This window comes from Thalassophryne amazonica, chromosome 6 (genome assembly GCF_902500255.1).
Source record: "Thalassophryne amazonica chromosome 6, fThaAma1.1, whole genome shotgun sequence".
NCBI lineage: Eukaryota > Metazoa > Chordata > Actinopteri > Batrachoidiformes > Batrachoididae > Thalassophryne > Thalassophryne amazonica.
Window position 1 is genome coordinate 110,805,778 of NC_047108.1, and position 72,089 is coordinate 110,877,866.

General features: G+C 42.3%; 1 protein-coding gene across 1 annotated transcript; it reads right to left on the bottom strand.

The window, feature by feature from the left end:
- Positions 1-15,899: 15,899 nt before the first annotated feature.
- igf3 (insulin-like growth factor 3) lies at positions 15,900-54,978 on the bottom strand. The gene is made up of 3 exons (XM_034171532.1): positions 54,805-54,978; positions 33,617-33,789; positions 15,900-16,118 (listed from the first exon to the last, which is right to left on the bottom strand). Exons 1-3 carry the CDS (start codon positions 54,836-54,838, stop codon positions 15,900-15,902), a joined length of 426 nt encoding a protein of 141 aa, XP_034027423.1. The 5' UTR covers positions 54,839-54,978.
- Positions 54,979-72,089: the final 17,111 nt, after the last annotated feature.

Below are 72,089 nucleotides of genomic sequence, written 5' to 3' on the forward strand. Positions count from 1 at the left end.
TTTACGTGCCTTAACTTAAGCACTCCTTCTGCTGAATCACCTCTAAATTATTCACTTTGCGTGTTTTTAGGAATCCGCTAGGTTAGCGTAGCTACTAGCTCTTAGCCGATTTAGCATGGCGGCTTCTCCTGTCTCTCCCACACTTTTCTGCTCTGGGTGTGAAATGTTTAGTTATTCCTCAGCCTCCTTTAGCAGTAATGGTACTTGTAATAAGTGTAGCTTATTCGTAGCTTTGGAGGCCAGGCTGGGCGAATTGGAGACTCGGCTCCGCACCGTGGAAAATTCTACAGCTAGCCAGGCCCCTGTAGTCGGTGCGGACCAAGGTAGCTTAGCCGCCGTTAGTTCCCCCCTGGCAGATCCCAAGCAGGCTGACTGGGTGACTGTGAGGAGGAAGCGTAGTTCTAAACAGAAGCCCCGTGTACACCGCCAACCCGTTCACATTTCTAACCGTTTTTCCCCACTCGACGACACACCCGCCGAGGATCAAACTCTGGTTATTGGCGACTCTGTTTTGAGAAATGTGAAGTTAGCGACACCAGCAACCATAGTCAATTGTCTTCCGGGGGCCAGAGCAGGCGACATTGAAGGAAATTTGAAACTGCTGGCTAAGGCTAAGCGTAAATTTGGTAAGATTGTAATTCACGTCGGCAGTAATGACACCCGGTTACGCCAATTGGAGGTCACTAAAATTAACATTAAATCGGTGTGTAACTTTGCAAAAACAATGTCGGACTCTGTAGTTTTCTCTGGGCCCCTCCCCAATCGGACCGGGAGTGACATGTTTAGCCGCCTGTTCTCCTTGAATTGCTGGCTGTCTGAGTGGTGTCCAAAAAATGAGGTGGGCTTCATAGATAATTGGCAAAGCTTCTGGGGAAAACCTGGTCTTGTTAGGAGAGACGGCATCCATCCCACTTTGGATGGAGCAGCTCTCATTTCTAGAAATCTGGCCAATTTTCTTAAATCCTCCAAACCGTGACTATCCAGGGTTGGGACCAGGAAGCAGAGTTGTAGTCTTACACACCTCTCTGCAGCTTCTCTCCCCCTGCCATCCCCTCATTACCCCATCCCCGTAGAGACGGTGCCTGCTCCCAGACCACCAACAACCAGCAAAAATCTATTTAAGCATAAAAATTCAAAAAGAAAAAATAATCTAGCACCTTCAACTGCACCACAGACTAAAACAGTTAAATGTGGTCTATTAAACATTAGGTCTCTCTCTTCTAAGTCCCTGTTGGTAAATGATATAATAATTGATCAACATATTGATTTATTCTGCCTAACAGAAACCTGGTTACAGCAGGATGAATATGTTAGTTTAAATGAGTCAACACCCCCGGGTCACACTGTCAGAATGCTCGTAGCACGGGCCGAGGAGGAGGACTAGCAGCAATCTTCCATTCCAGCTTATTAATTAATCAAAAACCCAGACAGAGCTTTAATTCATTTGAAAGCTTGTCTCTTAGTCTTGTCCATCCAAATTGGAAGTCCCAAAAACCAGTTTTATTTGTTATTATCTATCGTCCACCTGGTCGTTACTGTGAGTTTCTCTGTGAATTTTCAGACCTTTTGTCTGACTTAGTGCTTAGCTCAGATAAGATAATTATAGTGGGCGATTTTAACATCCACACAGATGCTGAGAATGACAGCCTCAACACTGCATTTAATCTATTATTAGACTCTATTGGCTTTGCTCAAAAAGTAAATGAGTCCACCTACCACTTTAATCATATCTTAGATCTTGTTCTGACTTATGGTATGGAAATAGAAGACTTAACAGTATTCCCTGAAAACTCCCTTCTGTCTGATCATTTCTTAATAACATTTACATTTACTCTGATGGACTACCCAGCAGTGGGGAATAAGTTTCATTACACTAGAAGTCTTTCAGAAAGCGCTGTAACTAGGTTTAAGGATATGATTCCTTCTTTATGTTCTCTAATGCCATATACCAACACAGTGCAGAGTAGCTACCTAAACTCTGTAAGGGAGATAGAGTATCTCGTCAATAGTTTTACATCCTCATTGAAGACAACTTTGGATGCTGTAGCTCCTCTGAAAAAGAGAGCTTTAAATCAGAAGTGCCTGACTCCGTGGTATAACTCACAAACTCGCAGCTTAAAGCAGATAACCCGTAAGTTGGAGAGGAAATGGCATCTCACTAATTTAGAAGATCTTCACTTAGCCTGGAAAAAGAGTCTGTTGCTCTATAAAAAAGCCCTCCGTAAAGCTAGGACATCTTTCTACTCATCACTAATTGAAGAAAATAAGAACAACCCCAGGTTTCTTTTCAGCACTGTAGCCAGGCTGACAAAGAGTCAGAGCTCTATTGAGCTGAGTATTCCATTAACTTTAACTAGTAATGACTTCATGACTTTCTTTGCTAACAAAATTTTAACTATTAGAGAAAAAATTACTCATGACCATCCCAAAGATGTATCGTTATCTTTGGCTGCTTTCAGTGATGCCGGTATTTGGTTAGACTCTTTCTCTCCGATTGTTCTGTCTGAGTTATTTTCATTAGTTACTTCATCCAAACCATCAACATGTTTATTAGACCCCATTCCTACCAGGCTGCTCAAGGAAGCCCTACCATTATTTAATGCTTCGATCTTAAATATGATCAATCTATCTTTGTTAGTTGGCTATGTACCAGAGGCTTTTAAGGTGGCAGTAATTAAACCATTACTTAAAAAGCCATCACTTGACCCAGCTATCTTAGCTAATTATAGGCCAATCTCCAACCTTCCTTTTCTCTCAAAAATTCTTGAAAGGGTAGTTGTAAAACAGCTAACTGATCATCTGCAGAGGAATGGTCTATTTGAAGAGTTTCAGTCAGGTTTTAGAATTCATCATAGTACAGAAACAGCATTAGTGAAGGTTACAAATTATCTTCTTATGGCCTCGGACAGTGGACTCGTCTCTGTGCTTGTTCTGTTGGACCTCAGTGCTGCTTTTGATACTGTTGACCATAAAATTTTATTACAGAGATTAGAGCATGCCATAGGTATTAAAGGCACTGCGCTGCGGTGGTTTGAATCATATTTGTCTAATAGATTACAATTTGTTCATGTAAATGGGGAATCTTCTTCACAGACTAAAGTTAATTATGGAGTTCCACAAGGTTCTGTGCTAGGACCAATTTTATTCACTTTATACATGCTTCCCTTAGGCAGTATTATTAGACGGTATTGCTTAAATTTTCATTGTTACGCAGATGATACCCAGCTTTATCTATCCATGAAGCCAGAGGACACACACCAATTAGCTAAACTGCAGGATTGTCTTACAGACATAAAGACATGGATGACCTCTAATTTCCTGCTTTTAAACTCAGATAAAACTGAAGTTATTGTACTTGGCCCCACAAATCTTAGAAACATGGTGTCTAACCAGATCCTTACTCTGGATGGCATTACCCTGACCTCTAGTAATACTGTGAGAAATCTTGGAGTCATTTTTGATCAGGATATGTCATTCAAAGCGCATATTAAACAAATATGTAGGACTGCTTTTTTTGCATTTACGCAATATCTCTAAAATCAGAAAGGTCTTGTCTCAGAGTGATGCTGAAAAACTAATTCATGCATTTATTTCCTCTAGGCTGGACTATTGTAATTCATTATTATCAGGTTGTCCTAAAAGTTCCCTAAAAAGCCTTCAGTTAATTCAAAATGCTGCAGCTAGAGTACTGACGGGGACTAGAAGGAGAGAGCATATCTCACCCATATTGGCCTCTCTTCATTGGCTTTCTGTTAATTCTAGAATAGAATTTAAAATTCTTCTTCTTACTTATAAGGTTTTGAATAATCAGGTCCCATCTTATCTTAGGGACCTCGTAGTACCATATCACCCCAATAGAGCGCTTCGCTCTCAGACTGCAGGCTTACTTGTAGTTCCTAGGGTTTGTAAGAGTAGAATGGGAGGCAGAGCCTTCAGCTTTCAGGCTCCTCTCCTGTGGAACCAGCTCCCAATTCAGATCAGGGAGACAGACACCCTCTCTACTTTTAAGATTAGGCTTAAAACTTTCCTTTTTGCTAAAGCTTATAGTTAGGGCTGGATCAGGTGACCCTGAACCATCCCTTAGTTATGCTGCTATAGACGTAAACTGCTGGGGGGGTTCCCATGATGCACTGTTTCTTTCTCTTTTTGCTCTGTATGCACCACTCTGCATTTAATCATTAGTGATCGATCTCTGCTCCCCTCCACAGCATGTCTTTTTCCTGGTTCTCTCCCTCAGCCCCAACCAGTCCCAGCAGAAGACTGCCCCTCCCTGAGCCTGGTTCTGGTGGAGGTTTCTTCCTGTTAAAAGGGAGTTTTTCCTTCCCACTGTAGACAAGTGCTTGCTCACAGGGGGTCGTTTTGACCGTTGGGGTTTTACATAATTATTGTATGGCCTTGCCTTACAATATAAAGCGCCTTGGGGCAACTGTTTGTTGTGATTTGGCGCTATATAAAAAAAATTGATTGATTGATTGATTGAAGTGAATCAATGTAACATGTTGGTGTTTACAAATAAATGTGCTTTTGTAAAATATGTCATGTTTTTCATTTGTATAAAAAAGAGAAAGAAATTTTCAAGATCCCACTAGACAGCGCCTAAGCGCACGCGTGATGACATCACAACTCTATCCGGTTAGGGAGACAAGACAAGAACTGTCAAAAATCTTTCTCGTGTGTGGTTGGAACTGTGTGGAGATAGGAATCGCCTTTTGAATGGTTGAATAACCATGTCAGTCGCACAAAGAAATCAAATAATTGTGAAAACATGTTCGGTGCGGTGTCATAACGCATCAGTCAGTCGCTCCGTGAGGTGTCAAAACACTAAGCCTGGTTCACATGGCAAGATAATTAGGCCGATATCGGACCCGATCTTCCCCTTCCGACAATCTTAAGGACGCCCCAACAATCGTGATGACGCTAAATATAATCTTATCAGATATTCCTGCCATGTGTGGTGTGTGTTAATAGCGCTCTGATCTGCTCAGAAGGACGTGAGGAGCTAAATGTGACATACAGCCAATCAGAAAGCGAGGTGTCTGACCTGGGAATGTTCGTGTGTGAAATCTGTTCATGTGTGTTGTTTTTACCGTGTGGCTGACACCACACACTGTACAACTAAACCTGTCAGATCTATGATTTTTTTTTTTTTATCTCCACATGTGGGGTCTCTCAGATTTTGGAGACCTACAGATAATTTCAAAATCCTGCGGTCGACAACAATGTGATATAACGGGTCGCCACTCTGAATTTACTTTACTTAACTCTAGTTAACTAGAAAGTTCTAAAAGTTTCTTGAAATTTCTAGATAATTCTGGAAACTTCTAGAAAATTCTGGACAGGTCTAGCAGTTAAAAAATATTCTAGAAGACTACTCAGTAGTAGTTGAAGGCGAATTGAGAATATTCTTGAAAACAGACTAATTTCAAAATATCATTGTCCTGATCACAGAAGCAAAGTTTCTGTGGAATAACAGCTATTTTCTATTTATTTAAGGCATAACAGGTTAGGAAAACACACTGTGTACCCAGGAACAAAACAAAAATAAAAATTTGTTACATAGTGTTATCGGACCAAAACTTACCTGAGGAAAATTGGTCCAGTGATGGTTTTCAAAGTTATCTGAAAAGCTAATCCGATAATGAAAACATTATCTTCGATAATTAGGGGATTAGTGGAACTGTGCCCACTACTGCCCATTGGTCAGGAGGTTCTCCGATGGTTGACCTTGAGTGTCCATGAGAACTCTCATCATATCCAGGGCTCGATATAGCCATTTGCCCATTGGCCTGGCGCTGATTTGGCCCACTTTCGGGCCACTACAATTTATCAAATGATGGCCCGCTCTGGCCACTACAAAAATACACAAATTTCTATTTATTTTACCATATTTTGAGGCGGCAAAGTCAAATTTCTTCATATCTCCTTGTCATCAAACTTCACAGAGTCCGCCATGTTTGTTTTGGTCGTCTTCTTCTTTGTTTGTTTTGGTCTCGCACCATGAACCACATCTCGCATCTCGGGTTGGGTATCATTAAGAAATGATTCGATCCACCGATATCAATACTCTTTTTGTTTAACAATTCCCTTGTCGGTCCTTTAGAGCGGCCATTGTTTTTGAGGATCTTTGTCGGGAAATGATCATTTCTCTATGTTGATTGCAGAACCGGCAGCAGGTCTGTAATCAACCCCTTCTGCAGAGCGACTGCACTTTGAAGTGCGAACCAATGAAGCAATGGTTCGATCCGCTGGGTCAATGGACTTTATCTCAATTTTTCCCTGCTAAAACCCTAAAGAGCATATGCCTGTGAGTAATCTATACCTTTTTATGTTAAACCAAACTGTTATGGTCTTCTGAAACAGTTGATAAATGTATTTTATAACTTAAAAATGGGAGCGATGTTAACGTGTTAGCATGTCTATGATGTTTTCAATGTTAAAGTTAGCATTAGCTGTTCGCATCTCAGCATGTTTGTGTGGATTTTTCTGCATAATAATTAATGGCTCAGCGTTTGTTGTAAAAGAGTCAAATGTATTAAAATTTGTAATGTTTTTATTTATTTTTATTTATATATCAATAATAATAATAGTAACAACAGCAATAATAGTAACAATAACTCTTCAAAAGCGGCTCGTCCGCTTCTTAACTCCTGTCAAAGCCATTAAAATATGTCAATCGTGATTGTGAGTCACTTTTGTGAAGATTAAAGTCGCAAAGTGGGACTCTTGTCTTGTTGCAGTCAAGAAATGAGAATCGTCCTCCATTCCATTGGCACAGCTCCAAACACTGTGCAGCTCTCTGACAAGACTAGGGATGGGTATCGAGAACTGGTTCCTTTCGGGTATCGTTAAGAAATTATTTGATCCACCGACATCAATAAGCTTTTTGCTTAACAATTCTGTTACCGGTCCTTCAGAGTGGCCGTTATTTTGGGGGGTGTTTGTCAGAAAAATGATCATTTCTCTACATTGATTACAGACCCTGCAACGGTCGTAATCAACTTTTCTGCAGCGTGGCTTTGCTTTGAACCTTGAACCAATCGAAGCAGTGGTTTGCAGATTGAAACAGTGCTTCAATCTTTTGCTTCATTTATTCTTTCTTTCTTTCGCTTAATTTTCCCCCGCTAAAACCCTAAAGCGCATACGTCTGTGAGTATTATTTACCTTTTTTTATATTAAACCGACCTGTTATGGTCTTCTGAAACAGTTGATAGATGTATTTTATAAGTTAAAAACGGGAGCGATGCAAACACGTTAGCATGTCTATGGCATTTTCAATGTTAAAAGTTAGCATTAAGCAGTTGCAGCTGTCATCACGTTCGGGTGCATTTGTTTTCAAATTGTAATATTTTTTAAATTTATTTTTGTTTATATATTAATAATCTAATGATTATTATATACAATATATACTTATTATATACAATTTTAGAGAAAGAGACAAAAAGAACCTGAATAGAAACACAACAGAAAGTATAAAACCAACTAACAATGAACATACATAAATAAATAAATACATACAGAAATAAATGTTTCCTGTGAACACTAGTGACTCTTACACCTCCATTTCATCCCTGTCTTATTTAAGTTTAATGACAGTTTGTTTCGGTCAAACCATATTTTCAATGTGTTAATTTCTTCAGTGATTTCCTCCAGAACTATCTGCCAAACTGGAAAACTGCTGCATCCTAGTAAGAGCAGAATACTACTGGAATTAATTTGAATAAGGAAAGTTGTTTTTTTTTTTCTCACCTAAATGGATGCTGCACTCACTCCAGTTTATCATCTGGAATAGTCCCAGATTGCATTTCAGAGCTTCTAGAATTCAAACATTTTCGTGCAGGCGGTGTTGGGGGTAATTTTGGGTTTCAGCGGTTTTTGTTTTTCACCACTTTCATCCCTGAATATGTCAATCGTGAGTTACTTTTGTGCGGATTAAAGTTACTAACTGGGACTCCTGTCTTGTTGCAAGAAAGAACGAGAATTGTCCTCCGTTCTGTTCACACAGCTCCAAACGCTGTGCGGCTCTCTGCCGAGTCAAGATAGAACGATAGAATCCAGTCGGAATTAATAACTTCAAAGCGAAACACCATTTTGTTTATTTTTATTTATGTCCAGAGATCAAGGATACAGTGACCAATTTCATATTTATTTACTTTAAGAGTCAATGAAATACATAGAAAACCTGTAAAGCCAACTTTTAGTAGAAAATTCACAAGAGGTATCGATAAGGGACTCGATAAGGAATCGGATTGATAAGCAGAATCCATGGCATCGATATCAATAAAATCTTATCAATACCCATCCCTAGCCGAGACAGAGTCCAGTCGGAATTAATAACTTCAAAACAAACTGTCACTTTAAATAAATGACACCTGTTTCCAAACGCTGTAATACAGACAATAAACTACAATCGAGTAAAACATTTTTTTTTTCTTCCCAAGAGACATCCTGCATTCTTTATGAATTAAACTGATGCTGACGTGCAGCATAGCGAGTGGCAAGAGCTCAGCTCAGATGTATGGAAAGACATTCATGCCAGTAATGTCTGAAAGGAAATGCTTTTGACAAAAACTACAGATTTTGTTTAATTCTATTTATATTCAGAGATCAAGGAGCCACTATGTAGAGTTTATTTAGGTCCAGGAGTTTAAGGATCCAGTGACCAATTTCATATTTATTTACTTTAAGACTCAATAAAATGTTGTTGACATAGAAACCTTTAAAGCCTACTTTAAGGCCTACAGAAAATTCACAACCGGTATCAATAAGGGAATCGATAAGGACTCAGATCGATAAGCGGAATTGATAATGGTATCGATATCGATAAACTCTTATCAATACCCATCCCTAACCACATTCCATGCTCCCGCAGAATCTCATGCATATTGAAATGTATGTTGTCGATGCGTGGAGTGTGTGTTTGGCTGTTTCCGTCACTGGTCTTCTGCAATGTTTGTTAGCATCTTTAAATGCGCGGGAAGTTGCAGGAAACGAAGACGAACAAGACGCAAATCTACCAGAATGCTTTGAAATTCAAACTGAAATATGTTTAAACTACATCCACCCAAACCCGGACAACAACCAGGAAAGAGTTTTGTTGTAGGAATTGGACAGAAGAGGAAGCTTAGTGATGATGAGTTAAGGCAGCGAGACAGGCTATATGAAAGAAAGAAGAGGAAGAGAGGTTTTGTCCCGACCTGGCCAAAGACATGGCTGTGGCTTGGTCAGGACCAAGAGAAGAATGAGGTTTTCTGCCAAATCTGCAGGGTCTATCCGTCGTATGCTGACAAAAAGTAAAGTATATGCTTGGTCCTGGTAGACCCTGGCTGTTTTGAAGCTAGTTTAAAAGTGTTATCAGCTTGCCTTTGTGGAAACCCCACGGTGACAACATTAGCAAAGGAGCCAAGCATTTTTTTTTCCAATTTTTAGATCTATAACTCCAATCCAGACAAGGCATATGTTTTTAGTTTTGATATGGACCTACATCAGTATTTTACATTTCTGACTGTGAGTTCGCCGACTCTGAGGGTTGCTTAAAAATGCCGTCTAAATTTTATGGGAGTCACTTTATTTTTTTTACACTTGAGAATGCCCTCTGATAAATTCTATTTTTCATGGTCCATAGACAATTTTATGTTTTTTCTGGATGGGTTTATATTATAGAGATAGTTTTATTTGCAGGCTTTTTAGATGGAATATCATGAACTCTTGCACGCAAAACCATGGGCCAGTACTCCTACACTGTGGGCCACTAACTTCTAAATTCTCTTAGCCCTGTGTGCCAGTGGGGCAAATAGCTTTATGTCAAGCCCTGATATCATAGTCACATTGGACAGGGTACAGAATAAACCCCAAGAATAAGTCTGATGCCAGCAATCCTAAACACCACATATCAATGGCCGGTGTCAACGGTAGGCCAAGTATAACTTCTGGAGTCCTTCTGCCTTCAGGCTGACACATCATGCCAACTTATGCAAGTTATGTTGGAAAGGCATTGCCAAATTCTGTTAGCTTGACCCTGTATGGTTGCACTTGATGATTTACAATCCTCACATTGCTCATGTTTATGTTGGAGTGAATTATGCAAATGCTTTTGAGGGCCTGTAAGGCCACCAGCATTTGTTTCATGATTGGCCTGATTTCCTCCAGTCTAACACGTGATCCTCCAACCATGGCTTCCATGAGTGTCCTGTCCTTTAACTGGTGCAGTTGAAGGTGCTGTATTATTTTTTTCTTTTTGAATTTTTATGCTTAAATAGATTTTTACTGGTTATTGGTGGTCTGGGAGCAATTACAATTACAACAAAAGCCATGTCTAGGTACCTCACACAGAACAGTTCAACATAAAAAAATTAAAATAAATAAATAAAAAAAATTCAAAAACCTAATTAAAAACAGAAGTAAAATAATAAAACATAAAATAAAAAACTACTCATAAGAAAAAGAATAAAAATAGGTTTTAAGTCTTGACTTAAAAATGTCCAGACTCAGTAAAAAAAAGTAGAAAAGGGGGTGTTCACAATAATAGTAGCATCTGCTGTTGACGCTACGCTATGTTCAAACTGCTTTTTTTTTTTAGCAATCCTGTGAATCACTAAACTAGTATTTAGTTGTATAACCACAGTTTTTCATGATTTCTTTACATCTGCGAGGCATTCATTTTGTTGGTTTGGAACCAAGATTTTGCTCGTTTACTAGTGTGCTTGGGGTCATTGTCTTGTTGAAACACCCATTTCAAGGGCATGACCTCTTCAGCATAAGGCAACATGACCTGTTCAAGTATTTTGACATATCCAAACTGATCCATGATACCTGGTTTGCGATATATAGGCCCAACACCATAGTAGGAGAAACATGCCCATATCATGATGCTTGCACCACCATGCTTCACTGTGAACTATGGCTTGAATTCAGAGTTTGGGGGTTGTCTCACAAACTGTCTGTGGCCCTTGGACCCAAAAAGAACAGTTTTACTCTCATCAGTCCACAAAATATTCCTCCATTTCTCTTTAGGCCAGTTGATGTGTTCTTTGGCAAATTGTAACCTCTTCTGCACGTCTTTTATTTAACAGAGGGACTTTGCGGGGGATTCTTGCAAATAAATTAGCTTCACACAGGTGTCTTCTGTCACAGCGCTTACAGGTAACTCCAGACTGTCTTTGATCATCCTGGAGCTGATCAATGGGTGAGCCTTTGCCATTCTGGTTATTCTTCTATCCATTTTGATGGTTGTTTTCCGTTTTCTTCCACGTGTCTTGTTTTTTTTTTTTTTTCCATTTTAAAGCATTGGACATCATTGTAGATGAACAGCCTATACTTTTTTGCACCTGCGTATAAGTTTTCCCCTCTCCAATCAACTTTTTAATCAAACTACACTGTTCTTCTGAACAATGTCTTGAACGTCCCATTTTCCTCAGGCTTTCAAAGAGAAAAGCATGTTCAACAGGTGCTGGCTTCATCCTTAAATAGGGGACATCTGATTCACACCTGTTTGTTCCACAAAATTGACAAACTCACTGACTGAATGCCACACTATTGTGAACACCCCCTTTTCTACTTTTTTTTTTTTTTTACTAATAGCCCAATATCATAGCCTTAAGAGTGTGCATATCATGAATGCTTGGTCTTGTTGGATTTGTGAGAATCTACTGGTACCTTGTTTCCCATGTAACAATAAGAAATATACTCAAAACCTGGATTACTCTTTTTAGTCACACAGCACTACTATTATTCTGAACACTACTGTATATATATATATATATATATATATATATATATATATATATATATATATATATATATATATATATATATATATATATATATATATATATATATATATATATACAACCCCTGGCAAAAATTATGGAATCACTGGCCTCGGAGGATGTTCATTCAGTTGTTTAATTTTGTAGAAAAAAAGCAGATCACAGACATGACACAAAACTAAAGTCATTTCAAATGGCAACTTTCTGGCTTTAAGAAACACTATAAGAAATGAAGAAAAAAGATTGTGGCAGTCAGTAATGGTTACTTTTTTAGACCAAGCAGAGGAAAGAAATATGGAATCACTCAATTCTGAGGAAAAAATTATGGAATCACCCTGTAAATTTTCATCCCCAAAACTAACACCCGCATCATATCAGATCTGCTCGTTAGTCTGCATCTAAAAAGGAGTGAACACACCTTGGAGAGCTGTTGCACCAAGTGGACTGACATGAATCATGGCTCCAACACGAGATATGTCAATTGAAACAAAGGAGAGGATTATCAAACTCTTAAACGAGGGTAAATCATCACGCAATGCTGCAAAAGATGTTGGTTGTTCACAGTCAGCTGTGTCTAAACTCTGGACCAAATACAAACAACATGAGAAGGTTGTTAAAGGCAAACATACTGGTAGACCAAGGAAGACATCAAAGCGTCAAGACAGAAAACTTAAAGCAATATGTCTCAAAAATCAAAAAATGCACAACAAAACAAATGAGGAACGAATGGGAAGAAACTGGAGTCAACGTCTGTGACCGAACTGTAAGAAACCGCCTAATGGAAATGGGATTTACATACAGAAAAGCTAAACGAAAGCCATCATTAACACCTAAACAGAAAAAAAAACAAGGTTACAATGGGCTAAAGAAAAGCAATCGTGGACTGTGGATGACTGGATGAAAGTCATATTCAGTGATGAATCTCGAATCTGCATTGGGCAAGGTGATGATGCTGGAACTTTTGTTTGGTGCCGTTCCAATGAGATTTATAAAGATGACTGCCTGAAGAGAACATGTAAATTTCCACAGTCATTGATGATATGGGGCTGCATGTCAGGTAAAGGCACTGGGGAGATGGCTGTCATTACATCATCAATAAATGCACAAGTTTATGTTGATATTTTTGACAATTGAAAGGATGTTTGGGGATGATGAAATCATTTTACAAGATGATAATGCATCTTGCCATAGAGCAAAAACTGTGAAAACGTTCCTTGCAAGAAGACACGTAGGGTCAATGTCATGGCACAGGGTCAATGTCAACGAGCAGATCTGATTTGATGCAGGTGTTAGTTTTGAGGATGAAAATTTACAGGGTGATTCCATAATTTTTTCCTCAGAATTGAGTGATTCCATATTTTTTTCCTCTGCTTGGTCTAAAAAAGTAACCGTTACTGACTGCCATAATATTTTTTTCTTGATTTCTTATAGTGTTTCTTAAAGCCAGAAAGTTGCCATTTGAAATGACTTTAGTGTCATGTCTGTGATCTGCTTTTTTTCTACAAAATTAAACAACTGAATGAACATCCTCCGAGGCCGGTGATTCCATAATTTTTGCCAGGGGTTGTATATATATTTTTTTTTTTGAAAATGATCTAGAGGTGTATATAATAAAGCGGACACCTCATTCTGTATGCAGTACGGCACCGCGCGCAAAAGAGCACTTTTGCAGAAATAAACAGACGAACACAAAATTAAGTGATCACGGCTTTAAAAATGACTGTGTTTAAAGTCAGGGAAAAAATAAAACCAGAAAGCCACAGATGGATTTTAAGCCAGTGAGACGGAGCACAGAGGCGGCTGTGCAGGAATGGAACAGCGGCGCGCGCAAAAGAGCGATTTTGCAGAAATAAACAGACAAACACAAAGTTTATAGTCGGATTATGGTGTGTTTTTAACCCGCAGAAGAAATAAAGCCAGAGAGCTGCGGAGCGAGCGAGGAGCACAGAGGCGGCTCTCCAGGAACCCTTGGTTTGGTTCTAGCTGGTCTGGTCCAATACAGGTGGACAGCAGCCTGGTGCACAGCACACAACTGCGGGACTGTACTCAAGCGTCTATTTTTGGACTGCATTTAAAAAAATGTGATATCTTTAAATGCTGCTGAGAATCTGTGAACTGAAAACCCATATTTTAAAGGACCAGGTGTGGGAGTGCTGGAGATGTGAACCCATGTCTAAACGTGCGCCAACATGGCGTTATCATGGGGCTATCACAGCACTACGTGGCTTAGTGTGGCTGATGCGAGCCATTCGAGGCTCTAATGACAGGTCGTGGCTCACTAGAAGCTGCTACGTGGCACATGCGGGGTACAGAGAGGCACATAGAGGCACCTTCATAGCAGATATGTGATAGATGAAAATGTGGGTCTCTTTAAATAATCGCTGACACACCCATGCGTGGCTCATTATTCATGGCTTATTATTCAATGGGGCTGAGGCTTAAACAATTTATAAATACACCAAGACAGCAAATTAACATTTAAAAATTACATAATTAACAGGAAATAAAAGGTTTTAGTTCTTCTAAAAACTCTTGAGATCTAAGGTTCTAAAAACATTCTGGAGTCACACACCATTCCAACTCATTATAGAAACTTTGCATAATTTATTTATAAACACAGCCCGAACAGGCGTGTTGCCCGTTACACGCTAGTTTCTGAATTAAAGCTGATAGTTGACATAAGAACATCCTCTTTGTTTCACTTTGACTCCTCACAGAGATAAGACTACAAAAAGAACTAGAGGACCACGCTCGTAGAACGCAAACCTCCGCCAACACGAGTTTCCAATTCTACAAATTTTTACCTTGGAAAAATTTTCCAGGTCAAAGTCCTGTTGGAAGTGACTTTTCATAAACTAAATTAGATGTGATCAGATGTCAGGAGGATGTATTTCATTCCTGCACTTGAATCAAAGTTTTTTATGGTGTTGTCGGTGGGGGGGACAACTTTTTTGGTTTGAATTCTTTTTCAGATCATTTTCACAGAACACTGGTTTTCTCTGCTGTGCACAGTTTGTCGTTGCTCTTTTTCACTTGGTTTCCGACTGATAACTGGAAGACAAACAGGCATAAAACTGGAACCTCCATCCAATGTTGGTGGTGAAGGTAAATCCAGACCAGAAAAATGAGAGTGACTGAGGCACTTTTGATTGAGATATAATGTAAAATACACCTTAAATGGAGTTTTAAATGTTAAATGGCCACAAAATCCACAATCCAGATCAGATCCGGAGTTGATAAAGGACACCGTCCTACATAACACTCTTAAATATGAATTTTTGATTCAATGTTAAAGACAGGGATTTTACCCGACTTTGACCTTTCACCTTGAAAATTAAATTACTTCTTCTCAATCACAATATGAATCTCCTGTAAAAATCTCATAACAATATATAAAAAAAATTGTGGGTTCCAGGCTGTTCACAAACACACACACAAACAAACAAACGGGGGCGATATCATAACCTCCATCTAACTTCACTGGTGGAGGTTATGATGTCATTGTCCAAATACGTATGGACCAAACTGCATGTCAAACAAGGCAGAGGTCACCAAAATAAACACAGGCACGTAACCATGGACACCTTCAGATCCACAAAGACCAGGAAAATGTTCTTTGGAGCCCAGAGCACACTGCCACCGCAGATGATGTGACCAATGATGTCACTAATGACAACGTGTGCACAGCTCATGATGAAACCAGTGGTGCTTCAGTCAGTCAGGATGTGAGGACCAATCACATTTCAGCATTTATTTCAGCTGCTCCGTGTCACACTGTGTATAAATGAGTGCGCGTGCACGGACACGTCCAAAGACTTAAAGAGCCTAAAACCACCTGAGACGCTGAGGTCACGACCTCAGACCATGTGACGGCTCAAAATCAACAGACAAACAGCACATATGTCAGTGTGTGAACATGGCATGAAGTTCAGATAGCAGCAGGAAAAAACCTCAAAGCACAGAATCAGTGACATCACCACAAACACACATTGTCTGTCCAAAAGTGTCCCCGAGCCGCGGTGAGACGTCAGCTGAGGAACTCCAACATGGGTCTTAGGGGCCGTGAGTTGTGGCTCTGAGGTTTCTGCTTGTTATGAAGGTCACGAGTGAGGTTGCTCTCAGAGGAGAGCTGATTTAGGCTGCAGGAGGTGTGGCCACGGCGGGAGGTGTGGCCGCTGTGCCAGACGCGGTGTCAGGGCGCCGTGTGCTGGTCCTCCTGCACCCTGATGATGCTTTGCTGTTCCTGGGCAGAGAGGCGGGGCTCCAGCTCCGGTAAGCGTCCCTCTGAGGACTGTTTGGCGCTCCCAGCTGTTCCAGCAGTCTCCTCTGAAACACCGCTTTGAACTGCTCCACCTGCGAGACCAACAGAAGACAACACGTCAAACTACAAGCAGTTATTTCGACAAACAGGAATGAAGTTTGGATTCAATTTCAATTTTAAGTTCATTCAGTTTAAAAAAATGTAAAAAAAAAAAAAAATAATAAGTGAAGTGCACAACGACAAATCACAAAATATTGGAACAGAAAATACTAAAAAAAAAAAAAAAATTAATAATCATGGTTACAGCAAAACAAGCAGCTCATCCCACACTTCCCTTCCCTATCCTCGGCCAAGTCCTGTAGCTCTTCCCAGGGGATCCTGAGGCGTTCCCAGGCCAGCAGGGAACGCCCTCCAGTGTGTCCTGGACCTTCCCCAGGGTCTCCTCCTGTTTGGACATGCCTGGAGGACCTCGTTAGGGAGATGACCAGATCCTGGAACCACCTCAACTGGCTCTTTTTGATGCGATAAAGCAGCAAATCTACTCAAGAGTCCCTTCTGGATAGTTGAGCTTCACACCCTGTCCTGGAGTGTAAGACCAGATACCTGACAGAGAAATCTCATTTCTGCCACTTGTATGAGTGACTTTATTCTTTCAGTCAGTTTTCTATTATTCTTTCCTCTCTCATCTGTCCCAGAGGGGACTGAGGTAGGGCTGTCACGATTAGTCGACATTATCGATAATGTCGACAATGAAAATTTGTCGACACGTATTTTCATTGTCGACAAATCGCCCAATCATGTTTTACCATTCAAAAACTGTATAATTTTGGTCCGGCGACGTGTTTTGTGGAAGCGCTAACTGCAACGGGAACTTGGGGGGGGGGGGGGGGGGGCGGTGTTTCCTCAAGGGAGAAGCGGATACAGTAGCCAAGTGATTTATACTTCTGCCGTCACTACGCAAAGACTCTGCTACAACACACTCGGGTAAACAATAGTGGAGCAGCAACAGCAAGGAGCCGAAGCGGAGTTAACGGAGAAGTTTAGAGCAAGACCGAAGCAATCCAAAGCATGGGAACATTTCACAGAAAACAAAACCGCCAAGTCGCTTACTTGCAGACTGTGCAAAGTCGTGTTAGCATATCATGGCAGCACTACAGTCATGCACGAGCACCTGAAACGCAAAAAACATCCCGGGGCAGCCGAATCGACCCCAAACAACACAAGGTAATCTAGCATGTTTAGCTACCCAACAGTTATCGTGTATTGATATATGTATTATTCACGTTTTCTAATGCGTACAATTGCTTCGTTAGTGCTTTCAACATAGCGGTTATGTTACGATGTTTGATTAGCTAGCTAGCGGTCATAAAATTATTCCCTAATTTAATTAATACCAGTATATCACCAAATTTCTGCTATTCATAAATTGTACGTTTTGTTTTGTTTCTACAGCAAAAGTCAAAGACGTCTGGATGATTTTATGCTCAAGAAAGTACAATGCACTCCCCAAACGGCTGGAGTAATGACACAGAGCATCCTAAATATGTTCATCATGGGAATGAGGCCTGTATCAATGGTTGAAGAGAGAGGTTTTATTGACATGGTTCAAACACTAGCTCCAGGCTACCAATTGAGGTGAAACACAGTCTTAAATCCCAAACTAAAATAGCTCTTACAGCTGATGAGTGGACAAGTGTTGCAACTGAGGCCTATTTTGGAGTAAATTGTCATTTTATTTCTGAAGAGTGGGAACTTATAAGTTATTGTCTCACAACCAAGCCTCTAGCTGAGCACCACACTGGGCAAAATATTTCAACTTGGATTGAAGAGATTGTAGAAGACTTTGAAATTCCACCAGAGAAGATAATTGCAATTGTACAACCCCTGGCAAAAATTATGGAATCACCGGCCTCGGAGGATGTTCATTCAGTTGTTTAATTTTGTAGAAAAAAAGCAGATCACAGACATGACACAAAACTAAAGTCATTTCAAATGGCAACTTTCTGGCTTTAAGAAACACTAGAAGAAATCAGGAAAAAAAAACTGTGGCAGTCAGTAACGGTTACTTTTTTAGACCAAGCAGAGGGAAAAAAAAAAATATGGAATCACTCAATTCTGAGGAAAAAATTATGGAATCATGAAAAACAAAAGAACGCTCCAACACATCACTAGTATTTTGTTGCACCACCTCTGGCTTTTGTAACAGCTTGCAGTCTCTGAGGCATGGACTTAATGAGTGACAAACAGTACTCTTCATCAATCTGGCTCCAACTTTCTCTGATTGCTGTTGCCAGATCAGCTTTGCAGGTTGGAGCCTTGTCATGGACCATTTTCTTCAACTTCCACCAAAGATTTTCAATTGGATTAAGATCCGGACTATTTGCAGGCCATGACATGGACCCTATGTGTCTTTTTGCAAGGAATGTTTTCACAGTTTTTGCTCTATGGCAAGATGCATTATCATTTTGAAAAATGATTTCATCATCTCCAAACATCCTTTCAATTGATGGGATAAGAAAAGTGTCCAAAATATCAACGTAAACGTGCATTTATTGATGATGTAATGACAGCCATCTCCCCAGTGCCTTTACCTGACATGCAGCCCCATATCATCAATGACTGTGGAAATTTACATGTTCTCTTCAGGCAGTCATCTTTATAAATCTCATTGGAACGGCACCAAACAAAAGTTCCAGCATCATCACCTTGCCCAATGCAGATTCAAGATTCATCACTGAATATGACTTTCATCCAGTCATCCACAGTCCACGATTGCTTTTCCTTAGCCCATTGTAACCTTGTTTTTTTTTCCTGTTTAGGTGTTAATGATGGCTTTCGTTTAGCTTTTCTGTATGTAAATCCCATTTCCTTTAGGCGGTTTCTTACAGTTCGGTCACAGACGTTCACTCCAGTTTCCTCCCATTCGCTCCTCATTTGTTGTGCATTTTCAATTTTTGAGACATATTGCTTTAAGTTTTCTGTCTTGACGCTTTGATGTCTTCCTTGGTCTACCAGTATGTTTGCCTTTAACAACCCTCCCATGTTGTTTGTATTTGGTCCAGAGTTTAGACACAGCTGACTGTGAACAACCAATATCTTTTGCAACATTGCGTGATGTTTTACCCTTTTAAGAGTTTGATAATCCTCTCCTTTGTTTCAATTGACATCTCTCGTGTTGGAGCCATGATTCATGTCAGTCCACTTGGTGCAACAGCTCTCCAAGGTGTGATCACTCCTTTTTAGATGCAGACTAATGAGCAGATCTGATATGATGCAGGTGTTAGTTTTAGGGATGAAAATTTACAGGGTGATTCCATAATTTATTCCTCAGAATTGAGTGAGTCCATATTTTTTTCCCTCTGCTTGGTCTAAAAAAGTAACCGTTACTGACTGCCACAATTTTTTTTTTCCTGATTTCTTATAGTGTTTCTTAAAGCCAGAAAGTTGCCATTTGAAATGACTTTAGTTTTGTGTCATGTCTGTGATCTGCTTTTTTTCTACAAAATTAAACAACTGAATGAACATCCTCCGAGGCCGGTGATTCCATAATTTTTGCCAGGGGTTGTACATGACAATGCAGCTAACATTGTAATAGCAGCAAATATTTTGGAAGAGAAGTATGGGTGGGCGTCTGTTCACTGTGCGGGCCACACCTTGCAGTTGGTGGTTAATCACGCTCTCAAACAGCCTCAAATCAATAAAGCGTTGGGGGCAGCTAGAGCTTTGGTCGAACATTTCAAACGTAGTGAGCTTGCTTCAACAACCTTAAAAAACAAACAGAACCAAATGGGAACTGCAGAACACAAATTAGTGCAATACGTGTCCACCAGGTGGAATAGCACATATTACATGATATCACGTCTTCTTGAACAACAATGGCCCATCACAGCCACTTTGTCTGATACTTCCATCACCCAAAGAGCCAAACAAAGCTTAGACCTGAAGCCAGACCAATGGATCATGCTGCAGGACCTCAGTGAAGCCCTGCAGCCTTTTGAGTGTGCAACTGTGTTTTTAAGTGGAGAAAGTTATGTTACAGTCTCTGCCTTGCCTCCTTTAGTCAGAGGGCTTTAAAAATCCTCCCTGTCTGTCTTCGAGTCAATGCCTGTGCAAGCCTTCTAAACTGCTGCACAACAAGAAATTACAACTCGTTGGTACAAAAATGTCACAGTTGGAGAGGACACACTCAGCAAAGAAATGATAGCTGCAGCACGAGATCCACGGTTTCGAAAAATGAAGTTTCTCACACCTGAAGAAAAGTTCACAGTTCAGGCAAAAGTACAATCTCTGGCCCAAAACTGCAAGACTTACTGCGCTGCAAGACAGGTCCCAGACACAGAGACTGTGGTTGATAACTCGCCTCCAAAGGGACAATCTGCAGAGGCAGCACTGAATTCCCTGCTTGGCAACAGCGATTCATCTGACAGTGAGGGTGAAACTAACCAAGATGTCCACAATCAAGCTGTTACTAATGAGGTACGGTAAATAACATAAACCCAGTTTGATATAAACCTTTTTGTGTTGCACTTCTTACTATATTTTTCTTTTGTGTGTTTGCAGGTGCTGATGTACTTTGCTGAACCCCAGATATCAAGATCTTCAAATCCTCTTTCTTGGTGGAAGGCAAATCAGGGCAAATACCCCACTCTTGCATCCCTTGCAAAGTGTTTCCTCAGCATACCGGCTACCTCAACTCCCTCAGAGTGCTTGTTCTCAGCAGCAGGGAACATTGTATCAAAGAAAAGGGCTAGCCTCACCTCAGAGCATGTGAATATGCTCACTTTTTTTGCACCAAAACTTGAAGTTCGTATGCATAAACTGTTTTGGTTTAATTTGACTTAAGCAATGTTGCAGTTTACACTTTATAACCATTAGCAAATGTTAGCATTTAAAACAACTAGTTTGGGAGAGTTTTCAGTTGAGATTTTGTGTCCTCCTCATCGTACCTCCTGCTTTGTTCTTGTAAAGGAGTCAGTCATCACAAATGTAAAATAGAATATGCTGATTTAACATAACCAGTGGTGGAAGAAGTACTAATTTGTCTTAAGTAAAAGTACAGATAGATGACTAACACAATTCAGTAAAAGATCAAAATTCTACTTGAGTACAAGTACAGTGGTATACAAAGTACAAAGTAAATGTACTTCAGGAAGATATTTAGGACTGAATCATTTCTTAACCAGGACTAATCTAAGGATAAACCTGGTCTAAACCAGGCCTAAGTCAGGACTATGTCAGGTCTCAAAATAATTTTTCTTTTAATCTAGTTCAAAATTGTGGAGAAGAAAGATACAAGCATCAAAATGTAGTAAAGTAAAATATCCTTAAGTTGTTAAAAATGTCAATCAATCAATCAATTTTTTTATATAGCGCCAAATCACAACAAACAGTTGCCCCAAGGCGCTTTATATTGTAAGGCAAGGCCATACAATAATTATGTAAAACCCCAACGGTCAAAAACGACCCCCTGTGAGCAAGCACTTGGCTACAGTGGGAAGGAAAAACTCCCTTTTAACAGGAAGAAACCTCCAGCAGAACCAGGCTCAGGGAGGGGCAGTCTTCTGCTGGGACTGGTTGGGGCTGAGGGAGAGAACCAGGAAAAAGACATGCTGTGGAGGGGAGCAGAGATCGATCACTAATGATTAAATGCAGAGTGGTGCATACAGAGCAAAAAGAGAAAGAAACAGTGCATCATGGGAACCCCCCAGCAGTCTACGTCTATAGCAGCATAACTAAGGGATGGTTCAGGGTCACCTGATCCAGCCCTAACTATAAGCTTTAGCAAAAAGGAAAGTTTTAAGCCTAATCTTAAAAGTAGAGAGGGTGTCTGTCTCCCTGATCTGAATTGGGAGCTGGTTCCACAGGAGAGGAGCCTGAAAGCTGAAGGCTCTGCCTCCCATTCTACTCTTACAAACCCTAGGAACTACAAGTAAGCCTGCAGTCTGAGAGCGAAGCGCTCTATTGGGGTGATATGGTACTACGAGGTCCCTAAGATAAGATGGGACCTGATTATTCAAAACCTTATAAGTAAGAAGAATTTTAAATTCTATTCTAGAATTAACAGGAAGCCAATGAAGAGAGGCCAATATGGGTGAGATATGCTCTCTCCTTCTAGTCCCCGTCAGTACTCTAGCTGCAGCATTTTGAATTAACTGAAGGCTTTTTAGGGAACTTTTAGGACAACCTGATAATAATGAATTACAATAGTCCAGCCTAGAGGAAATAAATGCATGAATTAGTTTTTCAGCATCACTCTGAGACAAGACCTTTCTGATTTTAGAGATATTGTGTAAATGCAAAAAAGCAGTCCTACATATTTGTTTAATATGCGCTTTGAATGACATATCCTGATCAAAAATGACTCCCAAGATTTCTCACAGTATTACTAGAGGTCAGGGTAATGCCATCCAGAGTAAGGATCTGGTTAGACACCATGTTTCTAAGATTTGTGGGGCCAAGTACAATAACTTCAGTTTTATCTGAGTTTAAAAGCAGGAAATTAGAGGTCATCCATGTCTTTATGTCTGTAAGACAATCCTGCAGTTTAGCTAATTGGTGTGTGTCCTCTGGCTTCATGGATAGATAAAGCTGGGTATCATCTGCGTAACAATGAAAATTTAAGCAATACCGTCTAATAATACTGCCTAAGGGAAGCATGTATAAAGTGAATAAAATTGGTCCTAGCACAGAACCTTGTGGAACTCCATAATTAACCTTAGTCTGTGAAGAAGATTCCCCATTTACATGAACAAATTGTAATCTATTAGACAAATATGATTCAAACCACCGCAGCGCAGTGCCTTTAATACCTATGGCATGCTCTAATCTCTGTAATAAAATTTTATGGTCAACAGTATCAAAAGCAGCACTGAGGTCTAACAGAACAAGCACAGAGATGAGTCCACTGTCCGAGGCCATAAGAAGATCATTTGTAACCTTCACTAATGCTGTTTCTGTACTATGATGAATTCTAAAACCTGACTGAAACTCTTCAAATAGACCATTCCTCTGCAGATGATCAGTTAGCTGTTTAACAACTACCCTTTCAAGAACTTTTGAGAGAAAAGGAAGGTTGGAGATTGGCCTATAATTAGCTAAGATAGCTGGGTCAAGTGATGGCTTTTTAAGTAATGGTTTAATTACTGCCACCTTAAAACCCTGTGGTACATAGCCAACTAACAAAGATAGATTGATCATATTTAAGATCGAAGCATTAAATAATGGTAGGGCTTCCTTGAGCAGCCTGGTAGGAATGGGGTCTAATAAACATGTTGATGGTTTGGATGAAGTAACTAATGAAAATAACTCAGACAGAACAATCGGAGAGAAAGAGTCTAACCAAATACCGGCATCAGTGAAAGCAGCCAAAGATAACGATACGTCTTTGGGATGGTTATGAGTAATTTTTTCTCTAATAGTTAAAATTTTGTTAGCAAAGAAAGTCATGAAGTCATTACTAGTTAAAGTTAATGGAATACTCAGCTCAATAGAGTATGTGTACATTTAACTTTATTACTTTTTCCACCACTGACTAAATCCCAATGCAATATGTTGCCTAGTGTAAAGACCTCACAGCTCATTAATTTAGCAGGTATATATTTACTTTGAAGTAAGGACTTGCCACATTATGGCATTTTGCAGAGTTTTTGTTAAATAATGCAGCAAGTGAATAAGGGAGCTGCACTTGCACTGTTAAACTTGCACTTGTTAATATTTGTGTATAATAAAATGCACACTTTTAAGTTAAATGTGTTTTGTTTATCTGAATTTATCATAAGTATTTTGATTAAGGTCCATTAAGTGGACTTAAAAGGTCAATTGTAATGTGCACAGCAGCTTGATGCATTTTTAGCAAGAAAAGAAAATAATCATTTGATTAGTTGATTAATCGCCAACTAATCAACAATGAAAATAATTGTGACAGCCCTAGACTGAGGACCACGGCCTCAAACTTGGAGGTGCCGAGTCTCATCCCGTCCGCTTCACACTCAGACTCAAACCTGTTCAGTGCACATCAGCGGTCATCAGAGGTCACTGCCTGATAAAGACAACAGAACCAGATCATCCGTAAAAAGCAGAGATGTTTCTGTGTAGGCTCTCAGTTGTCCAGGTGGTTTCCATAGTAGAGAAGCTTGAATCTTCAGCCCGGGCAGAGTCCGACTCCACCAGGAACAGGTCTGATGTGACAGAGAACACAGCTCCTACGTTGGTTATACAGAGACCAGATCTCGTGTTGCAGTGGTCCTGGTTCCCCGTGCTCCTGCAGTGCCCCCCACAGGACACCTTGGGGGACTTTTCTCACAAATGATCAGTCCGTTGAATGCAAGTTTAAGCGGTGAGAGATGACGCTACTGTGCTAACTACAAAAATTGACATTCCATATTTTCTTCTTCTTTGTCTTTCGGCTGTTCCCGATAGGGGTCGCCACAGCAGATTAATCGTTTCCATCTCACCCTGTCCTCTGTATCTTCCTCTGTCACACCAACCACCTGCATGTCCTCCCTCAGCACATCCATAAACCTCCTCTTTGTCCTCCCTCTTCTCCTCCTGCCTGGTGGCTCCATCCTCAGCATCTTTCTCCCTATATACCCTGGGTCCCTCCTCTGCACATGTCCAAACCATCTCAATCTCACCTCTCTGATTTTGTCTCCAAACCGTCCCACCTAAGCTGTCCCTGTGATATGTTCATTCCTAATCTTGTCCATTCTTGTCACTCCCAAAGAGAATATCAACATCTTCAGCTCTGCCACCTCCAGGTCTGCCTCCTGTCTTTTTGTTAGTGCCACCGTCTCTAAGCCGTACAACATAGCTGGTCTCACTACTGTCTTGTAAACTTTCCCCTTCACTCTTGCTGGTATTCTTCAGTCACAAATCACTCCTGCCACCTTTCTCCACCCACTCCACCCTGCCTGCACTCTCTTCTTCACCTCTCTACCACACTCTCCATTACTTTGAACAGTTGACCCCAAATATTTAAACTCATCTACTTTCACCACTTCTACTCCTTGTAACTGCACTATTCCACTGGGCTCCCTCTCATTCACACATGTACTCAGTCTTGCTTCTACTGACTTTCATTCCCCTTCACTCCAAAGCATATCTCCACCTCTCTAGACTCAACTTACTCTCGACTCTCACTACAGATCACAATGTCATCTGCAAACATCATAGTCCATGGGGACTCCTGTCTGATCTCATCTGTCAACCTGTCCATCACCACTGCAAACAAGAAAGGACTCAGAGCTGATCCTTGGTGTAATCCCACCTCCACCTTGAATGAGTCTGTCATTCCGACTGCGCATCTCACCACTGTCACACTATTCTTGTACATGTCCTGCACTAACCTAATATACTTCTCTGCCACTCCAGACTTCCTCAGACAATACCACAGGTCTTCTCTTGGCACCCTATCATAAGCTTTTTCTAAGTCCACAAACGTAAGTCTTTCTGGCCTTCTCTGTACTTCTCCAACAGTATTCTCAGAGCAAACATTGCATCTGTAGTGCTCATTCTCGGCATGAAACCATATTGCTGTTCACAGATCTTCACCTGTTTTCTAAGCCTAGCTTCTACTACTCTTTCCCATAACTTCATGCTGTGGCTGATCAACTTTGTGCCTCTGTAGTTACTGCAGCTCTGCACATCACCCTTGTTCTTGAAAATAAGAACCAGCACACTTCGTCTCCACTCCTCAGGCATCCTCTCACTTTCCAAGATTTTATTAAACAATCTGGCCAATCGGTACAAGTCCTTTTCTCCTTCCTTACTATTCAGCTTCTTGTACAGCTCGCAATATGCCCTTTCCTTCGCTTTTGCCACTTCTCTTTTCGCCTTACGCATCATCTCCTTGTACTCCTGTCTACTTTCTTCATCTCTCCGACTATCCCAAAACTTTTTCGCCAACCTCTTTCTCCTTATGGTTTCCTGGACCTCTTCATTCCACCACCAAGTCTCCTTGTCTTCCTTCCACTGTCCAGATGTCATACCCAGTACTACCCTAGCTGTCTCCCTCCCCACATCTGTAGTACTTTTCCAGTTGTCCAAAATTGCTTCCCCTCCAACCAGTGCTTCTCTCACCTGCTCGCTAAATTTCACACAACAGTCTTCCTCCTTCAGCTTCCACCATCTGATCCTTTGTTGAGCTCTCACTCTCTTCTTCTTCTTTACCTCTAAAGTCATCCTACAAACAACCATCCTATGCTGTCTAACGACACTCTCTCCTGCCACCACCTTACAGTCTCTGATTTCTTTTAACTTGCATCTCCTATAAAGAATGTAGTCCACCTGTGTGCACCTTCCTCCACTCTTATATGTTACCCTGTGCTCCTCCCTTTTCTTAAAGTAGGTATTCACCACAGCCATTTCCATCCTTTTTGCAAAATCAACTACCATCTGTCCTTCCCCATTCCTATCCTTGATACCATATCTACCCATTACTTCCTCATCACCTCTCTTCCCTTCACCAACATGCCCATTGAAGTCCGCTCCTATCACCACTCTTTCATGCTTGTGCACACTCTCCACCACCTCATCTAACACACTCCAGAAATCATCTTTCTCCTTCATCTCACAACCTACCTGTGGGGCATATGCACTGATGATATTCATCATCACCCCTTCAATTTCCAACTTCACACTCATCACCCTGTCAGACACTCGCTTAACCTCCAACACTTTTAACATACTCTTCCTTTAAAATGACCCCAACCCCATTTCTCTTCCTGTCCAGTTTGCCTCTACTGGTGGTTGGCTCTCACTGCGGTATTGTATCACTTCCTGTTCTGGAGCACAGCGGTGTTTTGCTGTATCTGTTAGCTGTTTAATCTGTGCAGTTAGATTGATCTAGTTAACTAGATAATGATTTGTTTCACAGTGTAATCTTCACGTGCCTTAACTAAAGCACTCCCTCTGCTGAATCACCTCTAAATTATTTACACATTATTCACTTTGTGTTTTTAGGAATCCGCTAGCTTAGCGCAGCTACTAGCTCTTAGCCGATTTAGCATGGCGGCTTCTCCTGTCTCTCCTGCACTTTTCTGCTCTGGGTGTGAAATGTTTAGTTATTCCTCGGCCTCCTTTAGCAGTAATGGTACTTGTAATAAGTGTAGCTTATTCGTAGCTTTGGAGGCCAGGCTGGGCGAATTGGAGACTCGGCTCTGCACCGTGGAAAATTCTACAGCTAGCCAGGCCCCTGTAGTCGGTGCGGACCAAGGTAGCTTACCCGCCGTTAGTTTCCCTCTGGCAGATCCCGAGCAGCCGGGAAAGCAGGCTGACTGGGTGACTGTGAGGAGGAAGCGTAGTTCTAAACAGAAGCCCCGTGTACACCGCCAACCCGTTCACATTTCTAGCCGTTTTTCCCCACTCGACGACACACCCGCCGAGGATCAAACTCTGTTTATTGGCGACTTTCAGCTTTCAGGCTCCTCTCCTGTGGAACCAGCTCCCAATTCAGATCAGGGAGACAGATACCCTCTCTACTTTTAAGATTAGGCTTAAAACTTTCCTTTTCACTAAGGCTTATAGTTAGGGCTGGATCGGGTGACCCTGGACCATCCCTTGGTTATGTTGCTTTAGACGTAGACTGTGGGGGGGTTCCCATGATGCACTGTTTCTTTCTCTTTTTGCTCCGTATGCATCACTCTGCATTTAATCATTAGTGATCGATCTCTTTTTCCTGGTTCTTTCCCTCAGCCCCAACCAGTCTCAGCAGAAGACTGCCCCTCCCTGAGCCTGGTTCTGCTGGAGGTTTCTTCCTGTTAAAAGGGAGTTTTTCCTTCCCACTGTGGCCAAGTGCTTGCTCATAGGGGGTCGTTTTGACCGTTGGGGTTTTTCATAATTATTGTATGGCCTTGCCTTGCAATGTGGAGCGCCTTGGGGCAACTGTTTGTTGTGATTTGGCGCTATATAAGAAAAAAGTTGATTGATTGATTGATTGACTCTGTTTTGAGAAATGTGAAGTTAGCGACACCAGCAACCACAGTCAATTGTCTTCTGGGGGCCAGAGCAGGCGACATTGAAGGCAATTTGAAACTGCTGGCTAAGGCTAAGCGTAAATTTGGTAAGATTGTAATTCACGTTGGCAGTAATGACACCCGGTTACGCCAATCGGAGGTCACTAAAATTAACATTGAATCGGTGTGTAACTTTGCAAAAACAATGTCGGACTCTGTAGTTTTCTCTGGGCCCCTCCCCAATCGGAACGGGAGTGACATGTTTAGCCGCATGTTCTCCTTGAATTGCTGGCTGTCTGAGTGGTGTCCAAAAAATGAGGTGGGCTTCATAGATAATTGGCAAAGCTTCTGGGGAAAACCTGGTCTTGTTAGGAGAGACGGCATCCATCCCACTTTGGATGGATCAGCTCTCATTTCTAGAAATCTGGCCAATTTTCTTAAATCCTCCAAACCGTGACTATCCAGCGTTGGGACCAGGAAGCAGAGTTGTAGTCTTACACACCTCTCTGCAGCTTCTCTCCCCCTGCCATCCCCTCATTACCCCATTCCCGTAGAGACGGTGCCTGCTCCCAGACCACCAATAACCAGCAAAAATCTATTTAAGCATAAAAATTCAAAAAGAAAAAATAATATAGCACCTTCAACTGCACCACAGACTAAAACAGTTAAATGTGGTCTATTAAACATTAGGTCTCTCTCTTCTAAGTCCCTGTTAGTAAATGATATAATAATTGATCAACATATTGAAACCTGGTTGCAGCAGGATGAATATGTTAGTTTAAATGAGTCAACACCCCCGAGTCACACTAACTGCCAGAATGCTCGTAGCTCGGGCCGAGGCGGAGGATTAGCAGCAATCTTCCATTCCAGCTTATTAATTAATCAAAAACCCAGACAGAGCTTTAATTCATTTGAAAGCTTGGCTCTTAGTCTTGTCCATCCAAATTGGAAGTCCCAAAAACCAGTTTTATTTATTATCTATTGTCCACCTGGTCGTTACTGTGAGTTTCTCTGTGAATTTTCAGACCTTTTGTCTGACTTAGTGCTTAGCTCAGATAAGATAATTATAGTGGGCGATTTTAACATCCACACAGATGCTGAGAATGACAGCCTCAACACTGCATTTAATCTATTATTAGACTCAATTGGCTTTGCTCAAAATGTAAATGAGTCCACCCACCACTTTAATCATATCTTAGATCTTGTTCTGACTTATGGTATGGAAATTGAAGACTTAACAGTATTCCCTGAAAACTCCCTTCTGTCTGATCATTTCTTAATAACATTTACATTTACTCTGATGGACTTCCCAGCAGTGGGGAATAAGTTTCATTACACTAGAAGTCTTTCAGAAAGCGCTGCAACTATGTTTAAGGATATGATTCCTCCTTTATGTTCTCTAATGCCATATACCAACACAGTGCAGAGTAGCTACCTAAACTCTGTAAGTGAGACAGAGTATCTCGTCAATAGTTTTACATCCTCATTGAAGACAACTTTGGATGCTGTAGCTCCTCTGAAAAAGAGAGCTTTAAATCAGAAGTCCCTGACTCCGTGGTATAACTCACAAACTCGCAGCTTAAAGCAGATAACCTGTAAGTTGGAGAGGAAATGGCGTCTCACTAATTTAGAAGATCTTCACTTAGCCTGGAAAAAGAGTCTGTTGCTCTATAAAAAAGCCCTCCGTAAAGCTAGGACATCTTACTACTCATCACTAATTGAAGAAAATAAGTACAACCCCAGGTTTCTTTTCAGCACTGTAGCCAGACTGACAAAGAGTCAGAGCTCTATTGAGCCGAGTATTCCTTTAACTTTAACTAGTAATGACTTCATGATTTTCTTTGCTAATAAAATTTTAACTATTAGAGAAAAAATTACTCATAACCATCCCAAAGACGTATCGTTATCTTTGGCTGCTTTCAGTGATGCCGGTATTTGGTTAGACTCTTTCTCTCCGACTGTTCTGTCTGAGTTATTTTCATTAGTTACTTCATCCAAACCATCAACATGTCTATTAGACCCCATTCCTAATAGGCTGCTCAAGGAAGCCCTACCATTATTTAATGCTTCGATCTTAAATATGATCAATCTATCTTTATTAGTTGGCTATGTACCACAGGCTTTTAAGGTGGCAGTAATTAAACTTAAAAAGCCATCACTTGACCAAGCTATCTTAGCTAATTATAGGCCAATCTCCAACCTTCCTTTTCTCTCAAAAATTCTTGAAAGGGTAGTTGTAAAACAACTAACTGATCATCTGCAGAGGAATGGTCTATTTGAAGAGTTTCAGTCAGGTTTTAGAATTCATCATAGTACAGAAACAGCATTAGTGAAGGTTACAAATGATCTTCTTATGGCCTCAGACAGTGGACTCATCCCTGTGCTTGTTCTGTTAGACCTCAGTTCTGCTTTTGATACTGTTGACCATAAAATTTTATTACAGAGATTAGAGCATGCCATAGGTATTAAAGGCACTCATATTTATCTAATAGATTACAATTTGTTCATGTAAATGGGGAATCTTCTTCACAGACTAAGGTTAATTATGGAGTTCCACAAGGTTCTGTGCTAGGACCAATTTTATTCACTTTATACATGCTTCCCTTAGGCAGTATTATTAGACGGCATTGCTTAAATTTTCATTGTTACGCAGATGATACCCAGCTTTATCTATCCATGAAGCCAGAGGACACACACCAATTAGCTAAACTGCAGGATTGTCTTACAGACATAAAGATATGGATGACCTCTAATTTCCTGCTTTTAAACTCAGATAAAACTGAAGTTATTGTACTTGGCCCCACAAATCTTAGAAACATGGTGTCTAACCAGATCCTTACTTTGGATGGCATTACTCTGACCTCTAGTAATACTGTGAGAAATCTTGGAGTCATTTTTGATCAGGATATGTCATTCAATGCGCATATTAAACAAATATGTAGGACTGCTTTTTTGCATTTACGCAATATCTCTAAAATTAGAAAGGTCTTGTCTCAGAGTGATGCTGAAAAACTAATTCATGCATTTATTTCCTCTAGGCTGGACTACTGTAATTCATTATTATCAGGTTGTCCTAAAAGTTCCCTGAAAAGCCTTCAGTTAATTCAAAATGCTGCAGCTAGAGTACTGACAGGGACTAGGAGAGCATATCTCACCCATATTGGCCTCTCTTCATTGGCTTCCTGTTAATTCTAGAATAGAATTTAAAATTCTTCTTCTTACTTATAAGGTTTTGAATAATCAGGTCCCATCTTATCTTAGGGACCTCATAGTACCATATCACCCCAATAGAGCGCTTCGCTCTCAGACTGCAGGCTTACTTGTAGTTCCTAGGGTTTGTAAGAGTAGAATGGGAGGCAGAGCCTTCAGCTTTCAGGCTCCTCTCCTGTGGAACCAGCTCCCAATTCAGATCAGGGAGACAGACACCCTCTCTACTTTTAAGATTAGGCTTAAAACTTTCCTTTTTGCTAAAGCTTATAGTTAGGGCTGGATCAGGTGACCCTGAACCATCCCTTAGTTATGCTGCTATACACTTAGACTGCTGGGGGGTTCCCATGATGCACTGAGTGTTTCTTTCTCCTTTTGCTCTGTATGCACCACTCTGCATTTAATCATTAGTGATTGATCTCTGCTCCCCTCCACAGCATGTCTTTTTCCTGGTTCTCTCCCTCAGCCCCAACCAGTCCCAGCAGAAGACTGCCCCTCCCTGAGCCTGGTTCTGCTGGAGGTTTCTTCCTGTTAAAAGGGAGTTTTTCCTTCCCACTGTCGCCAAGTGCTTGCTCACAGGGGGTCGTTTTGACCGTTGGGGTTCTTAACGTAATTATTGTATGGCCTTGCCTTACAATATAAAGCGCCTTGGGGCAACTGTTTGTTGTGATTTGGCACTATATAAATAAAACTGATTGATTGATTGTCCTCACCATGGTACAACAACTTGTAGCCACCGCCGATGCTCCTGCTCTTACTTGCTTTCCACTTGGTCTCTTGCACACACAATATGTCTATCTTTCTCCTCTCCATCATATCAGCCAGCTCTCTCCCTTTACCAGTCATACTACCAACGTTCAAAGTCCCCACTCTCATTTCCACCCTTCTAGTTTTCTTCTCTCGCTGTTTGTCGAAACGTTCTCCTCCTCTTCGTCGTCGTTGTCTTTGCCCAGCAGTAGCCCAATTTCCACCGGCACCCTTTTGGGCAACAGCACCGGTGGCAGACACTGTTAACCCGGGCCGCGACCGATCTGGTATGGAAATTCGATTCTTAGTCTGCATAGTTGGGTTGGCTTGTTTTACGCCGGATCTCCTTCCTGACACAACCCTCCTCATTTATCCAGGCTTGGGACCGGCACTCAGAATGTTCACCCTTGAGGTGGCTTATGTTGTGAGGTGGCTTTTGAAGTTTGCGTTGGTAACAATCTGGATGGTCTTTTTCCTCTTTTATCCAGCGGACACAACATCCATGATTTCCAAAAACAATTTGAAATGTGGACTCATTAGTCCACATTAGTCCATTCAAATGTGGACCTAAATTCCTTGAAATTGAATGTTGAGAAACATTGTTTTTAAACTGTTGGACTATTTTTTCATGCAGTTGTTCACAAAGTGGAGATCCTCACCCCATCTTTGCTTGTGAAAGGCTGAGACTTTTGGGGATGCTCCTTTTATACCCAATCATGACACTCACAATTAGTGTCCTCAGTTCCCAAACGCTTATTGAGTGTTGTTAGAAGGAAAGGTGATGTAACACAGTGGTAAACATACCACTGTCCCAGCTTTTTTGAAACGTGTTGCAGACATCCATTTCAAAATGAGCAAATATTTGCACAGAAACAACAAAGTCTATGTTTGAACATTAAATATCTTGTCTTTGTGGTGTATTCAGTTGAATATAGGTTGAAGATAATTTGCAAATCATTGTATTCTGTTTTTATTTACATTTTACACAACATCCCAACTTCATTGGAATTGGGGTTGTAATATTTATTATGACCCAAAGCATTAATTTTACATAGACATTTTTGAAGGAAATTAGTTAAGAAACCAGGAAACCGCCGTGACTAAGTAGCGGTTTTCTGCACATCAATCAATTCAATCAATCAATTTTATTTATATAGCGCCAAATCACAACAGTTGCCCCAAGGCAACTGTGACTGGAATGTCACGCGTGTCCATTCCAGTCACATAGACTAATGTTACTGCTGATGCCGGATGTGATGTCATCATGTGGCCACTCTGCTGTTGCAAAATGTTCTTCCTTTGTGTGCAGAAAAGATCTGGAGAGGTTCAGGATGTAACATCAGAACTCGGCTCCAACTGGGGATCAAACTACCAAACATTCGGTTCTTGGACTATCAAAGCTGTAAATTCTGATGTACATGTTTAGCGCCCCCTACTGCTGAATGCAGACCAGGGAGCTGACTACAGCTGCGCCACCATCTGGTAGCAAAATGGACCAGCAGCGTAAGGAAGCGCCGTCATGTTATCAGTACACAGTTCCTTCCTGTTTGTGGGACAGGAAACGGTTCTGCTGCTATTTGCACCTTGGCACAGGAATCACAGGAATGCACTCCAACAAGTGCTGATGTCAGACTGTGAAATAGAAAGGGTAAATATTATTGACAAAGTCACATTTGTGCTCGTACTGTGTCAGTCGGCGCTGTGGTGGGCGGAGCTCCTGTCTGTTGCTGTCTGTGGTTCTTTGGCTTGGCACAGTACTTCTCCAGATGTTGCAGGTCGCAGCCACCCGGGCGGCAGCACTGATCCACGATCCCCTTCCCTCTGGGCCGAGCGCCGTAACCAGACCAGCTGCCTCTGCCTACAGGACAGAAATCACATGCAGGATTCTGGTTAGTCTCGAGCCACTCAGTGAGGCCGTCTGTCAACAACTGGGGGTGGGGTTTCCACCTCTCACACGCAGGACAGTCATTTATATGGAACATGTCATGTCATTACAGTATTATAGCAGCTAGTAATCCGTGTGAACTGTGTGACGCTTTGTGGTGTCATACGGACTGACCAGACATGACCAGACACTGACAGTGTGACACTTTGTTATGTATTGCATGGATGCTTAGGAGAAAAAAAAAAAGACAGCAATGTGATTCATCTATAATATTCAATACAGCAAAAGTTACCCCAAATGCTATAGGCGTTTGGAAAGCTAAGGAAAGCTAAGAAAATTTTGAGAATACAAATGCCCTGTGGTGCATTCTAGTGCATTCTTTGGATTAAATTTGGACCTGAAACAGCTGTTAAATTTCTCTTGTGATCTCATGCAGTATGACACAACATGTGGCTTTTGAATGCATGTTGTGCATCCCGTAGGACCATGTACAGAATATAACACAACAGTTTACAAATATAGCTAAATCTTCATGAAAACTTTATTTAGTTTGTTTTTGATTGGGCTCAAAGATTAGGCAATTAAAAATCATAACTCTCAACTAAAATGTTATAAATAACTTCCTAATTGCTTTCAGACTAGGTAAAGCGATATCATAATATCATACCATAATACTGAAGCCACTCGATTACTATTATTCTTTCAATAATGCGCAACAATAAAATGTTAAATTTGTTTAAATTATCCATCTCAGTCTGAGCCCAAACACCTCTAAGAATCTGAACCTGAATGTATTTATTTTTTATTTTATACAGAAATTTATTTATTGATTGACATACCTTGATTAACATACCTTATAGTAAAAAAAGCCACATATTCTTGTGTAAATCCCTGTAAATCCACTCAAAGCCACTGTGTCTTTTTCCCATAAAAACATCTACATTAATAAAAACTAATTTACACTCGTGTAAATTCATGCAGCCTAAATCCATTCAAAGCCGGTCTTTTTTCCCCATGAAAGAAAGTCTAGATTAATGAAAAAAGTCACATAATCTTGTCTAAAATCCTGTTTGAACAGCACAATGTTTATTTTCCAGAGAGAGAAAAATTCTTACCGTGTTTCCTGAGGGCACAGTAAACTTTTCCCTTTTCTTTTATCTTGTGTTCATGAAGCCAGCGACAATTCCGCGGATTCTTGTCCTTATCAGACATTTTCAAACAATCTTTCTCGCCATCTTCTCTCTGTCCGACGTCGGTCCGTGACAGAGACACGCCGCACAAGTCTTCTTATAAAAACTTTAGCGCTCTAAAGGTTTGCGATGTCCACATGCTACCTATAGCTAAAGCTTCATGCAGGAGACACACAGCGTCGCCGCAGCAACCAACCAGTCTCACTTTATGACATCTGTCGCAACAGCCAGGCTTTTTTTTCTCCGCGCGGACACTGATAAAAATCAGGCCGCGGCAGTCTTATAAAACTTGCATGATGTCGTTAAAAAAAGAACACTTTGCGATAGACATTTTAAAAACTCAGTGACGATCACAATTACAGAGTAAAACACTAACACCCCCACCCCCATGACGAAATCTGCGGAATTTCGCGGATCCACGGATCTTTCACAGCCCTGCATTTCTTTTAGATGGCAAGAATTTACAAAAAGACGGAAAACCGTCCAAAGACGGCGAATAAGCATCCCTGTGTGGTGTCATACGGACCGCTTTCCGACCGACAGACACTGACCGTGTGACACTTTATGACCATGTGACACTTTGTGATGTGGTGTCATACAGACCGCCTTTACGACCAACAGACACTGACTGTAGGGTTGCCAACTCTCTGAAAAATAAATAAGGGACACCTCGCCAGGGCCGACCGACCATTGCCTTCACCCTTCCCAGCGTCTGTGTGAAACGATTTTTAACCATTTGACTGTTGACTTGACCCTGAATTTAAGTAGATGCATATGTGCATTTGTTCTAATATGAACACGTGGAAAACAAATTATTATTTAGCAATTTATTTTTAGTGCAAAATAAATTTTCACTCACAATTTCAATATGAGCATTCTGTCCTGCTTCAAAGCATAAAATAATAAAAAAAAAATCTTTAAAAATAAATCTCTCTGTAGTGCTTAACTTAAAATTGTATAAATTAACAAAAAAACAATTGAAAATTTGCATCATCCAAAACAATGTAACAGTGCACATTTACACATTTAGTGTGATAAAAAGTGCAAAAAATAAAGTCTGAAAAGTAAACAATACTTACAATACTTATAGCTGTTGTCGCGCACCTTTTCCACCCAGCCATTTTCCTTTTCTCATTCTCCCCTGTATTTTTGCATTCTTTTTTGTTTGTTTTTTTTTTTTAGGAGGAGGAGTAACGACGTTACAGAGATTGCTGTCTGTAGACATATCTGCAGTGCCAGTGTCGGTGTCTGCATCGATATCAGCCATGCTGCTTTGTTATTGTCGTCCAGCGACCGTCGTCGGCTCATGACGTCGGTATCTTCTTGCGAGCAGATGTCCCTCGACCAATGAGATAAGAGTGATTCTGTATCGTCAACTCGTGTCTGTCAGCTCATTGGTGAAAAGCAGGAGAGAGGCTGGGATCAAATTTACCGTAAGTTTCCATATAAAGCGCCAGTCAATTCCATTGACATTTTACAGACTTTTTGATTCTCACAGAAATACGGGACAAACTGCGTCCCGTTTCAGGTCAATACGGAACGCACACTTTTATTTCCAAATAAGGGACGATTCCGTTTTTCAAGGGACGGTTGGCAACCCTAACTGACTGTGTGAGAGTTTGTGATGTGGTATCATACGGACCGCTTTTACGACCAATAGACACTGACCGTGTGAGAGTTTGTGATGTGGTGTCATACGGACCGCCTTTACGACCAACAGACACTGACCGTGTGAGAGTTTGTGATGTGGTGTCATACGGACCGCCTTTACGACCAACAGACACTGACCGTGTGACACTTTGTGATGTGGTGTCATACGGACCGCCTTTACGACCAACAGACACTGACCGTGTGACACTTTGTGATGTGGTGTCATACGGACCGCCTTTACGACCACCAGACACTGACCGTGTGAGAGTTTGTGATGTGGTGTCATACGGACCGCCTTTACGACCAACAGACACTGACCGTGTGAGAGTTTGTGATGTGGTGTCATACGGACCGCCTTTACTACCAACAGACACTGACCGTGTGACACTTTGTGATGTGGTGTCATACGGACCGCCTTTACGACCAACAGACACTGACCGTGTGACACTTTGTGATGTGGTGTCATACGGACCGCCTTTACGACCAACAGACACTGACCGTGTGACACTTTGTGATGGTGGTGTCATACGGACCGCCTTTACGACCAACAGACACTGACCGTGTGACACTTTGTGATGGTGGTGTCATACGGACCGCCTTTACGACCAACAGACACTGACCGTGTGAGAGTTTGTGATGGTGGTGTCATACGGACCGCCTTTACGACCAACAGACACTGACCGTGTGAGAGTTTGTGATGTGGTGTCATACGGACCGCCTTTACGACCAACAGACACTGACCGTGTGAGAGTTTGTGATGTGGTGTCATACGGACCGCCTTTACGACCAACAGACACTGACCGTGTGAGAGTTTGTGATGTGGTGTCATACGGACCGCCTTTACGACCAACAGACACTGACCGTGTGACACTTTGTGATGTGGTGTCATACGGACCGCCTTTACGACCAACAGACACTGACCGTGTGAGAGTTTGTGATGTGGTGTCATACGGACCGCCTTTACGACCAACAGACACTGACCGTGTGAGAGTTTGTGATGTGGTGTCATACGGACCGCCTTTACGACCAACAGACACTGACCGTGTGAGAGTTTGTGATGTGGTGTCATACGGACCGCCTTTACGACCAACAGACACTGACCGTGTGACACTTTGTGATGTGGTGTCATACGGACCGCCTTTACGACCACCAGACACTGACCGTGTGAGAGTTTGTGATGTGGTGTCATACGGACCGCCTTTACGACCAACAGACACTGACCGTGTGAGAGTTTGTGATGTGGTGTCATACGGACCGCCTTTACGACCAACAGACACTGACCGTGTGACACTTTGTGATGTGGTGTCATACGGACCGCCTTTACGACCAACAGACACTGACCGTGTGACACTTTGTGATGTGGTGTCATACGGACCGCCTTTACGACCAACAGACACTGACCGTGTGACACTTTGTGATGGTGGTGTCATACGGACCGCCTTTACGACCAACAGACACTGACCGTGTGACACTTTGTGATGGTGGTGTCATACGGACCGCCTTTACGACCAACAGACACTGACCGTGTGAGAGTTTGTGATGGTGGTGTCATACGGACCGCCTTTACGACCAACAGACACTGACCGTGTGAGAGTTTGTGATGGTGGTGTCATACGGACCGCCTTTCCGACCAACAGACACTGACCGTGTGAGAGTTTGTGATGGTGGTGTCATACGGACCGCCTTTACGACCAACAGACACTGACCGTGTGAGAGTTTGTGATGTGGTGTCATACGGACCGCCTTTACGACCAACAGACACTGACCGTGTGAGAGTTTGTGATGTGGTGTCATACGGACCGCCTTTACGACCAACAGACACTGACCGTGTGAGAGTTTGTGATGTGGTGTCATACGGACCGCCTTTACGACCAACAGACACTGACCGTGTGACACTTTGTGATGTGGTGTCATACGGACCGCCTTTACGACCAACAGACACTGACCGTGTGACACTTTGTGATGGTGGTGTCATACGGACCGCCTTTACGACCAACAGACACTGACCGTGTGAGAGTTTGTGATGGTGGTGTCATACGGACCGCCTTTACGACCAACAGACACTGACCATGTGACACTTCATGACCATGTGGCACTTTGTGATGGTGGTGTCATACGGACCGCCTTTACGACCAACAGACACTGACCGTGTGAGAGTTTGTGATGTGGTGTCATACGGACTGCCTTTATGACCAACAGACACTGACCGTGTGACACTTCATGACCATGTGACACTTTGTGATGGTGGTGTCATACGGACCGCCTTTACGACCAACAGACACTGACCGTGTGAGAGTTTGTGATGTGGTGTCATACGGACCGCCTTTACGACCAACAGACACTGACTGTGTGAGAGTTTGTGATGTGGTGTCATATGGACTGCCTTTATGACCAACAGACACTGACCGTGTGACACTTCATGACCATGTGACACTTTGTGATGTGGTGTCATACGGACCGCCTTTACGACCAACAGACACTGACCGTGTGAGAGTTTGTGATGTGGTGTCATACGGACCGCCTTGACGACCGACAGACACTGACCGTGTGAGAGTTTGTGATGTGGTGTCATACGGACCGCCTTTACGACCGAGAGACACTGACCGTGTGAGAGTTTGTGATGTGGTGTCATACGGACCGCCTTTACGACCGAGAGACACTGACCGTGTGAGAGTTTGTGATGTGGTGTCATACGGACCGCCTTTACGACCGACAGACACTGACCGTGTGGGAGTTTGTGATGTGGTGTCATACGGACTGTTTTCCAACCAACAGACACTGACCGTGTGACACTTTATGATCATGTGACACTTTGTGATGGTGGTGTCATACGGACCGCCTTTACGACCAACAGACACTGACCATGTGACACTTCATGACCATGTGGCACTTTGTGATGGTGGTGTCATACGGACCGCCTTTACGACCAACAGACACTGACCGTGTGAGAGTTTGTGATGTGGTGTCATACGGACCGCCTTTACGACCAACAGACACTGACCGTGTGAGAGTTTGTGATGTGGTGTCATACGGACCGCCTTTACGACCAACAGACACTGACCGTGTGACACTTTGTGATGGTGGTGTCATACGGACCGCCTTTACGACCAACAGACACTGACCGTGTGACACTTTGTGATGGTGGTGTCATACGGACCGCCTTTACGACCAACAGACACTGACCGTGTGACACTTTGTGATGGTGGTGTCATACGGACCGCCTTTACGACCAACAGACACTGACCGTGTGACACTTTGTGATGGTGGTGTCATACGGACCGCCTTTACGACCAACAGACACTGACCGTGTGAGAGTTTGTGATGGTGGTGTCATACGGACCGCCTTTACGACCAACAGACACTGACCGTGTGAGAGTTTGTGATGGTGGTGTCATACGGACCGCCTTTACGACCAACAGACACTGACCGTGTGAGTTTGTGATGGTGGTGTCATACGGACCGCCTTTCCGACCAACAGACACTGACCGTGTGAGAGTTTGTGATGGTGGTGTCATACGGACCGCCTTTACGACCAACAGACACTGACCGTGTGAGAGTTTGTGATGTGGTGTCATACGGACCGCCTTTACGACCAACAGACACTGACCGTGTGAGAGTTTGTGATGTGGTGTCATACGGACCGCCTTTACGACCAACAGACACTGACCGTGTGACACTTTGTGATGGTGGTGTCATACGGACCGCCTTTACGACCAACAGACACTGACCGTGTGACACTTTGTGATGGTGGTGTCATACGGACCGCCTTTACGACCAACAGACACTGACCGTGTGACACTTTGTGATGGTGGTGTCATACGGACCGCCTTTACGACCAACAGACACTGACCGTGTGACACTTTGTGATGGTGGTGTCATACGGACCGCCTTTACGACCAACAGACACTGACCGTGTGAGAGTTTGTGATGGTGGTGTCATACGGACCGCCTTTACGACCAACAGACACTGACCGTGTGAGAGTTTGTGATGGTGGTGTCATACGGACCGCCTTTACGACCAACAGACACTGACCGTGTGAGAGTTTGTGATGTGGTGACATACGGACCGCCTTTACGACCAACAGACACTGACCGTGTGAGAGTTTGTGATGTGGTGTCATACGGACCGCCTTTACGACCAACAGACACTGACCGTGTGACACTTTGTGATGTGGTGTCATACGGACCGCCTTTACGACCAACAGACACTGACCGTGTGACACTTTGTGATGGTGGTGTCATACGGACCGCCTTTACGACCAACAGACACTGACCGTGTGAGAGTTTGTGATGGTGGTGTCATACGGACCGCCTTTACGACCAACAGACACTGACCATGTGACACTTCATGACCATGTGGCACTTTGTGATGGTGGTGTCATACGGACCGCCTTTACGACCAACAGACACTGACCGTGTGAGAGTTTGTGATGTGGTGTCATACGGACTGCCTTTATGACCAACAGACACTGACCGTGTGACACTTCATGACCATGTGACACTTTGTGATGGTGGTGTCATACGGACCGCCTTTACGACCAACAGACACTGACCGTGTGAGAGTTTATGATGTGGTGTCATACGGACCGCCTTTACGACCAACAGACACTGACTGTGTGAGAGTTTGTGATGTGGTGTCATATGGACTGCCTTTATGACCAACAGACACTGACCGTGTGACACTTCATGACCATGTGACACTTTGTGATGTGGTGTCATACGGACCGCCTTTACGACCAACAGACACTGACCGTGTGAGAGTTTGTGATGTGGTGTCATACGGACCGCCTTTACGACCGACAGACACTGACCGTGTGAGAGTTTGTGATGTGGTGTCATACGGACCGCCTTTACGACCGAGAGACACTGACCGTGTGAGAGTTTGTGATGTGGTGTCATACGGACCGCCTTTACGACCGAGAGACACTGACCGTGTGAGAGTTTGTGATGTGGTGTCATACGGACCGCCTTTACGACCGAGAGACACTGACCGTGTGAGAGTTTGTGATGTGGTGTCATACGGACCGCCTTTACGACCGAGAGACACTGACCGTGTGAGAGTTTGTGATGTGGTGTCATACGGACCGCCTTTACGACCGACAGACACTGACCGTGTGAGAGTTTGTGATGTGGTGTCATACGGACCGCCTTTACGACCGACAGACACTGACCGTGTGAGAGTTTGTGATGTGGTGTCATACGGATCGCCTTTACGACCGACAGACACTGACCGTGTGGGAGTTTGTGATGTGGTGTCATACGGACTGTTTTCCAACCAACAGACACTGACCGTGTGACACTTTATGATCATGTGACACTTTGTGATGGTGGTGTCATACGGACCGCCTTTACGACCAACAGACACTGACCATGTGACACTTCATGACCATGTGGCACTTTGTGATGGTGGTGTCATACGGACCGCCTTTACGACCAACAGACACTGACCGTGTGAGAGTTTGTGATGTGGTGTCATACGGACCGCCTTTACGACCAACAGACACTGACTGTGTGAGAGTTTGTGATGTGGTGTCATACGGACCGCCTTTATGACCAACAGACACTGACCGTGTGACACTTCATGACCATGTGACACTTTGTGATGTGGTGTCATACGGACCGCCTTTACGACCGACAGACACTGACCGTGTGAGAGTTTGTGATGTGGTGTCATACGGACCGCCTTTACGACCGACAGACACTGACCGTGTGAGAGTTTGTGATGTGGTGTCATACGGACCGCCTTTACGACCGACAGACACTGACCGTGTGAGAGTTTGTGATGTGGTGTCATACGGACCGCCTTTACGACCGACAGACACTGACCGTGTGAGAGTTTGTGATGTGGTGTCATACGGACCGCCTTTACGACCGACAGACACTGACCGTGTGAGAGTTTGTGATGTGGTGTCATACGGACCGCCTTTACGACCGACAGACACTGACCGTGTGGGAGTTTGTGATGTGGTGTCATACGGACTGTTTTCCAAGCGACAGACACTGACTGTGTGACACTTTATGATCATGTGACACTTTGTGATGGTGGTGTCATACGGACCGCCTTTACGACCAATAGACACTGACCGTGCGACACTTTGTGATGGTGATGTCATACGGACCGCCTTTACGACCGACAGACACTGACCGTGCGAGAGTTTGTGATGTGGTGTCATACGGACCGCCTTTACGACCGACAGACACTGACCGTGCGAGAGTTTGTGATGTGGTGTCATACGGACCGCCTTTACGACCGACAGACACTGACCGTGTGACACTTTGTGATGGTGGTGTCATACGGACCGCCTTTACGACCGACAGACACTGACCGTGTGAGAGTTTGTGATGTGGTGTCATACGGACCGCCTTTACGACCGACAGACACTGACCGTGTGAGAGTTTGTGATGTGGTGTCATACGGACCGCCTTTACGACCGACAGACACTGACCGTGTGAGAGTTTGTGATGTGGTGTCATACGGACCGCCTTTACGACCGACAGACACTGACCGTGTGAGAGTTTGTGATGTGGTGTCATACGGACCGCCTTTACGACCGACAGACACTGACCGTGTGGGAGTTTGTGATGTGGTGTCATACGGACTGTTTTCCAAGCGACAGACACTGACTGTGTGACACTTTATGATCATGTGACACTTTGTGATGGTGGTGTCATACGGACCGCCTTTACGACCAATAGACACTGACCGTGCGACACTTTGTGATGGTGATGTCATACGGACCGCCTTTACGACCGACAGACACTGACCGTGCGAGAGTTTGTGATGTGGTGTCATACGGACCGCCTTTACGACCGACAGACACTGACCGTGCGAGAGTTTGTGATGTGGTGTCATACGGACCGCCTTTACGACCGACAGACACTGACCGTGTGACACTTTGTGATGGTGGTGTCATACGGACCGCCTTTACGACCGACAGACACTGACCGTGTGAGAGTTTGTGATGGTGGTGTCATACGGACCGCCTTTACGACCGACAGACACTGACCGTGTGAGAGTTTGTGATGTGGTGTCATACGGACCGCCTTTACGACCGACAGACACTGACCGTGTGACACTTCATGACCATGTGACACTTTGTGATGGTGGTGTCATACGGACCGCCTTTACGACCGACAGACACTGACCGTGCGAGAGTTTGTGATGTGGTGTCATACGGACCGCCTTTACGACCGACAGACACTGACCGTGCGAGAGTTTGTGATGTGGTGTCATACGGACCGCCTTTACGACCGACAGACACTGACCGTGCGAGAGTTTGTGATGTGGTGTCATACGGACCGCCTTTACGACCGACAGACACTGACCGTGCGAGAGTTTGTGATGTGGTGTCATACGGACCGCCTTTACGACCAACAGACACTGACCGTGTGACACTTCATGACCATGTGACACTTTGTGATGGTGGTGTCATACGGACCGCCTTTACGACCAACAGACACTGACTGTGTGAGAGTTTGTGATGTGGTGTCATACGGACCGCCTTTACGACCAACAGACACTGACCGTGCGAGAGTTTGTGATGTGGTGTCATACGGACCGCCTTTACGACCGACAGACACTGACCGTGCGAGAGTTTGTGATGTGGTGTCATACGGACCGCCTTTACGACCGACAGACACTGACCGTGTGAGAGTTTGTGATGTGGTGTCATACGGACCGCCTTTACGACCGACAGACACTGACCGTGTGAGAGTTTGTGATCATGTGACACTTTGTGATGGTCGTGTCATACGGACCGCCTTTACGACCAACAGACACTGACCGTGTGAGAGTTTGTGATGTGGTGTCATACGGACCGCCTTTACGACTGTGTGTATGACCGTCCATATGGAAGTGGTCTTTTCTTGGGGTTTTAGGTGATATTTTTGGCCATCACTGATCACACGAAGTGACTAATTTCTCCCCTCATAAAAAATTATCAAATCTTTTTTTGGTTGACTTGACAGTCAGTCCAGTACTGCCAGTACTCGAGAAACGTTGTGTGCCTGTTTCAGCTGATAACCTGCTGATGTCAGAGTCAGAAGAACTGATAATTCTTGAATAACTGCCCTTGAAAGACACTTACTGAAATAAAACTCACCCTCAGCAACAGGACCAGAGCCCAGATCCTGGGAGGAATCTAGTCCCAGGTGTCACATGAGGTCAAAATACACAGGTGGTGCCCGGCTAACACATAATGTATTAGTAACATTATATATTGGCTATCTTTAGTTTATGGGTATTATTACTTCCTTTCATATATTGACAAGTCATGTTTGTAGTTGAAGGAAATTTGACAAATATATTAATTCTAGTCTCACCGTCTTTCTTCCTCCAAATTTCTTTCAATGACTAAACTATGACTTTAGGTAACGTTACCAGAATGTTCTGGGAACGAAAAAGAAACTTTCCTTAAAAATGTTCTCAAAATGTTTGTGATGACGGTACTATCAAACGTTCTGGGAACCACAAAAACAAAACAAAAGAAAACAAAATATATATATATATATATATATATATATATATATATACATACATACATATATATACTTAACAAAAATATAAATGCAACACTTTTGGTTTTGCTCCCATTTTGTATGAGATGAACTCAAAGATCTAAAACTTTTTCCACATACACAATATCACCATTTCCCTGAAATATTGTTCACAAACCAGTCTAAATCTGTGATAGTGAGCACTTCTCCTTTACTGAGATAATCCATCCCACCTCACAGGTGTGCCATATCAAGATGCTGATAAGACACCATGATTAGTGCACAGGTGTGCCTTAGACGGCCCACAATAAAAGGCCACTCTGAAAGGTGCAGTTTTGGTTTATTGGGGGGGGGATACCAGTCAGTATCTGGTGTGACCACCATTTGCCTCATGCAGTGCAACACATCTCCTTCGCATAGAGTTGATCAGGTTGTCAATTGTGGCCTGTGGAATGTTGGTCCACTCCTCTTCAATGGCTGTGCGAAGTTGTTGGATATTGGCAGGAACTGGTACACGCTGTCGTATACGCCGGTCCAGAGCATCCCAAACATGCTCAGTGGGTGACATGTCCGGTGAGTATGCCGGCCATGCAAGAACTGGGACATTTTCAGCTTCCAAGAATTGTGTACAGATCCTTGCAACATGGGGCCGTGCATTATCCTGCTGCAACATGAGGTGATGTTCTTGGATGTATGGCACAACAATGGGCCTCAGGATCTCGTCACGGTATCTCTGTGCATTCAAAATGCCATCAATAAAATGCACCTGTGTTCTTCGTCCATAACAGACGCCTGCCCATACCATAACCCCACCGCCACCATGGGCCACTCGATCCACAACATTGACATCAGAAAACCGCTCACCCACACGACGCCACACGCGCTGTCTGCCATTTGCCCTGAACAGTGTGAACCGGGATTCATCCGTGAAGAGAACACCTCTCCAACATGCCAAACGCCAGCAAATGTGAGCATTTGCCCACTCAAGTCAGTTACGACGACGAACTGGAGTCAGGTCGAGACCCCGATGAGGATGACAAGCATGCAGATGAGCTTCCCTGAGATGGTTTCTGACAGTTTCTGCAGAAATTCTTTGGTTATGCAAACCGATTGTTTCAGCAGCTGTCCGAGTGGCTGGTCTCAGACGATCTTGGAGGTGAACATGCTGGATGTGGAGGTCCTGGGCTGGTGTGGTTACACGTGGTCTGCGGTTGTGAGGCTGGTTGGATGTACTGCCAAATTCTCTGAAACGCCTTTGGAGAGGGCTTATGGTAGAGAAATGAACATTCAATACACGAGCAACAGCTCTGGTTGACATTCCTGCTGTCAGCATGCCAATTGCACACTCCCTCAAATCTTGCGACATCTGTGGCATTGTGCTGTGTGATAAAACTGCACCTTTCAGAGTGGCCTTTTATTGTGGGCAGTCTAAGGCACACCTGTGCACTAATCATGGTGTCTAATCAGCATCTTGGTATGGCACACCTGTGAGGTGGGATGGATTATCTCAGCAAAGGAGAAGTGCTCACTATCACAGATTTAGACTGGTTTGTGAACAATATTTGAGGGACATGGTGATATTGTGTATGTGGAAAAAGTTTTAGATCTTTGAGTTCATCTCATACAAAATGGGAGCAAAACCAAAAGTGTTGCGTTTATATTTTTGTTGAGTATATATACATACATATATACAGTAGTGTTCAGAATAATAGTAGTGCTATGTGACTAAAAAGATTAGTAGGGGTGGTGGCCAAGTGGTTAATGTACTTGGTTTCAGTGCAGAAGGTTCCCGGTTCTAATCCCACCCTTACCACATTTCTCCATGTAATGTGGAGTTGTGTCAGGAAGGACATCCGGCGTAAAACTTGTGCCAATTTAACATGCAGATCCACTTTGGATTTGCTGTGGCGACCCCGAGTACAAAAAACAAGGGAGCAGCCGAAGGGACTTACTTTTATGTGACTAAAAAGATTAATCCAGGTTTTGAGTATATTTCTTATTGTTACATGGGAAACAAGGTACCAGTAGATTCAGTAGATTCTCACAAATCCAACAAGACCAAGCATTCATGATATGCACACTCTTAAGGCTATGAAATTGGGCTATTAGTAAAAAAAAAAAAGTAGAAAAGGGGGTGTTCACAATAATAGTAGTGTGGCATTCAGTCAGTGAGTTTGTCAATTTTGTGGAACAAACAGGTGTGAATCAGGTGTCCCCTATGTAAGGATGAAGCCAGCACCTGTTGAACATGCTTTTCTCTTTGAAATCCTGAGGAAAATGGGACATTCAAGACATTGTTCAGAAGAACAGCATAGTTTGATTAAAAAGTTGATTGGAGAGGGGAAAACCTATACGCAGGTGCAAAAAATTATAGGCTGTCCATCTACAATGATCTCCAATGCTTTAAAATGGACAAAAAAACAGAGAAGAAAATGGAAAACAACCATCAAAATGGATAGAAGAATAACAAGAATGGCAAAGGCTCACCCATTGATCAGCTCCAGGATGATCAAAAACAGTCTGGAGTTACCTGTAAGTGCTGTGACAATTAGAAGATGCCTGTGTGAAGCTAATTTATTTGCAAGAATCCCCCACAAAGTCCCTCTGTTAAATAAAAGACATGTGCAGAAGAGGTTACAATTTGCCACAGAACACATAAACTGGTCTAAAGAGAAATGGAGGAATATTTTGTGGACTGATGAGTAAAATTGTTCTTTTTGGGTCCAAGGGCCACAGACAGTTTGTGAGACGACCCCCAAACTCTGAATTCAAGCCACAGTTCACAGTGAAGACAGTGAAGCATGGTGGTGCAAGCATCATGATATGGGCATGCTTCTCCTACTATGGTGTTGGGCCTATATATCGCATACCAGGTATCATGGATCAGTTTGGATATGTCAAAATACTTGAACAGGTCATGTTGCCTTATGCTGAAGAGGACATGCCCTTGAAATGGGTGACCCCAAGCACACTAGTAAACGAGAAAAATCTTGGTTCCAGACCAACAAAATTAATGCCTCACAGATGTTAACTAGTTTAGTGATTCACAGGATTGCTAAAAAAGCAGTTTGAACATGATAGTTTTGAGTTTGTAGCGTCAACAGCAGATGCTACTATTATTGTGAACACCCCCTTTTCTACTTTTTTTTACTAATAGCCCAATTTCATAGCCTTAAGAGTGTGCATATCATGAATGCTTGGTCTTGTTGGATTTGTGAGAATCTACTGAAACTACTGGTACCTTGTTTCCCATGTAACAATAAGAAATATACTCAAAACCTGGATTAATCTTTTTAGTCACATGGCACTACTATTATTCTGAACACTACTGTATATATGTTCTGAGAACTTTACAGTTAATGTTCACTGGGTATTACCTAGATTTACAGAAACTGATAGTATCTCACAAGATGCGCTGATGAAACTCGTAACATCTACAAAAAGCATAACCTGCTTATTTGATTCTATACCAACAAAACTGTTTAAGGACCTGTGGCCCACTCTCGGGTCGACTGTGCTGGAAATTATTAATCTCTCATTAACTTCTGGATCTGTTCTTAAATGTTTCAGATCTGCAGCGATTAAACCATTACTTAAGAAACCTAATCTTGATCCTAGTGTATTGAAAAACTATAGGCCGATATCAAATTGATCATTTTGTTCTAAAATTTCACGGCAGCTCGTGGACCACCTGGCTGAGAATAATCTCTTTGAGCCACTGCAGTCTACTTTAGAAAATATTATTTCACAGAGAATAAAGTGGTGAATGATCTTCAGCTTGCAATGGATTCAGACACCAGTATGGTTCTGGTGCTGTTCGATCTCAGTGCTGCGTTTGATACTGTGGATCATATTCTACTTGATACTCTGGAGAATCATTTTGGGATTACTGAGAGTGCCCTTGCGTGATTGACGTCATACCTAACCAGTCATTCTCAGTGTGTTTTGTACAATACCACTACATCTAACCTTAGTGACATGAAATTTGAGGTTCCACAGGGGTCTGTCTTAGGCCCCCTGCTTTTGAGGCACATATTGCAGCGTTTTGGGATTACCTTTCACTGCTATGCTGATGATACTCAGTTACACACGCCGATAACTGCTGGTAATCTCATCCACATAAAATCCTTAGAAGATTGCCTTGCATCAGTGAGAAGTTGGATGTCTAGCAATTTCCTCTTTTTAACCTCTGATAAGACTGAAATGATGGTTCTTTGTCCAGTGAGACATCGACATCAATTTTGAAAAGTTGGAATGTTTCATGCAGCTTGGCTTCGCCTTGTTCCAACTTTCACCTCATGAAATATTTGTACCATTGAACTCATAAACATTCATTATTTGTATGTTATGTCATGTTCTTTTGAGTTCCTGTTTTCTGTTTCTTCACCTTTGTAAAACTTTGTAAAACCCTTGTAACTATTAAGGTACCTTGACACTTGCACGAATTTGACCCCTGCATTGGCACCCAATCTGCTGTGCCAGAGAGTAAACTCATAAACTGTGTGCACCTTCATGCAAGTGTGCAAAGAAAATTTAGTAATGTTCAAAATCTCTGGCATGCATGAATTATGTGAACTACTGTACATGTGAACATTGCACAAACAATTGAAAAACACTGTGTCAGTGCGTCAGCGTTGCACACCACAGCGCAGCTCATCTGATTGAGGATGACAAAGTGTGGCATCCAGCGGGACAAAGCGGGTCGCACTGGCACAACAAATTGCACGGCAGTACAGGGGTTAAATGCGCGCATGTGTAAAGGTGCCTTATAGAATGACCTAAGCAGAGGGTCACCCCTTTGAGTCTGGTTTGCTTGAGGTTTCTTCCTCAAATCATCAGAGGGAGTTTTTTCTTACCACTGTCACCTGTGTTCTTGCCCTGAGGGTTGGTAAGGTTAGACCTTACTGTGTGAAGCGTCTTGAGGCAACTTTGTTGGGATTTGGCGCTATATAAATGAAACAAACTGAATGTTCTGATAACATTTGACAATCGTCCTTTTAAGTTTTTGGGAACTTTATTTTGTTAGCTGGGTACGGACCTTATTTTTGTATAATGTTCTGGGGAGGTTTTTTGAGATTTTTGCATCGTATGAAAGCTCACTGCAACACTCTGACACACAGCAGGTACATTTTAACTTGCACACAGTGCACGTTGGCCCGTTCTGATGTAGTTGTAATTAAAGTGCACCCTAGTCAGCCGCTACCATGTAGTAAGTAAAGTGTGATGTTTGCTACCTGAACTGAGTACCACGTGAACTGTGAAAATAAGGGCTCCAGTGAGCGGGTCAAGATCTAATAAATAAGGCTGACCGTGTGTGTGTTCGCGCACATATGCTTTCAACCTAAGGGCCCCAGTGACCTCCCCCTTGGTGCTCCCAGTCACCACAGCAAGTCTGGTGTCACTTGCTTATAAAAACACGCACACATGGGCACACACACACACCTTTACATATTAGATGTAGGGGTGGTGGTTAAGTGGTTACTGCGCTTGATTTCAGTGTGGAAGGTTTGTGGTTCAAACCCTACCACATTTCTCCATGTAACGTGGAGTTGTGTCAGGAAGGGCATCCGGTGTAAAACATGAGCCAAATCAACATGCAGACCCACCTTGGATCCAGTGTGGCGACCCCGAGGGAAAACAAGGGAGCAGCTGAAGGCACTTACTTTACTTTTATATCTTCTAAGTACAAACGTACTGAGAATGTTTGGCCTAACGCTCTCAAAATGTTTTTGCTAACGTTACAATCAAACGTTCTGGGAAGACCCAGGACACGCTGGAGGGACTACATCTCTCAGCTGGCTTGGGAACGCCTTGGGGTTCCCCCGGAGGAGCTGGGGGAGGTGTGTGTGGATCGAGAGGTCTGGGTGGCTTTGCTTGAGCTGCTGCCCCCGCGACCTGACTCCGGCCGGATAAAGCGGAGGAAAATGGAATGGATGGAAAAACTTTTGGAGCCTTCTGGTGCAATCTTGGCATAAGAAACAGGTTTAAATTTTTTTTCAAGGAAACAGATTTTTTTTATTTGTCTCATCAATTCTAATTTGTACAGAAGTAAAACTACAACACTCAGAAATATTGAATGAACAGTGTTTTAGAAGTTAAAAATACATTTTTTTTTATTAAAATTGTATTGTTATCATTACTATTACTACAACTACAAGAGTCCCCAATACCAGCGTATGGATAAATCCACTATACGAGTAATCTAGCCGAAATCACCGCCCCCACCCCCCCAACCAAAAAAAAAAAAAAAAAAGAAAATCTTTAAATGTATATTTTAGTGCATTTATTCAGTTATTCAAATATTCAGCTTCAACCTTCTCCTCCAATTAAGGGTCACTTGCCTAACCCAGCAGTCAGAGGGTGTGAGACGGGTTCACCCTGGACAGGACGCCAGTCTGTCACAGGATCACATAGAGGCAAACAAACACATTCACACCTACAGACAATTTAAAGTTTCTAATCCACCAAACCTGTGATTCAACCATTAAACCACATTAAATTAATGAAGTATATAAAATCTCTCAACTACCAATAGAGAATTATCACTCAGAGGGAACCCACATGGACAGAGAACATACAAACGCCACACGAACGCGGAGAGAACACAAACACTGTGTGTGTGTATATGTATACATATATGCACAGAAAAACACACACATATATGTGTGTGTTGATAAGATGGATTTGTTTTTCTGGTGCAGCTGGCCGCTCTGTTCCGTCCTCGTCATGACGGCAGTCTGATAAGCGGTTTTCTAACAAAGCTATCAGCTCAGCGGTCCAGTGATACGGCTCGCACGTGGCCTTGGTGTGAACGGGTGAAAGGCTATGAGGACGACTTCACCAAGCAGCTGTTCTCCAGCGTTTCCAAACAAACACTGTTTGGATCTGGGAATCCAGGATCCGGCCCAGACAGCGCTGTCGTGACCCGGTGCTGTTGTCCAGCTTCATGATGAAGTGGTACAGAGGAGGGTTTTCTTCAAAAGAAGACCTGAAAGTTCAGCTACAAATTGCCAGAAGGCACATCTGAAATGCAAACCTGGATTTGATCTGTTTTGGTGAAAGAAAATCCTCCTCAGCTCTACAACACACAAAACATGCACTGCCCACAATTCCTCCAATCACAGCCACAGAAGCCTGTAAGTTCTTCTGGGTTGTTTGGGTGTCTTGGTGGCTTTCCTCACTCTTCTCCTTCAGTTAGATTTACCACAGAGTGTCATACTGTCTGCATTTGGCAGCTTCACCATCAGAGCCTCGTCCACAATGTCCACAGAAGACTCCAAACTGTCACTGATGTTAAAGGGGACAACACACGGTGTGAAGGACAGGGGGACGGAAACGTTTGATCACAACCGCATTTGAAGTGAAGTAGAGTGAGACAGAACAGGGAGTGAGACAGAAGACAGAGTGAGACAGAACAGGGACTGAGACAGAAGACGGAGTGAAACAGAAGACGGAGTGAGACAGAACAGGGAGTGAGACAGAACAGGGATTGAGACAGAACAGGGAGTGAGACAGAAGACAGAGTAAGACAGTCCATTTTTTTAGGGACAGAGACAGAAGACGGAGTGAGACAGAACAGGGAGTGAGACAGAACAGGGATTGAGACAGAACAGGGAGTGAGACAGAAGACAGAGTAAGACAGTCCATTTTTTTTAGGGACAGAGACAGAAGACATAGTGAGACAGAACAGGGAGTGAGACAGAAGACAGAGTAAGACAGTCCACTTTTTTTTTTAGGGACAGAGACAGAAGACAGAGTAAGACAGTCCACTTCTTTTTTTTTTTTTTTTAGGGACAGAGACAGAAGACAGAGTGAGACAGAACAGTGAGTGAGACAGAAGACAGACTAAGACAGTCCACTTTTTTTTTAGGGACAGAGACAGAAGACAGAGTGAGACAGAAGACAGAGTAAGACAGTCCACTTTTTTTTTAGGGACAGGGACAGAATACAGAGTGAGACAGAACAGGGAGTGAGACAGAAGACAGAGTAAGACAGTCCACTTTTTTTTTTTAGGGACAGAGACCGAAGACAGAGTGAGACAGAAGACAGACTAAGACAATCCACTTTTCTTTTTTTTTTTGGGACAGTCCACTTTTCTCAGGGACAGTCCACATTTTTTTTTTTTATAGGGACAATCCCCCGTTTTCGTTTGTTATTGTTTTTTTATGGACAGTCCACCGTTTGCATTTGTTGTTGTTTTTTTTTATGGACAGTCCACCGTTTTCGTTTGCTGTTGTTGTTGTTTTTTTTTATGGACAGTCCACCGTTTGTTTTTTTTGTTGTTGTTGTTGTTATTGTTTTTTTTATGGACAGTCCCACCGTTTGGTTTTTTTTGTTGTTGTTGTTGTTATTGTTTTTTATGGACAGTCCACCGTTTTCGTTTGTTGTTGTTGTTTTTTTTATGAACAGTCCACCGTTTTCGTTTGTTGTTTTTTTTATGGACAGTCCACCGTTTTCATTTGTTGTTGTTGTTGTTATTGTTTTTTTTATGAACAGTCCACCGTTTTTGTTTGTTGTTTTTTTATGGACAGTCCACCGTTTTCGTTTTTTGTTGTTTTTTATGGACAGTCCACCATTTTCGTTTGTTGTTGTTTTTTATGGACAGTCCACCGTTTTCGTTTGTTGTTGTTGTTATTGTTTTTTATGGACAGTCCACCGTTTTTGTTTGTTGTTGTTGTTATTGTTTTTTATGGACAGTCCACCGTTTTTGTTTTTTGTTGTTTTTTTATGGACAGTCCACCGTTTTTGTTTTTTGTTGTTTTTTTTTTTATGGACAGTCCACCGTTTTTGTTTTTTGTTGTTTTTTTTATGGACAGTCCACCGTTTTTGTTTTTTGTTGGGTTTTTTTTATGGACAGTCCACCGTTTTTGTTTTTTGTTGGTTTTTTTTATGGACAGTCCACTGTTTTTGTTTTTTGTTGTTTTTTTTATGGACAGTCCACCGTTTTCGTTTGTTGTTGTTATTGTTTTTTTATGGACAGTCCACCGTTTTCGTTTGTTGTTGTTGTTTTTATGGACAGTCCACCGTTTTCATTTGTTGTTGTTATTGTTTTTTATGGACAGTCCACCGTTTTCGTTTTTTGTTGTTTTTTTTTTATGGACAGTCCACCGTTTTCGTTTTTTGTTGTTTTTTTTTATGGACAGTCCACCGTTTTTGTTTTTTTTTTTGTTGTTATTGTTTTTTTTATGGACAGTCCACCGTTTTCGTTTTTTGTTGTTTTTTTTATGGACAGTCCACCGTTTTCGTTTTTTGTTGTTTTTTTTTATGGACAGTCCACTGTTTTTGTTTTTTGTTGTTGTTTTTTATGGACAGTCCACTGTTTTTGTTTTTTGTTGTTTTTTTTTATGGACAGTCCACTGTTTTTGTTTTTTGTTGTTGTTTTTTATGGACAGTCCACTGTTTTGTTTTTTGTTGTTTTTTTTATGGACAGTCCACCGTTTTTGTTTTTGTTGTTGTTTTTTTTATGGACAGTCCACTGTTTTTGTTTTTTGTTGTTGTTTTTTTTATGGACAGTCCACCGTTTTCGTTTTTTGTTGTTTTTTTTATGGACAGTCCACCGTTTTCGTTTTTTGTTGTTTTTTTTATGGACAGTCCACCGTTTTTGTTTTTTTTTTTGTTGTTGTTATTGTTTTTTTATGGACAGTCCACTCACCCAAGTAGATCCCACGGTCACCACACACAAACATGAGGTCACTGAGGAGGTCGGTGCCACACCGCAGCCTCGCTGCCTGTGAGCACAGCGGCCAGGCCGTAAACAACACGGTGCACACGTGGACGCACACCTGCCGACAAAAAAGACACACGTTAAGGAAAGGACACACACGCCCACACAAGTGCAGCACAAGCTCCGACCCGCTCCTGTCTGAAACCTCCTAAAAGCTTTTATTGGGACACGCCCTCTGCCCTCCTCTGTTGTGTGTTGACGTGCACGTGCTGTATGACACTTTCACACCTTTGCACACTGACCATGAAGCCAGGGACACACCGATGTCCTCGTGTCACAATTCCAGATTCTCATTTCATTTTCATTAAATGTGACTCATATTGATCAAATAAACTAAATTTAATATTGTCAGCATCAGAGATGGATTTTTTATTTTTTACTATTTTAAACTGATGTCAGTGAGAACATTTTTGTGAGGTTTAGTCACCGAAAACAGCAACTCTTCAGCTGGAAAACTCCAGAGCTCGACTTCAATCTAATTAAAAATGATTTCAAAGCATGAAATGATGCAAACCTGCAGCTGGAATCAGTTCTCACAAACCATATTTGTCACAGCTGGAGTCCAAGTGGTTTCATATTCAGACATCCTGAGTTTAAAAAGTAGGAGGGCTTGAATTCCTTCTAAAATGTGATATGGAGGTACAAAAGGTTTCCTGTTAAGTTATCTAAGTTCCATAAGCTGGTTTTTCATCATGGTGGCGATAGCTCAATTGGTAGAGCAAGCCATCTTGTGACCGAAGGGTCAGTGGTTCGAATCTGGCTCCCAATCAGTCAATAAATAAATAAAAAAATAAAATCTGTATATTACTGTTGTGTCCTTGGGAAAGACACTTAAGCCACCTTGCCCGTGGTGATGGTTGGAAGCTTGGTCAGAAAAATAGATTATTTGTACTCAGATGAAACACAGTAAGATTTTTAAAGCAAACCCTGTCATTGATTCAATACCTTATTATGTTCAACTGGTATTACCAAAATTGATGATTAATGATTGATGAATAACAAATTGATTAGTGCTGCCTTAAAATCTGTAGTATTTTAAGATTATAACAGAAGATTTAAAACACCAGAGGTTGGGTAGGATTACTTTGAAATGTAATCCAAAAGTAATCAGATTACAAGTAATCCAAATGTATGTGCATACATACATGTAATCCACATGTATTCTTTCAAAGTAATCCTACCCAACCTTGCTGATAAAGTAACTGTCTCTGTGATGGTAAAAGCTCACTCTAAATATATTGAATGTCTTATTTCCCCAAAGATGAAGAAAACTCATTTTAAGATACTTTATAAGCTCTACCCAGTAGCAGAATTAAAATAATAATAATAATAATAATAATAATTTGAAGTTGAACTGTGTGCCTTCTGTAATGCAGCAGATGAAACAGTGAAATTTCATACTGTCTTCTTAAGTTAACTATTTAAACAGTTCTTTTAGTCAGACAGGGAAGATTGATTTACCTGCTTTACATGTTTCGGCTACTTCAGACGTCAGACGTCTTCTCCTTAGATGTCAGACAGTAGGGGGCGTAAGATCCCCCTGCTGTCTGGCCAAACCAAGAAGTAGCAGCCTACAGGACACGTCACTTCCCCATCTTGTGACGCTTCTGAGGAAGGCTACAGGAAGTAGCCGAAACATGTAAAGCAGGTAAAACAATCTTCCCTGTCTGACTAAAAGAACTGTTTAAATAGTTAACTTAAGAAGACAGTATGAAATTTCACAAATGTTTATATGAAAGTTTTGGACCAAGCGGTGTCAAGGCATGCCGGGCGGTGGAACATCAATTTTTAAAGTTAGCGCGGTACAAGAACCACCTACGCTTCCATCTGAGGTGCTGGGACGAGGGAATAATCCCGAGGAGTTTATACATCAGAAACCCGATAAAGACCAGGAACTCTGAGGACATCGTACGCAAAGCACGTAAGGCCCTGGTTAAAGAACGGATACGGATTATTACACACAACATCACACAAATCAACGCAGACATCGAGGAAAAAAGGCAGGATTTTAAATGCATCTACAATCCACAACCTGAAATAAACGCGGACATGACAGAGCATTTAAAACAACAATACGAAAAGGAATTCATAAAAACCAAGAAGAGACACATCGAAAAACTGGACAAACTCTTAACCAAAACAAAAGCTAACAGGGACACAACAAAACACGCAGCTGTGCCGGACAATTGGGTAAAAAACTACTCACAACATCAACTCACACACACAGAAACACAAGTATTAGCAAAAGGACTCAACTACGCAATAACACTGGACACAATACCATACGAGGAATTCATTTTAGCCACAGAATTAGCTTGTCAATCCATACACAATCAGGGAAAGAAATCAGCATTAACGCAATGAGGTAGCAGACATTCTCAAAACCGCACATTTACCACCCAGTAACATCACCAAGGAAGAAAGGAGAACCATACATACACTAGGTAAACAGGACGACATCATTATACTACCAGCAGACAAAGGTCGCACCACAGTAGTTATGGATAGGGACAGTTACAACAACAAAATGGACATCCTGCTTAAGGACCACAACACATACCACACACTGCAAAAAGACCCAACAGAACAACTAAAAAGGACTCTTAAATCATTACTCAAACCCATGTTAGCTGAGAACAAAATAACTCAGGACTCATACAACCATGTGGTGCCCACAGCCACCATCACCCCCCGGATATATGGCATGCCGAAAATACACAAGTCTGACACACCACTCCGCCCCATTGTCGATAGCATAGGATCCGTCACTTATAACCTTTCCAAATCTCTTGTAGAAATCATAAAACCCCTTCTCGGACTGCAGGAACTCACAACAACTGTCAAAGGACTTACAACAAATCACCATAGGACAGGATGAAATATTCATATCACACGATGTCATATCACTTTTCACAAAAACCCCAGTAGAAGCCACACTCAACATCGTACACAGTAGACTCAGTAAGGACAAATCACTCCGGAAACGAACCAAACTGACAGTTGAAGACATCATGTCACTACTCAGATTCATTGCCACATCCACTTACTTTCAATACAACAACACCATATACAAACAGACTGAAGGCTTCGCCATGGGAGACCCGTTATCAGTCATTATGAGCGGGTTTTTCATGGAGCATCTGGAACAACAAGCCATATCCACAGCACCAGCAGATTGTAACATATCGTTTTGGAAAAAGTACGTCGATGACATTCTAGAAAAAATAAAAACTGGACACACACAACAGCTTACAGATCACCTCAACACCACAGACCAGACAGGCAGCATCAAATTCACGTACGAAGAGGAAACAAACAATGAAATAGATTTTTTTGGACTTAAAAATACACCATAACACAGACGGCAGCATCAAACTTAAAATACACAGGAAACCCACTCACACGGACCAATATTTGCTCTGGACATCAGAAACACCCCACAGAACACAACGTTGTCAGTAGTCAGAACACTGTATAACCGGACCACCATAGTCACAGATACACAGGACAGGGAAGAGGAGGGAGACACACATACACAATGCACTCACAAACTGCCAGACAACTTTTCAGTTAGCTGATTACCAGTTATCAAAACTAACTTTTGGTTAGCTGTGCCTACCACTTGCCAATGGGCGACATACTCACGCTTTCTTCATCTAAAAATGGGGATACAAGGTCTATTAGAAAAGTATCTGACCTTATTATTTTTTCAAAAACCATATGGATTTGAATCACGTGTGATTGCGTCAGACAAGCTTGAACCCTCAAGTTTTTCCACGCCTGTCGGTTGCTTCATTCACCTGTGAGCAGGCTTTGAGTGAGGAGTGTCCACCCCCTCTGCGGATTTCATTGTCAGGAAATGGCGGAATGATTTGGGCTTTTTTTCCATCAGAATTTTTCAGAAAACTGTTAGAGACTGGCAGCTGGAAACCATTCGAAAAATTTATCTGGCTTTCGGTGAAAATTTTACGGGCTTCACAGAGATAAGGACTGTTACTGTCGCTTTAAGGACGGTTGTAAGGGACGCTCGGCGTGCCGCGCTCCGTGCCGCCATCGAGAGCCACAAACCACCGTATTATTTCTAAAACGGATGGCTCTGTGGATCCGAGACCGTCGTGTGCACTTTCTCTGGTTATCACAAGAGCTGGACATCAACCATTTTCCGGCAGATTTCACTTTTAACAAGAGATTTTTGTCATGGAAAGCCGAGCGGAGGCTTTGCGCGTCACGACCGATTTGCTGATGGAGCAAGACAAAGGAACACCTCCGTTTTGGTCTCACAGGACGGCTTTGAGATGGCGTTCAGACAGCTGTCGGTGGTTTTTCCATCGAGTGATTATCCGAGAAATTGTGGATGTGCCTGGACATGCCAGAACATGTCCCGTGAGGCTTCATCACGGCGTTGCTGTGTGCCCATGCGGCACCGCCGCGACGCGGTGAAGCCTCCGCTCGGCTTTCCATGACAAAATCTCTTGTTAAAAATGAAATCTGCCGGAAAATGGCTGATGTCCAGCTCTTGTGATAACCAGAGAAAGTGCACACGACGGTCTCGGATCCACAGAGCCATCTGTTTAGAAATGATCCGGTGGTTTGTGGCTCTCGATGGCGGCACGGAGCGTGGCGCGCCGAGCGTCCTTAAAGCGACAGTAACAGTCCTTATTCTCTGTGAAGCCCGTAAAATTTTCACTGAAAGCCAGATAAATTTTTCGAATGGTTTCCAGCTGCCAGTCTCTACAGTTTCTGAAAAAAATTCTGATGGAAAAAAAAGCCCAAATCATTCCGCCATTTCCTGACAATGAAAATCCGCCGAGGGGGTGGACCACTCCTCACTCAAAGCCATGCTCACAGGCGAATGATGCAACCGACAGGCGTGGAAAAAACTCACGCATGCGCACGAGGGTTCAAGCTTGTCTGACGCAATCACACGTGATTCAAATCCATATGGTTTTGAAAAAAATAATAAGGTCGGATACTTTTCTAATAGACCTCGTACATGGGATGCCGTCCTGGAGAAGATGTCAGAAGAAGAGAACTGTTTAAATAGATGAAACAGTAGAACATTTTTTTTTTTCCTGACACCGTGTCCTGGAGGTTTTGGGTAGAAATAAAAAATTGGTTGTTACTGAGAATAATGACATCCCAGCCTTTGAGATTTCTTATATATTATTTTATATGGATTTTGTGAAATCCAATGTCTCTGATATAGTAAATTTGATTATTAGGTAAATATCATATTCATTGTAGTAAGTGGAGAAATAGCAAACCCTCCTTTGACTGGTTTATAAATGATTTCAAATTGTTTTTTCTATCCCTTAAAAAATTATACTCCAACAAAATGGCTAGAAAGATCTGTGGAGATATATGTTGTTTCTTGCTTATTTGAATTATAAGACTTTAAGGTTTTTTTTTAAAAACAACATTGTATGCCTTGTGATTCGTAAAAACTCCTGGTCCTCTATTTTTTTTTTTTTTTTTCATAATGCTTACGTTATATTTCTCTGTATTTTGAAACTTTCATTGTATGATAATGTAGAGTCTATGAGAAGATGTGTATGATTTTCTATGATCTGTTTTATTGTGTTCAATAAAAAGGTGGTTATCTGAAGAACAAAAGACCCTAAAAAAGCACATGGAACAATATAAGAAAGCAGTCAACCAGTGCAAATTAATCAGAGCTGAACAGATGGTTCAATGGCACCACCAAAACATCAAACATCACCAGTAAGTCTTACAAGTTTGTTTCTGCAACCAATTTCACTGCTGGAAAATGTGACCCTCACACGATGGCAGCCAGTCTTAATGCCGCATTTCATTTACCTTGGAAGCTGTAAATCACAAGTAGGAATGACATCACAACGTAAATGTGTTACAGTCAGAAAATAAGCTGGACATTCTGAAGTACAGAGTACAGCACAGATGGTGCAGAAGTTACAATAGCATTTTAATCAACTGCTCAGTTTGCAGACAAAAAAAAAAAAAAAGAAACACCACCACGGGCACTGCAGCTCATCTGGACAACACAAAACAGTTTCAGGTAGAAAAGCGGGTGTGGGCAAACTCCAAAGGTCATTTAACTAGAACGGCTGGAACTTTCTGCTGCTGCAAGGCCCTCCTCCCCCTCTCAAATTAGTGTTGTGGTGATCACCCTCTTGACTGGTTCCTTTGAGCTGCAAATTAGATCACTACCTGCTCCCTTGCCCCACTCAGACTGTGTTGAAAGAGGGAGACATGTAGGAAAACAGGTCTTGAGGACCAGGGTTGGGCACCCCTGGCCTAAATTGAAGGATAGACCAAACAAAGGACTTCAGTGAAAAAACAACATTTATTTCACACATAAAAATATTCAAGAGAAATCAATCAATCAATCAATCAATTTTTTTTATATAGCACCAAATCACAACAAACAGTTGCCCCAAGGCGCTTTATATTGTAAGGCAAGGCCATACAATAATTATGTAAAACCCCAACGGTCAAAACGACCCCCTGTGAGCAAGCACTTGCTACAGTGGAAGGAAAAACTCCCTTTTAACAGGAAGAAACCTCCAGCAGAACCAGGCTCAGGGAGGGAGAGTCTTCTGCTGGGACTGGTTGGGGCTAAGGGAGAGAACCAGGAAAAGACATGCTGTGGAGGGGAGCAGAGATCGATCACTAATGATTAAATGCAGAGTGGTGCATACAGAGCAAAAAGAGAAAGAAACAGTGCATCATGGAACCCCCAGCAGTCTACGTCTATAGCAGCATAACTAAGGGATGGTTCAGGGTCACCTGATCCAGCCCTAACTATAAGCTTTAGCAAAAAGGAAAGTTTTAAGCCAATGAAGAGAGGCCAATATGGGTGAGATATGCTCTCTCCTTCTAGTCCCCGTCAGTACTCTAGCTGCAGCATTTTGAATTAACTGAAGGCTTTTTAGGGAATGAATGAATGAATGAATTACAATAGTCCAGCCTAGAGGAAATAAATGCATGAATTAGTTTTTCAGCATCACTCTGAGACAAGACCTTTCTGATTTTAGAGATATTGCGTAAATGCAAAAAAGCAGTCCTACATATTTGTTTAATATGCGCTTTGAATGACATATCCTGATCAAAAATGACTCCAAGATTTCTCACAGTATTACTAGAGGTCAGGGTAATGCCATCCAGAGTAAGGATCTGGTTAGACACCATGTTTCTAAGATTTGTGGGGCTAAGTACAATAACTTCAGTTTTATCTGAGTTTAAAAGCAGGAAATTAGAGGTCATCCATGTCTTTATGTCTGTAAGACAATCCTGCAGTTTAGCTAATTGGTGTGTGTCCTCTGGCTTCATGGATAGATAAAGCTGGGTATCATCTGCGTAACAATGAAAATTTAAGCAATACCGTCTAATAATACTGCCTAAGGGAAGCATGTATAAAGTGAATAAAATTGGTCCTAGCACAGAACCTTGTGGAACTCCATAATTAACTTTAGTCTGTGAAGAAGATTCCCCATTTACATGAACAAATTGTAATCTATTAGACAAATATGATTCAAACCACCGCAGCGCAGTGCCTTTAATACCTATGGCATGCTCTAATCTCTGTAATAAAATTTTATGGTCAACAGTATCAAAAGCAGCATTGAGGTCTAACAGAAACAAGCACAGAGATGAGTCCACTGTCCGAGGCCAATAAGAAGATAATTTGTAACCCTTCACTAATGCTGTTTCTGTACTATGATGAATTCTAAAACCTGACTGAAACTCTTCAAATAGACCATTCCTCTGCAGATGATCAGTTAGCTGTTTTACAACTACCCTTTCAAGAATTTTTGAGAGAAAAGGAAGGTTGGAGATTGGCCTATAATTAGCTAAGATAGCTGGGTCAAGTGATGGCTTTTTAAGTAATGGTTTAATTACGCCACCTTAAAAGCCTGTGGTACATAGCCAACTAACAAAGATAGATTGATCATATTAAGATCGAAGCATTAAATAATGGTAGGGCTTCCTTGAGCAGCCTGGTAGGAATGGGGTCTAATAAACATGTTGATGGTTTGGATGAAGTAACTAATGAAAATAACTCAGACAGAACAATCGGAGAGAAAGAGTCTAACCAAATACCGGCATCACTGAAAGCAGCCAAAGATAACGATATGTCTTTGGGATGGTTATGAGTAATTTTTTCTCTAATAGTTAAAATTTTGTTAGCAAAGAAAGTCATGAAGTCATTACTAGTTAAAGTTAATGGAATACTCAGCTCAGTAGAGCTCTGACTCTTTGTCAGCCTGGCTACAGTGCTGAAAAGAAACCTGTGGTTGTTCTTATTTTCTTCAATTAGTGATGAGTAGAAAGATGTCCTAGCTTTACGGAGGGCTTTTTTATAGAGCAACAGACTCTTTTTCCAGGCTAAGTGAAGATCTTCTAAATTAGTGAGACGCCATTTCCTCTCCAACTTACGGGTTATCTGCTTTAAGCTACGAGTTTGTGAGTTATACCACGGAGTCAGACACTTCTGATTTAAAGCTCTCTTTTTCAGAGGAGCTACAGCATCCAAAGTTGTCTTCAATGAGGATGTAAAACTATTGACGAGATACTCTATCTCCCTTACAGAGTTTAGGTAGCTACTCTGCACTGTGTTGGTATATGGCATTAGAGAACATAAAGAAGGAATCATATCCTTAAACCTAGTTACAGCGCTTTCTGAAAGACTTCTAGTGTAATGAAACTTATTCCCCACTGCTGGGTAGTCCATCAGAGTAAATGTAAATGTTATTAAGAAATGATCAGACAGAAGGGAGTTTTCAGGGAATACTGTTAAGTCTTCTATTTCCATACCATAAGTCAGAACAAGATCTAAGATATGATTAAAGTGGTGGGTGGACTCATTTACTTTTTGAGCAAAGCCAATAGAGTCTAATAATAGATTAAATGCAGTGTTGAGGCTGTCATTCTCAGCATCTGTGTGGATGTTAAAATCACCCACTATAATTATCTTATCTGAGCTAAGCACTAAGTCAGACAAAAGGTCTGAAAATTCACAGAGAAACTCACAGTAACGACCAGGTGGACGATAGATAATAACAAATAAAACTGGTTTTTGGGACTTCCAATTTGGATGGACAAGACTAAGAGACAAGCTTTCAAATGAATTAAAGCTCTGTCTGGGTTTTTGATTAATTAATAAGCTGGAATGGAAGATTGCTGCTAATCCTCCGCCCCGGCCCGTGCTACAAGCATTCTGACAGTTAGTGTGACTCGGGGGTGTTGACTCATTTAAACTAACATATTCATCCTGCTGTAACCAGGTTTCTGTTAGGCAGAATAAATCAATATGTTGATCAATTATTATATCATTTACCAACAGGGACTTAGAAGAGAGAGACCTAATGGTTAATAGACCACATTTAACTGTTTTAGTCTGTGGTGCAGTTGAAGGTGCTATATTATTTTTTCTTTTTGAATTTTTATGCTTAAATAGATTTTTGCTGGTTATTGGTGGTCTGGGAGCAGGCACCGTCTCTACGGGGATGGGGTAATGAGGGGATGGCAGGGTGAGAGAAGCTGCAGAGAGGTGTGTAAGACTACAACTCTGCTTCCTGGTCCCAACCCTGGATAGTCACGGTTTGGAGGATTAAGAAAATTGGCCAGATTTCTAGAAATGAGAGCTGCTCCATCCAAAGTGGGATGGATGCCGTCTCTCCTAACAAGACCAGGTTTTCCACAGAAGCTTTGCCAATTATCTATGAAGCCCACCTCATTTTTTGGACACCACTCAGACAGCCAGCAATTCAAGGAGAACATGCGGCTAAACATGTCACTCCCGGTCCGATTGGGGAGGGGCCCAGAGAAAACTACAGAGTCCGACATTGTTTTTGCAAAGTTACACACCGATTTAATGTTAATTTTAGTGACCTCCGATTGGCGTAACCGGGTGTCATTACTGCCGACGTGAATTACAATCTTACCAAATTTACGCTTAGCCTTAGCCAGCAGTTTCAAATTTCCTTCAATGTCGCCTGCTCTGGCCCCCGGAAGACAATTGACTATGGTTGCTGGTGTCGCTAACTTCACATTTCTCAAAACAGAGTCGCCAATAACCAGAGTTTGATCCTCGGCGGGTGTGTCGTCGAGTGGGGAAAAACGGTTAGAGATGTGAACGGGTTGGCGGTGTACACGGGGCTTCTGTTTAGGGCTACGCTTCCTCCTCACAGTCACCCAGTCGGCCTGCTTTCCCGGCTGCTCGGGATCTGCCAGGGGGGAACTAACGGCGGCTAAGCTACCTTGGTCCGCACCGACTACAGGGGCCTGGCTAGCTGTAGAATTTTCCACGGTGCGGAGCTGAGTCTCCAATTCGCCCAGCCTGGCCTCCAAAGCTACGAATAAGCTACACTTATTACAAGTACCGTTACTGCTAAAGGAGGCCGAGGAATAACTAAACATTTCACACCAGAGCAGAAAGTGCGGGGAGAGACAGGAGAAGCCGCCATGCTAAATCGGCTAAGAGCTAGTAGCTACGCTAACCTAGCGGATTCCTAAAAACACGCAAAGTGAATAATGTGTAAATAATTTAGAGGTGATTCAGCAGAAGGAGTGCTTTAGTTAAGGCACGTAAAGATTACACTGGGAAACAAATCGTAATCTAGATAACTAGATAAATCTAACTGCGCAGATTAAACAGCTAACAGATACAGAAAAACACCGCTGTGCTCCGGAACAGGAAGTGATACAATACCGCAGTGAGAGCCAACCACCAGTAGAGGCAAGCAAGAGGCAAGCATTGATAAACAATTTGTGAGCACAGTCAACAAATTGTGAGTTCCTATGTACAGTGTTCTGTTTTTTTGTTTAGTTTTTCCACATGAATGGAGATCCTTTCCTACATTTCCGACAGGTGTACTTGTAGCAAATGGCGTATTTCTCTGTACTGCGATTTCTGTTGCAACTCTGACGCACTTGGCATGTTGTTGTTTTCCCTTCAGAAACTCTTCTCATTTCAAGTAGTGCCTCCTCTCTCTCTCTCTTTCCAGAGCGCGTTCCTGCATGTGTCTATTTCTCAGTTCAATTGCAAGCTTATACTGGAACTTTCGCCTCGACTCCTTTGACCCTGTACATGCCTTGTACAGTACATGTGCATTAGCAGCAGCAATGTCCAGGATGTTGTAGAAGACAGCTATAGGCCATCTCCGTGTTCCTGTGCGCACTGTGTAAGCACACAGTTTTTGATCCAGCATATCAACACCACATTTCAAATGGTTGTAGTCTACGATTACATTTGGTTTTGCCGCAAATCTTCAAGTTCCACTTTCTTATGCACCGTGCTGAGAAGACACACATTTTCTTCTTTTTAGCTGCATAAACTGTTAGCAGGGCACTGCCAGAAGTTAACACCTGTGTTGAAAACTCCTCACGTTCTCTGGTGTTTTTTTTTACCTCCTCTGAACTTCCCGTTGAATTTTGTTTATTGTGCCAAGCAGAGTTGTGTTGCGTTGTAGAAGCCTGTTCGCCAGAGACAATGATGTGAAAAAATTGTCCATAGTGACAGTTCTGCCTTTGTCCAAAAAGGGTTCCATAAGGCTTGTCACAACATTGTCTGCAAGCCGCTCTCCTATGGCACGGCTGGGGTCTTTTCCTAAGTAAGTAATGGCATTGCACATGTACTTAGTGTCCAAGTCTGCTGCAATCCAAAACTTTATTCCAAACTTGTCCTGTTTAGATGCAATGTATTGGAAAGGACATCAGACTTTTGCTGAAAATAACTGTTCATCAACTGTTATGTGTTGCCCTGGGTTGTACGACAGCACACAGTTTTGAACAAAGCGCCCCCAAATGTCTGAAATGGCAGCAAATTTGTCCGTCTGCATGCGTTCCAAACGGGTGTCCTTGATATCGAAGCATAAATAGCGCATCAACTCTTCATATCGGTCTTGGGACATTGTGGACATGATTTCCAGAATGCCGAAGCATTTTGACCAGCAGTCACGCTTGGCACCGGTTCTGCCAATCGCTCCTCTGAAGAATAAAACAGAGATGTGTTGAGAGTCACCCAGAGTGCTGTGCTGCTCTGAGAAGTATATCTTGATTTAATGTGCTGTTATGTGATTTTAGACTGCAAAATAGTGTCTTTTAAGCTGCAAAATCCAAAACCCTTTTTGAGGTTTTAATATTTCAGTTTTAAAACATTCTGGACTTTAAATTGGACAATGGAGATGTGTTACTAGCCTGCTAGCTTTTCTCCACCTGGGCCTGGCTGCTAGCTTTTCTCCACCTGGGCCTGGCTGCTAGCTGCTTTCCACCTGAACCTGCCTGCCCTGCTGCTAGCTGCTCTCCACCTGCTGTCAGCGGCTCACCGCATCACCGCTCAGCTGGCTCCTCATAGTGGAAAAATCACGGGCTGGATTTTATCATGGGGCAGATACGGAGCCAACATGCAGCAGGACCAGCGGATCCTTCGCGGACTATGGGGCTGTTTTTTCCTGTGCGTCTCGCCCTGCTGTGTTTACTGACAGTCTGCTTTGAGTGTTCCCCCTACTGCAGCACGCTTGGTGCTGCGCCTATGGTGCCTGCCAGGGGGACGCGTCCAGCTGATTGGGATCCGGAATCATTGTCACCCACACCGCCTCCAATCAGCTATGACTCCCCAACTCTGCTTCCACACATAAGTATTCTGGTTTTGAAGGAGTGCATTTTATCACCACTCCACCTCTCTGCTGGACATCAGACCAAGGTGGATGTCACTTACAGACTGTTCAAGCAGAGGTGCCTCATTGCCCTTCTGCTGCTTATTTCAGGAAACATTCAACCTAATACAGGTCCTGATCACAGTTTGCTGACTAATGTCCCTACATTCAGACCCCCCCAGTGAACATCAATTAACTTTTGACTCCTGCACTAGAAAGCACCTAGGTGTTTTACATCTAAACACCCGCAGCCTGATCCCAAAAAATGGCTGAGTTGACTGCTTATGTCCACACTTCAAACCCTGATGTTCTGGTTATCTCTGAGACCCTGGCTCAAAAAAATCCACCCGATTCTGCAGTCGCCATCCCTGGATATATTTCGCCAGGACAGAGTTCCAAGGGGGGTGGAGTAGCCATTTATTCCAAGTAGGGTTGCCAACTCTCTGAAAATAAATAAGGGACACCTCACCGCCAGGGCCGACCGGCCGACTGACCATTGCCTTCACCCTTCCCAGCGTCTGTGTGAAACGATTTTTAACCATTTGACTGTTGACTTGACCCTGAATTTAGGTAGATGCATACATGCATTTGTTCTGATATGAACACGTGGACAACAAATGATTATTTAGCAATTTATTTTTAGTGCAAAATAAATTTTCACTCACAATTTCAATATGAGCATTCTGTCTTTGTCTAAGTGCTATTGCTTAACTTAAATTGTATAAATTAACAAAAAAAAAAACAATAGAAAATTTGCATCATCCAAAACAATGTAACAGTGCAAAACAATGTAACAGTGCACATTTACACATTTAGTGTAATAAGAAGTGCAAAAAATAAAGTCTGAAAAGTAAACAATACTGTTGTCGCGCACCTTTTCCACCCAGCCATTTTCCTTTTCTCATTCTCCCCTGTATTTTTGCATTCTTTTTTGTTTTTTTTGTTTTTTTTTTTTTTAGGAGGAGTAGTGACGTTACAGACATTGCTGTCCGTAGACATATCTGCAGTGCCAGTGTCGGTGTCTGTATCGATATCAGCCATGTTGATTTGTTATTGTCATCCAGCGACCGTCGTTGGCTCATGACGTAGGTATCTTTTTGCGAGCAGATGTCCCTCGACCAATGAGATAAGAGTGATTCTGTATCGTCAACTCGTCTGTCAGCTCATTGGTGAAAAGCAGGACAGAGGCTGGGATCAAATTTACCGTAAGTTTCCATATAAAGCGCCAGTCAATTCTATTGACATTTTACAGACTTTTTGATTCTCACAGAAATACGGGACAAACTGCGTCCCGTTTCAGGTCAATACGGAACGCACACTTTTATTTCCAAATAAGGGACAATTCCGTTTTTCAAGGGATGGTTGGCAACCCTAATTCCAAGGCAAATTTACACTGCTCAGTGTTAACATCTAAATCTGTTGCAAAGCAATTTGAGTTGGTCATCATGAAGGTTAACCTGTCTACAAACTTCTCTATCATTGTTGCTGGTTGCTACAGACCACCCTCAGCACCTGCCTGTGCTCTCCCTGCTATCAGTGCATTGCTCCTTATTCCTTCAGAATTCATCTTGCTTGGGGACCTGAACTGGGACATGCTTAACCCTCTACCATCAGTGCAGTTACAATTAGATGCACTTGGCTTGTCCCAGATTGTGTCAAGCCCCACCAGGTATAACTCCAGGTCTATGAACATTGGGACACTGAATGATGTTATACTTACTAACAGACCTGATAAATATGTCTCGTGTATTCTGTCAAAGTCTAAGTGATCACTGTATCATAGCCTGTATTCGCAAGAGCATTACTCCACAAACCCCACCTCTGTTTATATTCAAACGGCTAACAAAACATTTTGACGAGCAGGCCTTCCTACATGATCTATCCCAAGTTATTTGGCGCAGCATTGATTTTATCCCTGATGTTGAAGTTGCCTGGTCACATTTCAAAAGTTCAATTTTAAACAAACATGTTCCCGTAAGAAAAATAAGAGTAAAAAAATCGATATAGTCCTTGGTTTAGACCAGATTTAGCTGAGCTCATCTGTCAGAAACACCAACTTTGGCAAAAAGCTAAATTCTATAATAAACAATCAGATTGGCAGACCTATGGAGCTGTCCCAAACAAATGCACTCAGACAATTATAAGGGTAAAAGTTACTCATTTTAAAGAGCAATTACTCGCTAGTAGTGCTGACCCTAAAAAATTTTGTTCAATTAAGTCTATGGAAAATAAGAAAATAAGTCCCTGTCTGCCAATCATGATCAAAGCTGATGGTGTGGTTATCACTGATAAGGCAAAAATTATGGACAATTTTAATAAACATTTTGCTCAAGTTGGCCATACAGACCTTTTATCTCAGGCCACAACCCCTGTGAAACAACCCCAATCAGCCCCTGATAGACCTGTCCTCTCTATCCATCCCATCCTGGAATCTGAAGTGCTCAATGAACTGCTGAGACAGGACACTTCCAAATCTGCCGGACTCGATTCACTAGAGCCTTTCTTTTTAAAAGTAGCAGCTCACAGTTTAGCAGCCCCCATCTGTAGACTATTCAATCTTTCCTTACAGACTGGGGTTTTTCCAAAAGACTGGAAATCTGCTGCGGTCACTCCTCTATTTAAAGGAGGAGACAACAGCGACATGAACTGCTTCAGGCCAATTTCCATCTTGCCCTGTCTTTTGAAAATCTTTGAAAAAATTGTCAATTTACACCTGATAGATTACCTGGAGTCTTACCAAATCTATAACCCATTGCAGTCTGGGTTTAGAGACAGGCACAGCTGTCTGACTGCCTCATTGAAGGTCCTCAATGATATCATCAATGCTGTTGACAATAAGGAGTATTGTGTGGCTATGTTTGTTGACTTAGCCAAAGCTTTTGATTCTGTGGACTTAAACATCTTGATGGATAGGCTACGGGAGACAGGTTTTTCAGACAACTCCATTACATGGTTTAAAAGCTGTTGCTCTGGGCGTATGTAGGCGATGAGAGTTGAAGGGCTCCTCTCAGAACCCCTACCTCTTCACAAAGGCCTGCCTCAAGGATCCATCCTAGGCCCCACCCTGTTCAATATTTACATAAATAATATCACATATGCTGCAGGTCAGTGTCAAATGCATTTGTATGCAGATGACACTGTCCTGTATGCACATAGTCCCTGTTTCAACACTAGTCTGTCTTTGCTCCAAGACAGCTTCATTTCACTTCAACATGCCTTTTCTGAGCTTCGACTTACGTTAAATACAAGAAAAACCAAATGTATGTTCTTTAACAGAAACCTCCCGCTCCCTGAGAGTCCAGGTAAAATTGTATCCCTGGACGGATCAGAAATTCAGACTGTCTCGCACTATAAGTATCTAGGTGTAAGGCTTGATAACTCTCTAGTTTTTGAAACCCACATCATTAATCTGCTCACCAAAGCAAAGGCGAGAATTGGCTTTTTATACCGCCACAAAAACACTTTCACTTGCCCAATAAGAGAGCTTTTGGTAAAAACTACAGTTCTCCCCATCCTTGATTATGAAGACTTAGTTTACAGAATGGTATCAAAGACTCTGCTCCATAAACTTGATGTGGTATATCATGCTGCCATACGCTTTGTTACAGGTGCACCTTTCACCACGCACCACTGTGACTTGTACTCAATGGTGAAGTGGCCCTCTCTCCACACACGTAGACAAATCCATTGGCTATTGTGTATTTACAAATGTTTGATTGGCTTGGCTCCATCCTATCTGAGCTCTTTATTAAACATCCACACTTCTAGTCACGCTCTCCGCTCCAGCACTTACATCAGTCTGGTGGTCCCAAAAGTTCGCACAGTCTTTGGTCGCTCCTCTTTCCAGTTTTCTGCAGCAAGTGACTGGAATAACTTACAACAGTCTCTAAAGGTTAGTTTGTTTTTACCTCTATCTACTTTTAAAAACTCAATTTCTAACATTTTACAGGACCATTGCACATGTTTTTAATATTGTATATCTTAATTCTTAACATTTTCTGTTTTATTGTTGTTGTTTCTACAGTTGTTTTACTGTATGTTTTTCACTGTTGTATGTGGAGATTGTGAATCTGTTATTCTCTCCTGCTGTTGTGTTGCCTCTTGTCCAGGTCGTCATTGTAAATGAGAAAGTGTTCTCAATTGACTTACCTGGTAAAACATTGAATAAATAAATAAATAAATAAAAGCGATGAATGCCATCAGCTAGACACTTGTGCTCCAGTCAGGGTTTGTTTTGTGGGCTTTGTGTACTGTGCAGTCTATGATGGTCCTCAGCATGCTGATGTCAAATAGACAAAGGAAGCTTTGCAAGCGACTAGTCACTTTGCGTCTTGCAATCTCCTTCGGTCCTGCATTGCTGACTGATGTCTGGGTTTGTGCGTTGGCTGAACGGTGCTGAAGTCCTCAATTTGTCGCTGAACCCAAACAGTTTCATCTCTCGCTGTCTCACAAGGTCCTGCCTAAAGATAACATGAGATAAGATGAAACCTCTATTGCCCAAAAGGTAAGACTTGTTTTGCATTTAGGAGCATATATAAATAAAACCATAAACAGAAAGACGTGAACACAGACAATGCT

Bases quoted from the DNA above. Each gene is read 5' to 3' on its own strand.
- igf3 (XM_034171532.1), bottom strand. From the start codon at position 54,838: ATGTTTGTGTGTGGTGACCGTGGGATCTACTTGG. The intron at 33,790-54,804 runs GTGAGTGGACTG...TCTGTCCTGTAG, and splicing joins TGACCGTGGGATCTACTTGG to GCAGAGGCAGCTGGTCTGGT. The intron at 16,119-33,616 runs GTACGAGCACAA...TTGGTCTCGCAG, and splicing joins CCACAGCGCCGACTGACACA to GTGGAGCAGTTCAAAGCGGT.